The 68,019-nt window shown below is 36.6% G+C and overlaps 2 protein-coding genes across 3 annotated transcripts; one reads left to right on the forward strand and one right to left on the reverse strand.

Annotated features, from left to right (window-relative positions):
• The first annotated feature begins 35,922 nt into the window (after positions 1 to 35,922).
• LOC145013203 (flocculation FLO11-like protein) lies at positions 35,923 to 38,327 on the forward strand. Its single transcript, XM_078972008.1, has 4 exons — positions 35,923 to 36,098; positions 36,197 to 37,823; positions 37,925 to 38,023; positions 38,117 to 38,327. Exon 2 carries the CDS (start codon positions 36,419 to 36,421, stop codon positions 37,076 to 37,078), a length of 660 nt encoding a protein of 219 aa, XP_078828134.1. The 5' UTR covers positions 35,923 to 36,098; positions 36,197 to 36,418; the 3' UTR covers positions 37,079 to 37,823; positions 37,925 to 38,023; positions 38,117 to 38,327.
• A 1,116-nt stretch (positions 38,328 to 39,443) lies between these two features.
• LOC145013201 (FCS-Like Zinc finger 8-like) lies at positions 39,444 to 40,788 on the reverse strand. Of its 2 annotated transcripts, none has more exons than XM_078972007.1 (2): positions 39,900 to 40,788; positions 39,444 to 39,705 (listed from the first exon to the last, which is right to left on the reverse strand). In XM_078972007.1, the coding sequence occupies exons 1-2, from the start codon at positions 40,571 to 40,573 to the stop codon at positions 39,618 to 39,620; spliced, it is 762 nt and encodes a 253-aa protein (XP_078828133.1). In that variant the 5' UTR covers positions 40,574 to 40,788; the 3' UTR covers positions 39,444 to 39,617. The 2 variants fall into 2 exon arrangements, with proteins under 2 accessions (XP_078828133.1, XP_078828132.1); XM_078972006.1 differs by having other exon boundaries at positions 39,894 to 40,784.
• Positions 40,789 to 68,019: the final 27,231 nt, after the last annotated feature.

Raw genomic sequence — 68,019 nt, forward strand, 5'->3', positions numbered from 1 at the left:
CTCTCTCTCTTTATTTGTTTCTCCAATCAAGTTGCTTTGGTGAAGGCAACCCAAAAGGACCATGCACCATCGGGTCAAGTACATACCAAAATAGTTATGGACTTAGACACTAATCCAACAGTCTCCCACTTGGATAAGTCTAATAACTATTCTGCATATGACTTCAGATCCTGATCTGCAATCGTAGCTTTCCAAAGCCACTGTCAACTCTGATCCTATCAGATACGCGTGTCCTTAGATAAGGGATCATATATTCCTCCATTCTAGATATCGTATGAGATATGATTTCACATCATTCTCTTTGTACTATATCTCGATTTCTGATTTATGACGACAGAATAATTGAACAAATCAAATTAGCCCTAGCCCGGCCGAGCATTTACGTTTGTCATCACTAAACCATCGAGGGCCCCAAAAGATACCGCTTTTATTCTTTGAATAAAAGGAATGGATAAACTTTGATACAATGCTTGCTTGCACTCACTAACCAAATCACACACAACAATATGTTTTATAACACCAAGTTACTAGTGCGTTTACATATTATCAATGTGCAACTGATTAGCAAGATACAACTCACACATCTCAGTTTCAAGAATATAAGATGTTATCGTCTCACCAATCACTCGTAATACAATTCATGGAGTGATCCAAGTGAGCGTGGGTTTAATCCAATGCTCAAATCATATTCATAAGTACTCATGAACTTTGCAACAAACATTTGCTTATGTCTAATACTCTTCTAGACAATCCACACACCAATTCACGACAGTCTTCATTCATATCTACTTCCAGCATATGAATGACTGTGGCCCGTTTGAATAATTCGATTATTCTTAATAAACTCAATTATTCTGGAAGTCAAAACATGCAAATGTGAAACACAAGAATAATACTAATCCCATATGGCCTCAAACCTTTGAGTATAAATAAAACGCCTTTTATTTATCACCATATTGATTACTCATTATTTGTCGTTTCGGGTAATCAACTTCTTACTTGAATTATTACACTTGTCCCATGCACCTAGCATGCACACAATGTTTACCTATAGTTCTTACTTTTGTGAAATAGACAAATTTCACACATTTCCAATCATTCTCATTTCACAACTCCAAATCCATTTTCATAAGTGAAAGAATATCAAATTCTTGCTACTTATAGAATATGCTAGATTTTAACATCCTATGCAATGATTCTTTCGTAATGTCACTGCACCAAAGTCACAAAGACTATTGTCAATGATATTACAAAGTCCTCTATCGGAGATTGTTACAAGCAATTCCTTAGATATGATGTCTCTCACTCAAAGTACATTCCTTTGAACATCCTTTTGCATAAAAGTTTCTAATCTAGACATAGATTTTCAATATTTACTTCCTAATATGAACACGCTTCCATATTTTCCTCATGACAACTCATTCTTAATAGAATCTTTTCTATTTGTAATGATGTCGATATGGTCCATCCAATATGGAAACATTTCCATATTTTCCAATACTATACTTCCAACTACTCACAAGCGACCAATCCTCGTCGAACTTTGGATTGTCCTTTGATAGCTGTTTAATTATTTTGGTCAAAACCAATTCTAGTCCCTTTTTCCCTCTAAATGCGCTAGAATCGAAGCTCGTCCTCGTCCTCGTCGGTTTCACAGTTTCAATCGTTGGAGAATCGGCAATCGTTGGAGAATCCTAGTAATTTCGAACTCATCTAATCGGTAAAAATAATGCTTAATTGAACTTGATAATTTCGAACTGTGATGGATTTGAATATGATTTATGATGAACTTGATACTCTCGAATCCAATTACTGTTTATGATGAATTGATTTTGGATTTCGAATATGATTTTTGTATTGATTTTGGATAATTTTGAATAGAGATGATTTGTACCGATAATCTGATTTCTGATATTTAAATGCATATATTATTTGATTTCTTTTCAAATGAACATAATATTTGTTGAGTATGATACTCTGATATGACATTGGTTTGAGTTGAATATATGGTTTCTGATTTCTAATCTGTTTCTGATATGCTAAGACTGATCTATTGAGTGAATTTGATCTATTCTGATTTCTAATTTATATAGACAGATTTGTTGAGTGATTTTGATTTGAGTTGTTTTGTGATTTAAGAACTTAGTTGGTATTTTAAGCCTATGCAACTTCTTAATTTATCATTGTATTTATAGTTTTTCCTTCTTTTTTTTTCTGCCATATTTCGGGTTTTAGGGTCGGGTTTTCGGGTAATTATCGGGTTTCGGGTTTAGGGTCGGGTTCGGGGAAATTTTCAGCCCCGACGGGGCGCCCCGATAAGAAACCCATCGGGTTTGGGGTCGGATTCGGGTACACATTTAAAAATCGGGTTCGGGTTTGGGAAGCCATGCCCCGCCCCGAATCCGCCCCGTTGCCATTCCTAAATACCATGCTTCCAACTACTCATAAGCAACCAATCCTCGTCGAACTATGGATTGTCCTTTGATAGTTGTTTAATTATTTTAGTCAAAACCGATCCTAGTCCCTTTTCCCTCTAAATGCGCTAGACATTTGGAAAATTTTAGAATGGTCAAACATTAAAGCATTTGCAATCGATCCTATAACCGAAGCGTATGGGAAACGATACGTAATGTTTTATTTCTATGTTCTCAAAATTCGAATTGTGAAAAGGAATGCCATAATCATAATCGAAATTTTAAGAACACACTATGTACCTTTGACTAAATTTATCAACATTTCTCAACCTAATCCTTTAGATTTGAAATGAAGCATAATATTCTCTCCCTTAATTATAGCAAAACAACTTTACAACCCTTACGACTTTGCAAGGTATAACTCTTGTTTTCTATAATTAATATTGCCAACTTGCAAAACTTTCCATAATAATCATACAATCATAACTTTTATGCTCCCACTATCATGATGATTATTATAAAACATAACACTTACGCTCCCACTAGCTTTGACATGTATTCAGAAACAACTTAACTTTTAGAAAAACAATACCTATTGAATTTCTTAAGTCCATGTTTCTAATACTTAATGCTTTGATAATCTTTTATCAAGGCCTCTTAAACTTATACACCCTTTGCCTTCGATAGTTCATATGTGTGTCTAAACAATTAATACTAATTGCCAAACCTCACAATTCAAATTATGGAAAGGGATACCGTAACCATAATCGAATTCGAGAATGCAATTTTACAATCACTATCTTCTTAAAATCTTTCTTAGTGAAAGCATTTCCTCACAATCATTTTCATGAAGGAGGAAATCTTATGACACTTAGATTTAAACGGTGTATGTGTTTCTATCCATGTGAATTTGTTAAAACCAAGGTTTAGGACAAATTCAAACTCATATAGACCGAACTTTCTTAATCTTGCTTTCTCGCCTTATGGTAGCACAACTGCCCACCATATCTTCCAAGTAGTTAAGCAGCTCACCCTTTCCTATCAATGTACAGTTCATTGATTAAGGTGCCTTCCTTTTATGCGTTCAAAATGAGAACTCATAGTACTCATATGCATAATTAACTCAATTGGAAACAGCACAGAAACAAAATAATGTCAACACGATAGGTTGTAAACCTCAACTCGTGTGCTAGTGATGATCGATAAGGTTTATTTGATTTGTTCTTGAAACCTTTCAAGACTATTAAGACTCCCACTGACTCCTTGACATATAAGATTCTCTTGTCAATAAACATTTTTTGACAAACAAATATTCAAGTGTTAGTGTAGCTTTTATCATAAACTTCATAAATTGGTCTTAGTTGGTCTTTGTCTTATTCAAGACATCACAACTTTCCAAATTTGATGAATGTTATAAACCTTCTTAATACTTTTCAATCATTGTCACAATCTTAACTTTAAGACTTGTTATTGGAATGAAGTATGATTGACTTCTTGATTTAATCATTTCTTCAATTCTTGATTCCTCTACTTAGACATACAATTGTACTAAGACTCACTTAGAGGATCAATTAAGATATGGTTCTTAATCATAAAGACCTATATTAAAGCATAAAAGGTACTCTCCCTTCTTCTTAGAATGGAGAAACTTTTATCTTTCTGCCTACTTGATTCTTCTTATTCGTTTTGCTATTGATTTAAACCTTTTTAATCAATTCCGAATTACACTTAATATTTTAAGTATAATCATATTTACTAAACCTTTAGTAAATCATGACGAATATCTTTTTTACTCTTATGGTGGACTTGATCAACACGCAACTTTGTGTACTCGATCTCATAGTCCTTCACTTGACACTTTGTCAATGAATTAGTCTAATTTCCAAATATGAAATTTCTCATTCATCATGCAACCAAGTTGCATGATTCCAAATTTCTGTCCAATTGAAATTTGGGCGATGAGAAACTCTCCCTATTTGGTAAATTCTCGACTTTTCCATAAACACCATAAATAAGAATCATATCCATTTGTTGTAGAAATATGCAAACACCGATTTTCATAATGATTTCATTGCAAGGAAATAAACAAATAAATAAATAAGTCAAACAAAATTTATTTTATTTATAAAAGCAGCGGAAAATATTTGTCCTCACAATGCAAAATCCATTGAAAACTATGTATTTCAAAAGGAAAATTTCTAACAACTCTATCATAACTATCTAAGCTGAAAATCTAATCTTCAAGTCTATGCGATCAAGATCCATTTCTTGTGATTAGATTCATCTTGCTCTTTCACCAAGTTTCTTTTCTTTTCACCGATCCTACAAAACATTCAAATGCAATCTTATCAAATCATGTATTTTGAATCAATGAATAGGAACTTAACGAAGTTAGATAATGGATTTTACCTGAAGCGCAGTGATAGCTTCATTTTATTTACTTCTTTTTATAGTTTATTTTAGCATATTTCATTCATAATTTAGATAATTTCCATGCATATTTTCCTTTTTGTTATTTTATGACTATTTCGGGTACTCTCGAATCTTGTGAGCATAATTGCAGGTTTTCGGGTCTAGCGGAGCGGGAGTGTTCGGGACGTATAGGAGGCGATGAGATTTGGTAGACAAAAATGACGTTGGGCTTGATGGGTAGTGGAGATGATGCATAGAGTGATCTTGATGATTATTTGAAGACTTGGAGAGAAATAAACTTTAAATTTGCAAGATGCGGGGGAACATTCAAGCGTATGAAAATTATTAATCGGGCGAGTTCACGAGCTTTGGAGGATTTGGAGAGGTCAAATTGGGCTTTAAATGAAGAAAAACTTGAAGAAAATGGGCTAGGAGGTGATTGGATTCGATCTGGGCTAGTGGGATATGCTTTAGAGGCCCAAAATCTCAAAGGAGCCCATGTCAGGTACCACCCGCGCAGCAGCACGCGGGTCGCGCAAGGCCCTGCAGGGGCAATTTCGGAAATCCTTCTTTTGAGCTATTTGAGGAAGGTTGGTGCCCATCTTTTGCATACTCTTGAACCCCTGATTTTTGAAGATTCTCTCTGGAGTTTTGGGGACTTTTGAAGGCCAAGAACCCTTGAAGAACATCATATTTTTACCTCTTGATTCTTGCTTAATGTTTGGTACAAATTTCTCTAACTTTGTTTCTTTGTGTTTAGCCATGCTTGGCTAAACTAATCTTGGTTGACTTTTGTTTAATCCTTTGAACTTTTGTTGAATGTTGAAGAATCCATGAACATGTTCTTGAATCTTTATGGAAATGTTTTGTGTTTTAACATCTTATCATTACTTGTATGTTTTAGTTCATGAGTTTAAATGTGTTTGTGGTGATTAGTTGGCTAATTTCTTGATTAAGTAAAGGATCCTCAAATTAGCAAGCAACAAATGATTTTTGTGTTGTTTTTACTTCACACAATCATAAAAACATTTCCTCCAACATGGTGGTGAAAGCATTTGACCCCTCTTGGATTTGGTGACTTTTTGGTTCTTAATGCTAGTTGACTTTCACTAATTACATGCTATTTGGAATTAGTGACTTTGACTAAGGAAATTGTTATGAGATTCTCTAGCCATTTCAACAATTAAGAAAAGTCTAGGTAATCTCAAGCTCCTTGGATTACTATAGCCAAATTGAGGATTTAAAACAAGTATTGCACCATTGAATTCTAATGATATGTTCATCAAAAGTCAAAGTGAGAAAACTTTAAGTCAACCATCTTTCCCTTATTGATTTTACATCAAATTCTTATTTTTGTTGCAATTGTCTATTTAAATCATAGTTAATTCTAGTTAGCTTCAAGTATTTCAAAACATCAAAACCCCCCATTTTATTTTTATTGTTATTTTACAAGTATTTTTACAAAGAGATTTTTCATAGAGTTAGAAATTGAACCAATCTCCGTGGATTCGATCCCTTTACCACTATACACTATTTTAGTGTGTAACATTTAGGGTTATTATTTGTGTTGGCCTCGACAACCACCAAATTTTTGGCGCCGTTGTCGGGGATTGGTTTATTTTTAATCAATTTGTTTCTCTATGCCTAGATCTCATTGTGCAGGTACTCAAATTTAAATTCCTGAAATTAAAAAAAAAAAAAAAAAAAAAAAAGAAGTATGGTTCGAAGATGAACACTCCTTGCACCGAAGAGCGACTTTCTGAGCTAGCTCAGTTAGTTATGATGATTGAAAGTGACCAAAGTGTGCAGCCCACACCTCTTCTTTGCGATTTTTGTGCCCAAAATGGACATCATTCCGACATGTGTTCATATTTACAAGGAGAATGGGGAGACGTGCAAGAGAAGGGAAGCTACTATATGTCAAACCAATCGAGTTATGATCAACCCCAACATGATCAATGGTGGGACAACAACCAAGTTTGGGGAAATAACCAATACCAAAACCCATACCAAACTTGGGGAAATAACCAATACCCACCAACTCCACTGTTCCAAGAACCCTATCCTTACCCTCCTCAACAAACTGAAACGCCAAGCATGTCCTTAGAGGACATTGTTAAAAGCATTGCCACTTCTACCCAAATTTTTCAGGAAACAACCCAAGCTAGCCTCAAAAGCTTAGAGCAACAAATAACACAAATTGCTCAATCAATTAGTTTAATGGAAGCTCAAGACAAATTACCATCCGAAAAGAGCCCATCGCATAGTGCATGTTCCATTCCTTTGAATGATGAGAAATTTTTTGATGGCCCAAGAGTGTTATATGAAGAAGAGGAAGAAGAAGTAGAAGTGGAAGAGGTTGTCAAAGAAGAAGAAGAAATTGAAAAAGCTGACAATGAAACTATAGAGGAAGTGATAAGGGTTAATGAAAGAGAGGTTGAGCCGCCCACTACCATTAAGAAACTAACTCCATTGGTAGACCAACCACAAGAGATGGAAGCGATAAATTTGTCGGACTCTTCAAAGGATACGTATCACAAGAAAGAAGACGCCCAACCGGTCACCTACTCAAAAACCATGTCAAAGAAGGAAGAGTTGATCACCTTAATGAACAAGTACAAGAAAGAATGTGGTTGGATGATTGCTATTATCAAAGGTTTGAGTCCGGTATGGTTCTCCCGTAAAAAGAAAGTCAAATACAAGAAAAGAGTCTCAATGGAGGTGTGGAAATTAAAAAATGTCGACACGGGGAAAATTTACAAGGTTAATGGACATCGATTGAAGCCATTCAATGAAGTTTTTGATTCAAATGTCCAAGATGTCGTCCATTTGGACGCCCCAAAGTGTTAAAGTGAAGTTTGGAGGCGTCTCGCCAAAGACGTTAAAGAATGGCATTTTTGGAAAGCATTGTGTTTTTGTGTTTTTAATTTGAATAAATGACATTTGAAGATGCTTTTGGGATTCAAAAGAATTGTTTTTGAAGAAATCAAGAGTTTCTAGGTTTTTGGGGCCTTCCAAAGCGAGAACGGGTGAAAAACGAAGAAAAATGAAGCAAAAATGAAGATCAGGATCAGGGGGTTGCGCGACCCGCGTGCTGTTGCGCGGGTGGGTTGCGCGGCCAGGTGTGATGAAGCGACATTGGCCCAAGACTTAACTGCAAGGTCTGCGCGACCCGCGCACTGTGCTGGGCAATTTGGGCTATTTTTGGCTATTATTTGACCAGGTGTTGACCAAAGGTTTTAATGAGTTGACCTTTTGACTTTTCTTGACCAACATTGACCGAAATTGACCCTTTTTGACCCATAGATTAAAATGTTCAGCTTCTCTTCTTCTTCATTTAATCATCTTGACTTCCCACTCCATTCCTCTCATATAACCTTCCAACACCCACCTAGCTTGAAAATTCAAGATTGGCGGAGTTCTACCGGTCGTAATTTCACGAAACCACCGCCACAAACATTTCCCGCCGCCCGACCCTCCGATTTAGGTCCTTTCCGCCCTTTCCTTAAGCATTGAGGACAATGCTTGTTCTTAAGCTTGGGGTGGGGCATTTCCCTTTTTTTTCTTACTCTTTTTCATGCATTTTTAGTTAGGTTGCATAACATATTAGTTTAAGTTAATTTGCATTCATTTTTTTTTTTATTTTATAAAATTTTAAAAAGATTTTATTTTCTTCTTTTCTACTTTTTATTTTTGCATAACATTTAGCTTAAGACATTAGCATTCATGCATTTTTGTTGTCTGTTTATTCTCACCTCTCTTGGATGCCATGGAACAGGTTCACAGTTATTGTATCATTATTGGTCCAGGATCTTGTTGCTATCTCACCCATCGAATCGGGACCACTAGCTGCAGTTTGGGATTTCATACTTGGGATCAGATGCTGGTAGCTTAAAGGGGTAAGTGATCATGGTCAGGTAGTTTCATGAAGAATTATGCATACAATACTAACAACTGTATGATATACTATAGCAATGGGTGTTCTTAGCCTTGCGGTCACTACCGCGGAGAGGATCACACTTGATCATGTTTGAACTGTTAGGATGAAGCATTGGTGCTTGTCCCCGAGTAGAATCCATATCTGGTCTCTTTACATCACCATATCTTTTTGCGATTTTCTTAGAATTTAGAGAGTCTTTTAGTCCACATTTGGACATTTTCATTATCTTTGAAAAACCACAAGTTTGAAAAGGAGCTTACATTACATCTTTATGCTCCACACATGGTCATTTTCACACTTAGGCCATTCAGATTATATCATTACCCTTTCGGTTCCACCTACACACCTTTGGGAACCAAATTTTGAGTCAAAGGGTTTACTTGATAATTAACAAAAAAAAAAAAACAAAAAAACAAAAAAACAAAAAAACAAAAAAAAACAAAAACAAAATGAAGCATGCAAATTTTCAGTTGCAACTATCTTAGATAGGTGGCCGGTTCAATTATTGAACAAATTTCCCAACATCTTGGTCACCCGACGTTTGATATTCATTTGTATAGATCTGTTTTATTGTATATAGATCAAGTTGTTATTTTTTTTCTTTCTCACAAATTGGTGATGTTAGAGAGACTGTCGAGTCGGATACTACAGGAGGTTTGGGCCAACACTAAGTGAACTGATTCCTACAACGGTGCCCGAGCGATTAAACCTAGTTACACATGAGAGAAACCGGCAGATGTGAGATCAGAGTGTGCACTTAAAGAAGAGCTCCACCCGAGCCCATCCAGTTGCTTTCTCCCTACTATAGATGTTCTTCATTGTATACATGTTCCATTGAGGCTGCGACTGCTCATCCCTCCTTACTCACCTAAAGGAGTTGTCCTGGCTGTGGTTTATGGTTCCATTGTCATCGGATGAAAAAGTTGTGAGATAGCAGCGAAATCAATTCTGACCATGTTGACTAACGTCGGACAGGTTCCATGGTTCTATCCATTCTTTTTATTTCTAGGGTAGTTCATCCCAAGTTCATTTAGTCTTGTCTTACTTGAGGACAAGTAAGGTTTAAGCTTGGGGTGATTTGATAGCTTCATTTTATTTACTTCTTTTTATAGTTTATTTTAGCATATTTCATTCATAATTTAGATAATTTCCATGCATATTTTCCTTTTTGTTATTTTATGACTATTTCGGGTACTCTCGAATCTTGTGAGCATAATTGCAGGTTTTCGGGTCTAGCGGAGCGGGAGTGTTCGGGACGTATAGGAGGCGATGAGATTTGGTAGACAAAAATGACGTTGGGCTTGATGGGTAGTGGAGATGATGCATAGAGTGATCTTGATGATTATTTGAAGACTTGGAGAGAAATAAACTTTAAATTTGCAAGATGCGGGGGAACATTCAAGCGTATGAAAATTATTAATCGGGCGAGTTCACGAGCTTTGGAGGATTTGGAGAGGTCAAATTGGGCTTTAAATGAAGAAAAACTTGAAGAAAATGGGCTAGGAGGTGATTGGATTCGATCTGGGCTAGTGGGATATGCTTTAGAGGCCCAAAATCTCAAAGGAGCCCATGTCAGGTACCACCCGCGCAGCAGCACGCGGGTCGCGCAAGGCCCTGCAGAGGCAATTTCGGAAATCCTTCTTTTGAGCTATTTGAGGAAGGTTGGTGCCCATCTTTTGCATACTCTTGAACCCCCGATTTTTGAAGATTCTCTCTGGAGTTTTGGGGACTTTTGAAGGCCAAGAACCCTTGAAGAACATCATATTTTTACCTCTTGATTCTTGCTTAATGTTTGGTACAAATTTCTCTAACTTTGTTTCTTTGTGTTTAGCCATGCTTGGCTAAACTAATCTTGGTTGACTTTTGTTTAATCCTTTGAACTTTTGTTGAATGTTGAAGAATCCATGAACATGTTCTTGAATCTTTATGGAAATGTTTTGTGTTTTAACATCTTATCATTACTTGTATGTTTTAGTTCATGAGTTTAAATGTGTTTGTGGTGATTAGTTGGCTAATTTCTTGATTAAGTAAAGGATCCTCAAATTAGCAAGCAACAAATGATTTTTTTGTTGTTTTTACTTCACACAATCATAAAAACATTTCCTCCAACATGGTGGTGAAAGCATTTGACCCCTCTTGGATTTGGTGACTTTTTGGTTCTTAATGCTAGTTGACTTTCACTAATTACATGCTATTTGGAATTAGTGACTTTGACTAAGGAAATTGTTATGAGATTCTCTAGCCATTTCAACAATTAAGAAAAGTCTAGGTAATCTCAAGCTCCTTGGATTACTATAGCCAAATTGAGGATTTAAAACAAGTATTGCACCATTGAATTCTAATGATATGTTCATCAAAAGTCAAAGTGAGAAAACTTTAAGTCAACCATCTTTCCCTTATTGATTTTACATCAAATTCTTATTTTTGTTGCAATTGTCTATTTAAATCATAGTTAATTCTAGTTAGCTTCAAGTATTTCAAAACATCAAAACCCCCCATTTTTTTTTATTGTTATTTTACAAGTATTTTTACAAAGAGATTTTTCATAGAGTTAGAAATTGAACCAATCTCCGTGGATTCGATCCCTTTACCACTATACACTATTTTAGTGTGTAACATTTAGGGTTATTATTTGTGTTGGCCTCGACAACCACCACGCAGTCATACTCTTTGACTCTCCCATCTTTGGAATTTTCAGGCTCTTGGGACAGACTTCTATCAAACGCCCTTTCTCTTGGCAGCAAACGCAGGTCGCTTCTCTTAGAACGTCCTCAGAAGCATGGTTGGTTGACTTTCCCAACAAATACGCTCCATTGCTTCGCCAAATCATTTCTGATTCAGCAGCAATGAGCATGTAAGTTACGTCAATGAGGTTATCGTTATGATCTATCATATAATACTTTCTTTTGAACTCATTATATGATTCAGGAAGTGACTGCAAAACCCAGTTCACAGCCAACTCATCGGGGAATGACACACCCAACATTTTCAACCTATCAATGTGTGATTTCATTCCTAGAACGTGGGCATACACGGATTTACCATCTTCATGTTTCATTTCCAATAGGGCCTTAGTGATATTGAACCTTAATTCTTCGATCTTGTGGGTTATGGAGAACAATGGGAGGAGGTGGAGGAAGTGAAACATGATTTCTTGTTCCTCGATCGAATCGTGGAATACCATCTTCATGTGGAATTCTTGTTCCACGGGATTTGGGAAGACCATAGTTGTCGAACTTTGACATCTACAAAACGGGAGAAAACAAATTCAAGTTAGTTGATCGATTGAGTCCTTAGTAAATCACCCAAATGAGATACTAAGGCTAGGACCCAAGACAATACGCTACAACCTAGAAAAGGGATGCCGTAATCTAGTTGCAGAATATTTGAAGGTAAGTGAATGACGATTCACTAATTTCCACCATGAAAAACGAAAAACAAATTTAAGTTTTAAATCTATGAAAACTCCTAGAACCTTTGGGATTCATTGAACATTTCAATGACATGTTTAAATCTCGATATGTCCCTCTTGTTTGTGACTGGGATGTCGAGGATCACAAAGCGGGTGTGAATAACCATGCAAAGTTACATGGTGCCCTCACATGTTACAGTCACTTATTCGATGTGCCGGTAAACCACACACGCTCCACCGAACTATGACAAACATTGAGTCACCGTTTGCTACCTTTGCTTAGAACCATTTAGTGTGCCGGTAAACCACACACGCTCCACTAACGTCTTCGCAAGGGCACAAAGTGTAATTTCATGGAATTGCATCAATTCACTTTTGCCTAAGTAACTAAGATTGGGAATTTAAAAAATTTAGTTACTTTGTATTTCATTATACTTATAATGGAAGGTTTCGTCCTATCCTACCCGTTTGGCTAACGACCCTCCACTAGTCAAGAGTGCGGTGGGTAAGAGTGGATACCCATTCTATCGCCATATTATAGGCAATTTCCTTAAACACCCCCTATAGACCAGCTTCGTGAATGAGGCCTACTAACGGTAAGACTGACTTTTACTCATACATATATATAATGTTAGACTTTTAAAGTTATATATAGTATAGGGTGCATTTTTCACTTTTAAAATATTAGGTGATCAAATTTAACAATTATACTTTTAATTCAATTAAATTGTAAAACTAAACTTTTATGGATTTATTAAACTTCTTTTAATTATACACCTTAATTAATTAATAAAACCATAAGGGTGTGATTTGAACTTTTCAAAACATTACTAGGGTTTTTAGAATTTAACATTCCTAATTAAACTTTTAATCAACTTTTAAATTCCAAAACTTGAGGGCAAGTTTTGAAACATTTCAAAACATTAGGGTTTAGAATTTAAATATATATATATATATATCACAATTAAACTATTAATCAAAATTTTAATTCCAAAACTTGAGGGCAAGTTTTGAAATCTTTTTCAAAACATTAGGGTTTCAACTATTTAAATTTCAAAACAACAAAACTTTTGGGTTCAAATTTAAACTATAAAACCTAAAGGGCAAAATATGAAACTTTTCATAACAACAAGGATCAAATAACAAATAATTCAAATTAACATTTAATCACATAATTATCCATATTTGATTTATTTAATGATTTCTTGCAAAACAATTTATCAATTTACTCAAAATAATTAATCAATTATCACATAAGGAAACAATTATCTTATTAATTGATAAATATCTTCAATTAGATCAAAATTATAGTCAAATATATCATATAATCGGATTAATATTGATCTAACATGCTAAGGTAACTATCCATAAGCAAAAACAACAAGAAAACCCGAGATACCCTCCATCTGACGAGTTGACTCGTCGAGTCAAGCTTGGACTCGTCGAGTCTGCATGGACTCGGCGAGTTTAGCTATGGACTCGGCGAGTCCAGCCTCCAAAACACCAAAAATCAAATTTTTTGAACATGTAATGCATCAATACAATAGAAACCAGTCTAGTCTCTGATACCACTGATGGGTTTTGGTCATAAGACATCCTATGTGCTCATACAAACCCTAATGCGTGGATCTAGGTTTCTCTATTGTACATGCAAGTTATCCAAGACTATAAACCCTAATTCTAGCATTCAAATAATCATATTAGCCATAAGAATAAGTTTATAATGTTACCTTGATTGTTATGTAGCAATAACAATCTCAAATCTCCTTGTATTGACTTTGGAAGGCTTAGAGTCACAAATGTCACTCCTCTAATGGTTCACAAACACCATAAGCAAGAGGATGATGAGGAGAGAGGTTGGAGGCTGCCCAAAAACGTGTGAAGCCCTAGAAAGATCATTAGCCACGTTTTTGGGTCATAAGGGTCTTATATATAGTAAGGCTATTAGGACAAGGAAACCCTAAATTGGATGCTTAAGCCCTAAGCAACCCTTGGAGCCCTTTCCTCAAGGCCTTGGACGATTTCATATGGGCTTCCCCATAGAATTCGTCCACCTTATAATATAAGGCAATCCATGGACCAATTGCAATTATATTATAATTACAATTCCAGTCCCTTAAGTTTAATTAATCTCTTTTAGTCACAAAACTAATTACTAATTAATTATTGACTAATATTAATTAAACAATATGATTTCTCCTTTAATATATTATTCCCATAATATATTAATAAATCATATTTAATCATTTCTCTCCATAATTCATCCTATCAAGTTGCTTTGGTGAAGGCAACCCAAAAGGACCATGCACCATCGGGTCAAGTACATACCAAAATAGTTATGGACTTAGACACTAATCCAGCAGTTTGTTCCATGTATTACAGAAATTTAAAATACAAAAAATAGAAGTAGCTTTTATCTATATCGTAGCATTGCTCTTGTCATTGTCATATATATATATATATATATATATATATATATATATATATATATATATATATATATATATATATATATATATATATATATATAAAGAGAGAGAGAGAGAGAGAGAGAGAGAGATAGAGAACGCTATGTGATAAGTATGCTACTAAAAACGGCTTCCAATATGTTGTGACCAATTTAAATGCTCAAATGGTCATAAATATTGTTTTAAGAAAATTTAACTGAATCAATTAATATTGCAAACATTATGATCGACCACAATAAAAAAAAAAAGAAATTGACTTATCAGGGTAATTACTTTTCGTTTTATTCACATTTGGGTAACTATATTTTTTTGTATACGTCTAGGTAATGAACTTGTTGAAATGTTCAGATATGACTATTATGACCAGTTGTAACTCATGGGTTTTATAAGTTACACAAAACATGATAGCGGAAAATCTTAACACTTAAGTGCACATGCAACCTATAAAGGATCTATGTTTTTTCTAATTGATAACAACATACAATGAACATCAAGAACTCTAGAGAACCCTAATTTCGAAAATAACAAAAGTAGGCTTTACATACCTTAGAATTATTATAGAAAATAACTCTTTTTGATTATTTCCTTTGGTTCTTCAGAAAGCTAGAACCAAAAGTTTAGTGTCTCTGATGGTTTGTACCAAACCCTAGCAACTAGAATACAAGAGGAGAAAGGAAATGGGATGCAAAAACTAGCTATTCTCTTGGGAGTAGGAGTGGATGAAAATGAGGCACCCAATGGGTCCTATCTATAGCTGATAGGAAAACCCTGGAAACCCTAATCTTGAATAAAATAATAATATTTCAAATTCAAGATATTATACAATATCCTTATCTCCAGGAGGCTTCCAAAAACCCTAATAAGGGCTATCCAAAACCGTCCACCTCTGGAAGGTTCTGGAACCTCTCACAATTACAACTTAAGTCATTGCACCTTTAATTAATTCTAATTAACCCATATTTAAATCTAAATTAATTCTGGTTCATTCTTATTTAACTATTACTATTTCAAATTAATATATTAATAATATAATATATTAACAATCATTTATTACAATTTATAAATCCTGTAATGAATTAATAAATCAACATCTCTCTCCAAATGTCATTATATTCATTTACTAGTTATGAGGGCAACCAAATAATGACTTTTTGCTTCTAATTCAAGTATATATCAATTTAGTTATGAGCTTAGTGTAACATCCCGTGTTTCCAGGTATTTCCAAATCCTTCCTTCAGTATATTAATATGTCATGATTGGTCTTTGAAATTGGTTGAATATAGCCCTAAGAGGCCCGAGGGGAAAATTGGTAATTTTGGTCGGAGGTGGAGTACGCTAGGCATACATATGAGTACTCTAGGCGTGGGCATATGTACGCAGGGCGTACGTATGTCTAAGTGAAACCCTAACTTTTAGGGTTTGTTAGGTATTTAAACCCCATTATGGACCCTTTACCCCCATCCTTTCAGCCTCCAAGTCCTGTGATCGTTTCTTGGTAACCCTAGATTCTCTTTTGTATGTATGAGCTAAGAGTGTGATTCTTGTGTGGTTGATGAAGAAGAAGTTTCATCATGGTGTTTGGAGAGTGAAGCCAGCTTGTAGATCTGAGATCATCTTGTCATTTACAAGCTCCAGAAGGTAAAAAGCTTCTGCCTTTGTACTTGTATTATTTGGATCATGTTTTGTTAGCTTTTTGTACTCTTATTGTCTAAAATGTCCCAATATTATGCATGAGTTGTCTTTGACGTTTTTAGTTGTCCTTTCAGACCCTAGGAAGGGTTCTAAGTTATAAAAAAAAAAGAGGTCTATTTGGCTAGTTTGGCTTCATGTTGCTTATAGGAGATCTTAATGGATTAAGACCATGCATTAAGGACTTTTTGGACGTCCAAAGTATTAATGTTTGAGACTTTATGGTTCTGAGAAACATTTGGTCGATGGATCTGGAATTTGGGCTTAAGTGCTTAAGCCATTAAGCACTTATTAAAGTTTTAAACTCTGCGAGGGTACGCCCTGCGTACGCAGTCAACGCCCCCGTTTGCAATCAATACGAGGCTCGCGTACACCCCGCGTAGCCTCATAATACACCCAACGTACTCTCTGTGTTGGGCTTTTGCAATTTGGGCTTCGGTTTTGGGCCATCTTTGGGCCAGTTTGGGCTTAGGCCCTTAATGGAGTTTGTAAGTAGAAGTATTATGGGCCGGTTAAGGGAATTGGGCCTTAGGATGAGGTATATTAGGGAGTTGGGCCCAATTTGGAAAATTAGGCCAATTATGGGCCTTGTATATTTTGGACCTTTCTGGATCAAGGTTGGGCTTTGGCTTAGCCTAGTTAATAAAGGTTAATGGACAATTATGAATTAAGGAGGTGATAATCCAATTATTAATTGGAGGTTTATTTATTATAATAGTTTGAGGTTTTCGTGAGCTAGCGGCCAGAGGTTATGTTTGATACGTCAGTGTGAGGTGAGCCTTCCTCACTATACTTTCGGGTTGAAGGCACCAAGGTCGGACCATTGGTTGATAACCTGATACGCTGATATATTGAGTATGATATAATTATGCATGCTAGTCTTGTGATGCTAGTCTGGTAGATCTGTAGGACTACCTGTGAATTGCTTGTTTATTTGCTTATGATATTACATGTTATATATCGAAATATTGTATGGGTTGGGTTAAGGTTGTACTGCTTTGTGTTGTAGCCAACAAACCCTGGAGCATACCAGATATGAGCTGAGGGCCAGAAAGGGGCATGCCAGACTCATACTAAGGGATCACGGGCATTCCAGATACGAGCTGAGGGCCGGGAAGGGCATGTTAGACTCGTACTGAGGGCCGGGGAGCAACCAAAATTTGGACAATTATGGGCCTTGTATATTTTGGACCTTTCTGGATCAAGGTTGGACTTGGGATTGGCCAAGTTAATAAAGGTTAATGGATAATTATGAATTAAGAAGGTGATAATCCAATTATTAATTGGAGGTTTATCTATTATGATAGTTCGAGGTTTTCGTGAGCTAGCGGCCAAAGGTTCTGTTTGATACATCAGTGTGAGGTGAGTCTTCCTTACTATACTTTCGGGTTGAAGGAACCAAGGCAGGCCCATTGGTTTGATAACCTAATACCTCTGATATGTTGAGTATGACATAGTTGATGGGTTTTGGTCATAAGACATCCTATGTGCTCATACAAACCCTAATGCTTGGATCTAGGTTTCTCTATTGTACATGCTTTGAATCCAAGACTATAAACCCTAATTCTAGTATATGAAATCGATATTAACATATGAATGGGTTTAAGAACATACCTTGATTGTTATGTAGCAATAACAATCCCAATTCCACCTTGAATTGACTTTGGAATGCTTAGAGTCATAAGTGTCACTCCTCTAATGGCTTACAAACACCAAGAGTAAATGGAGAAGGTATAAAGAGAGAGGCGAGAGGTTAGAATTCTTCCTTAGGACTCCTTGGGAAGGGATACCCGAATTCATGAGCCAAAGGGTGTTTATATAGGTGTAGAGATAGGGTTTCAGTCATTATCCTTATCTAGTTGCTTATCCACAAAGCAACCCATAAGATAATCCTTGAATCCTTATCATAGTCGAATTCTAAGGCCTTGTCACCTCAAATTCGTTCACCATATATTTAAGATAATCCTTACCTTATTTTGTAACTATCACATAATTACAAATCAGCCCCTCTAGTTTAATTAATTACACTTGATCACAAAATTAGTTCCTAATTAATTATTGACCAATATTAATTAAACAAATATGATTTCTCCTTTAATATATTTTCTTATAACATATTAATAAATCATAATATCCTCTCTCTCTTTATTTATTTCTCCAATCAAGTTGCTTTGGTGAAGGCAACCCAAAAGGACCATGCACCATCGGGTCAAGTACATACCAAAATAGTTATGGACTTAGACACTAATCCAACAGTCTCCCACTTGGATAAGTCTAATAACTATTCTGCATATGACTTCAGATCCTGATCTGCAATCGTAGCTTTCCAAAGCCGCTGTCAACTCTGATCCTATCAGATACGCGTGTCCTTAGATAAGGGATCATATATTCCTCCATTCTAGATATCGTATGAGATATGATTTCACATCATTCTCTTTGTACTATATCTCGATTTCTGATTTATGATGACAGACTAATTGAAAAAATCAAATTAGCCCTAGCCCGGCCGAGCATTTACGTTTGTCATCACTAAACCATCGAGGGGCCCAAAAGATATCGCTTTTATTCTTTGAATAAAAGGAATGGATAAACTTTGATACAATGCTTGCTTGCACTCACTAACCAAATCACACACAACAATATGTTTTATAACACCAAGTTACTAGTGCGTTTACATATTATCAATGTGCAACTGATTAGCAAGATACAACTCACACATCTCAGTTTCAAGAATATAAGATGTTATCATCTCACCAATCACTCGTAATACAATTCATGGAGTGATCCAAGTGAGCGTGGGTTTAATCCAATGCTCAAATCATATTCATAAGTACTCATGAACTTTGCAACAAACATTTGCTTATGTCTAATACTCTTCTAGACAATCCACACACCAATTCACGACAGTCTTCATTCATATCTACTTCCAACATATGAACGACTGTGGCCCGTTTGAATAATTTGATTATTCTTAATAAACTCAATTATTCTGGAAGTCAAAACATGCAAATGTGAAACACAAGAATAATACTAATCCCATATGGCCTCAAACCTTTGAGTATAAATAAAACGCCTTTTATTTATCACCATATTGATTACTCATTATTTGTCGTTTCGGGTAATCAACTTCTTACTTGAATTATTACACTTGTCCCATGCACCTAGCATGCACACAATGTTTACCTATAGTTCTTACTTTTGTGAAATAGACAAATTTCACACATTTCCAATCATTCTCATTTCACAACTCCAAATCCATTTTCATAAGTGAAAGAATATCAAATTCTTGCTACTTATAGAATATGCTAGATTTTAACATCCTATGCAATGATTCTTTCGTAATGTCACTGCACCAAAGTCACAAAGACTATTGTCAATGATATTACAAAGTCCTCTATCGGAGATTGTTACAAGACAATTCCTTAGATATGATGTCTCTCACTCAAAGTACATTCCTTTGAACATCCTTTTGCATAAAAGTTTCTAATCTAGACATAGATTTTCAATATTTACTTTCTAATATGAACACGCTTCCATATTTTCCTCATGACAACTCATTCTTAATAGAATCTTTTCTATTTGTAATGATGTCGATATGGTCCACCCAATATGGAAACATTTCCATATTTTCCAATACTATACTTCCAACTACTCACAAGCGACCAATCCTCGTCGAACTTTGGATTGTCCTTTGATAGTTGTTTAATTATTTTAGTCAAAACCAATTCTAGTCCCTTTTTTCCTCTAAATGCGCTAGACTCGAAGCTCGTCCTCGTCCTCGTCGGTTTCACAGTTTCAATCGTTGGAGAATCGGCAATCGTTGGAGAATCCTAGTAATTTCGAACTCATCTAATCGGTAAAAATAATGCTTAATTGAACTTGATAATTTCGAACTGTGATGGATTTGAATATGATTTATGATGAACTTGATACTCTCGAATCCAATTACTGTTTATGATGAATTGATTTTGGATTTCGAATATGATTTTTGTATTGATTTTGGATAATGTTGAATAGAGATGATTTGTACCGATAATCTGATTTCTGATATTTAAATGCATATATTATTTGATTTCTTTTCAAATGAACATAATATTTGTTGAGTAGGATAATGTATGTGTTTGTTCATGTATATTCATTGTAATGGTATTCAATTGATAGTCACACGAGCCCTCGGACGTTTCTACCGTATGGTTCAAGGGTATGATATGAGCGCTCAACACAATACTGAAAAACAATAAGCAAAAGGTAATAACATACCCAATAATCCTCATCCCACAAGCTTCCTAGATTTTCCAAGACTCTCCCCGATTTGTATATGAATCCTATGCTTTCAGTAGTATGGGCCCAATACTATCTTCCACACTTATCCATAATTTCCTCAAGAATCCCCCTAAATCTACTAAGTCACCTTCTCAAATCTATATACCAAACACTCGTTCCCCAGCGCAGGAACACCCACTGAAGTAATCTTTAGGCCTTCCTAGGTTCCCGACCTTACCCTGCCATCAACTGCTGAAGAACTCCCTTTAATGCCCATCACCCACCTCATGAATACAATCATACTCATTTAGTAGCTAACTACCATCACCAGAGATTTCCACAAAGTACAAAGCATGCAACATTCGTGCAGTAACACTCCAATCATAACTCATGCTATAAATTTCCACCATTGCTGCCAGTTGCCTTATGCATGCAAATTATATACAGAACAGGATCAAATAGGCTATTGAATAAAAGACTCTACCCTAGGACCACAACCAAACGAGGAACATGAAATAAGGCCAAATCAATTATTCTAGGGCTATAAAATCCTAACCGTATACAGTTTTTAAAGCATACACTTAGCAGTTACTGATACAATAGATATTCCCATTTCAGCATAGCATCCAATACTCCCAAGGCTACAAGGCATCACATGTCAGGCCAATCTATCATTGACTAATCAACATTAGCATGCAAGTCTACCAGCTCATACAATAGACATACAAAGACATCTGTCCTAGCATTCTATCATGCAAAAACTGAGCACTTCCTTAACTCTAATTAGCATGCGATTCATAGATTCATAAATCAAATCATATCAGATAAGCTCGGCTGATTGCATGCACCACACACTCTTCTTATCTTAGAAAACTCTTTTTCTTAAAAATATTTTTCTTTTGAAAACTTTATCAAATCCTCAGTTTGAGTTTAGACACACCCAAGAGTATGTATGCATCCCACAAACCAAGGCTCTGATACTAACTTGTAACGTCCTGAAAATCATGACATATATATATTTTTTTGTTTTTAGGTTAAGAAATCGTTAATACATATCTTTCCCATAAAACCAAGGTAACCAAGATTTTGCAAAACATCATCAAATCAGATTAATTCACAGAATGCAGAAACATGTGGTGTGTGCTCTGCAATCATCCTGAGCTCTTCCATTTGAAAACCAGAGTGCCTGAAACATAAATTGAAAACCATAAGCACAAATTTTAGTGAGTTCCCCAAAATACCAGATAACATACAACCACAAAATATCAAGTGACATACATATAGTTGCTATAGGTTTCCCCGTGGTCTCTACATGGAATATCATGGGCTCCCCATGGTTTGATATCTAAGTGTCATGCGCTACCCCATGGTCTTTACCTGGAATGCCATGGGCTCCCCCATGGTCTGTTATCCAAGTGTCATGGGCAGCCCCCATGGTCTTTCATGTAAGTATCACAAAGACAACTAGCATTCCACATAACAAGTAGTGGGTCAGCATTGGTGCCTTATACCCATGGATATAGTGAGAAGACTCACCTAGGACAACTGAAACCAACTAATACTCTCTGACTGCATATCCGCTAATAATCTCGCGCTATCAAACATGAATGACATTCAATTAACATTTTGGTTCCAAACCAAATCTATGACAACTCGAAATTTCTATCTTATAACAAAGCCTACATTCAATCAAAGTCAAACTTACTTCTACTAACTTTTAGCATTTTTGGAGTCAATTTGGGTGTTTTAATCTTAAATACATGAGAGTTAATTATAGGAAGTATAGTCTACAATTAATTGTGCAACACTTAAGTCTCAAAACTATAAGAGTTTGGAGTTTACGACCATAAAATGAAGTTTACGGCCGTAAACTCTAAGGTATAAATATGACACTTAGTCATTTTATGTCATTTTTACCATTTTCAAGCCTGGAACTCATTCCCTGTCAAGTATCATCCGAGTTTTTTTTACTAGATCTTCAACTTGGTAAGTGTTTCTTTCCTTGTTTAGTTGATATACTTCAATATCTAGTTTTTGTACATTATTTCATCCATGAAATCTCTTCATTTGATAGATCTTCAAGTGTTCTTCATTTCACCAAAAACACTAAGAACACACACTAGTGTTCTTGAGCCTTAAACACCCTTACAAGCTTCTATATTGTAAGTACTCTTGTATTAGCTTGTTTTATACTTGAATCAACTATTTTACACCTAGAAAACATAAAGAAAACAAGATCAAAAGGGTGTTCGCGCCCAAGGAACCTCATTGGGCCGTAAACCCAAATTAAGGGTGCAAATGAACCCTAATCCCTTCCAAAGCCTTTGGATCAAGTCTAGAACACTTCAAACATAAGCTAAGGACCTTAAACTTTGAAATGGTACAAAATACCATGAGTTTACGGCTGTAAAATCATGGAGAAATGGTCCTTGGACCGTAAACCCTAGTTAGTGGTGAAATGGTGCCACCATTCCTTCCTAAGGCTTAGACTTGATCATATAACACTTCATTATGACTTTTAAGACCTTATAACACAACTTGGTACTTAATACCATGAGTTTACGGCCGTAAACTCATGGGGAAATTACCCCTTGGCCGCAAACTCATGTGGTAATTACCATGGGCCATAAACTTCAATGTAAAGCCCTACAACCTTTAGATGCAACCCTTTTGTACTTATAAAACTTGAATCAAAGTGTTTTACATGTTCTAGGATGTCTATACTTGTTTAGTTAGTGGTATAATCACTAATTATATACATATATTTGTCATTATATGCTAAATAGGATCCGTGTGTGCTCAAGTCTTCATTTGACTCTTAGCATCCTATCCCGATCTTACACTCGCATCACTCACTTAAGGTGAGTTCATACCCCTTAAATTATCTTTTAAATGATTTTAAATGCTTTTATTGGGGTGGGGGGATACAAGTAGAAAACATGTTAGTTATATAATCAATCACATGTGATTTATTACTATGTTTCAAACAAAGGATTTCATACACTTCAACCTTGTTTCAAATAAATGATTTCTTATACTTTAAAACTGACATCAAGTCATTATTATTTATTGTTGAACTCTTTAAAAATTATTACAAAACATCTTTTAAAAGCTTTAGTTTCATCATTCACTTAACCCTTTGTACAAGTTGAGCAATGGGTTTACATTCCTACTCAGTAACAATTCAAGACGTACATATAAATTACTATAGGTATAATTTATGATTCATAGAACATTGTTGCACAACTCAAGTAAACTAAAGTACATAGTATATTCAATAACAGGTTAAGAATACTAGTAAAGAACATACTATCAATCATTCATTTCAGAATGATTGGGTTTTCATAACTAAAATATATGTAACGTTTATATACTTTTATGAGACATTTGATATAGGTTGTTTACTTCATTTTAAACAATATAGTTAAGTCCTGATATTATAAGCAGAATCTCTCACAGGGGATTGAAACAATGTGTGTGTAGATCTATATTGGGATTGACAATCCCACACTCAGGCTGCTAGCTACAGTAGGGCATACACGCCTACGAGTGACAATTGTTATCAACAGTTCTCAATTCATTCATAGCATTGGGTCAGGCCATCTAGTCAGTATAGTTATAATAACTCATATAAAAGATATATTTTACCCTCAATGTCCACTTTGTACAGATTCCAATATATCTCTTGTATAATTAGCCATGCATAAATATACTGCTAGCACATTGAATTACAGCCAGAACGAGTTTATACAAACGAAACTACTTTTCATGCACTACAGAAAATATATGATTTTATGGGAAACATTCATCTATTCAAAGAAACAGGAAGCATTCTCTTAACATAAATACTTATGAACTCACCAGCTTAAATGCTGATCTACGCTTTCAAAATAACTTGTATTCTAAAGTCATCAGTAGACAGGAACCGATGGCCGGTTTTGAGAAGACGGAGTACAATCAAGACTCGTCGTTTATTTTGATCATTCATTTTTGGTGTCTAATACATTACAAAGAACACACATGTATTATAACTTTACTATTAATGTAATGGATGATGTTGTTGTTTGTTTACTACTTTGCATTGTTATGATACTTTACATGACGTCCTCCACCCCCGAATGTTTTCCGCCGTTCCGGTTCTGGGGTGCGACAAAATCCAATAATCTATATATGGGGTAAAAAGACCATTTTACCTCCATCTAGTTTGGTCCAAGATAAAGGCCCAAACTCCCAATCATAAAGGCCCACAACCAATAATTATCAAAAGCCTAGTTATGGCCTATTTTTCCAAATTGGGCCCAAACCCTTATTTGCGCCTTACCCTAAAGTCCATTAACTTATCCCCAATCCAAAACACATATTCTCAGATGGCCCAACAAAGCCCCAAGCAACTAAGCCCAAGGTAGCTTAAACCAAATCCCAAACAAACCGAGTATGTGGGGCGTACAAGCACGTACACACAACATACTCGCTTGGAGACTTGTACACTAAGCGTACTTGCTTGTACGCCCAATGTACTCACCCTATCCAGCCCAAACTTGATTTTTCACTTGATCCATTAATACAAAGTTCCATAACACAAATTTGACCTCCTTAAGATGGATTATCACGTAAAGTTGCCAACTTTACATCCATACATGACTAAATGAAGATCTTAAGCTTAAAAGGGACTTTATAGATGACTTAAAGCATGCATGACACTGTTCTTCACATAAAGCATGCACCTTTATGCGCAAGGATACCAAAACAAATTTAGATCTAAAAGAACAAGCCCTTTAACAACCCAACTCATCCATAGACCCATAAAGGAGACCAAAAGCATAACAACCTAACCAATAAGAGATCTAGACATATACAAGCCAAGATGCAAACTTGATACCTAAAAAAGCTTCCCCACAAGATGATGAATTTGGATCTAAAGCCTTTCCACCAAGCCAAACAATTTCAAACTTCTCTTCTTTCATTCCCAAGGGAAAAATGAAAGCCTTCCAATAGCTCAAGGACACCACCAAGAGGTTGTAACGTTGATTTAGGGTTTTTAGGGTATGGAGGCTAGCTTAGAAATGAATTAAAGGGACTAACATAAAGCTTATATAGGGTACATCACTAGAAATTTGGGTTTCACTCTAACCCTCGTACACCCAACATATGAGGTCTTGCACCCCGTTCCCAACCTCGCAGTACGTTAAGTGTACTCCTCATTATGCATGGTGTGTCCCTTCGCATAAGTACGCCCCGTGCACTAGGGTCTTCTCTCAAACCCTAACTTATTCAGAAGGCCATAACTTCTTTGATACAATTCCGATTCCCACCATCCTTATATCCATGAAAAGGTAACAACAAGCTCTATGATTTAAACAAATCATACATGCCTTACAATACCCCGTACAAACATTTAGTTTTCATAAAATCTCGAGCTTACAAATTACCAAAATATCCTTGGCTCCAAAACTAACTCTGAATGCCTGAATCATCCACATACCATCACCCACACCCAAATGGGCAACGATTCGAAACAGGGCATTACACGCCATATGTCGCTATAGATGGATACCTATCAAATATAATTGCAAGATCCTCCATATTGCCTATGAAACCACATAGTTTTTGAAAAAACTATGTTCAAGAATATGTACACTCATTTTTGCATATACCATATGTAACCGGTAATATTTGGTTTTATTCATCCTTAGTAATTGCAGGTAACATGGTACCTTTGAACTTATTAAATATAAGCTAGACCTAAACCGGGTCCATGGCAGTTATTTAGTTAGTTATATAGTTTATGGAAGTTATTTATGTTAACCGACTCCTTTGATTTGTTGTGTCGGTTCTGTAATGTACATATAAATTGTATTGTTCCATGTTCAGAAAACATTGATGATTATCTAATAAAGAAAGTATTTTATAGTTAAATTTGTTGTCTATCTCTTCTCTTCAATTCTAACATATTGGTATCAGAGCCTGGCATGCATGGCGTCTAACATAAATAACATCCATCCACAATTGCCCAAACTTAACGGAAGAAATTACTACCACTGGAGTATACAATTAAAAGTCTTGTTTGAATCACTAGATCTATGGGATATCATCGAGGATGGTTTTGAAGATCCTGATGATGAGGACGAACTCACAAACGAACAAATGGAAGAAATAAAGAACAGCAAAAGAAGAGACAAAAAGGCACTTTTCTTGATTTTTCAAGCCGTGGATGAAACAATTTTTGATAGAATATCTTCCTCAACCTCTTCTAAGAATGCCTGGGACACACTGCACAACACCTATCGTGGAGAAGAAAGAGTAAAAATTGTCAAACTTCAGACTTTAAGATGCGAATTCGACAATATAAGAATGAAAGAGGCAGAATCTGTGGAAGAATATTATAACCGTGTTATCCTATTATTGAATCAATTACGTTTAAATGGCGAACATATAGACGATGCAAGAGTAGTTGAAAAGATCTTGAGAAGCCTTACCCGGAAGTTTGAGTATGTGGTCGTAGCCATTGAAGAATCGAAAGATCTCTCACTTCTGTCGTTAGAAAACTTGTTGGGTACCCTACAATCACATGAGTTACGAATGAATCAATTTGATTCACCTGCGATTGAACAAGCATTTCAACTGCAATCTTCAAATCAAGGAGGATTTTATAACAATCACAGAGACCCGGACCAAGAACAGAGTAAATCAAAAGGACGTGGAAAATCATCATCCTCACAATTACAATGTTACTATTGTCAAAAGATGGGACATACAATCAAGTACTGTAGAAAAAGATTGGCGGATGAGAAGAAAGGGTCTACTTTTATACATAAAGAAGACAGCGATGAAGGAGACACGATGTTTATGATGCTCAGTACACAAGAAATACCCACAGAAGACATTTGGTATATTGACAGCGGATGTAGCAACCACATGTCAGGAAACAAGAATATCTTCGCTAGTTTGGATACATCCTTTGTGAAAGAGGTACGTACAGGAGATAACAAGAAACTGAACGTGCATGGAATTGGAGACATTACCATCAAAACAAAAAACTGGGAAAAGAAAATACCTAGCGTGTATTTCGTTCCAGGGTTACAGTACAACCTTTTAAGCGTGGGACATTTACTCCTCAAGGGGTATGATATACATTTTCAAAACAAAGCTTGTGAGATCAAAGATTCAAATGGCAAACCAATTGGAAGGATACACATGACGGCAAACAAAATGTTTCCATTAAAATTTCAAGATGAGTCCATTTTCTCTTTCGTTGTATCTACACAACCAACATCTCTACTTTGGCACCATAGGTTTGGACACATAAACTATGGATATTTGTCTTACATGCACAGACATAAACTTGTACGTGGGTTGCCAAGTATCAATAAGAGTAAAGAGACATGTGAAGAATGTTTGATGGGAAAACATTCTAAGGAATCTTTCCCTCAAGAAGCGACATGGAGAGCATCAAAGCCTTTAGAACAGGTGCACTCAGATGTTTGTGGACCAATGAGGACCACCTCTATTGGAGGCAGTAGATACATACTCACGTTCATAGACGACTATAGTAGGAAACTATGGACCTATTTCATGAAAGAAAAGTCAGAAGTTTTTGGAGTCTTTAAAGGTTTCAAGGCTCTGGTGGAAAGACAAAGTGAACACTTAATAAAATCCATCCGATCGAATCGAGGAGGGGAGTACAACTCTCTACTGTTTCAAGAATTCTTGAAAGAAAACGGGATACATCACCAACTTACTACCCGATACACACCCCAACAAAATGGAGTGGCGGAAAGAAAAAATCGCACCTTGATTGAGATGGCACGAAGCATGTTGAAAAGCAAAGGTTTGGCAAAAGAATATTGGGAAGAAGCCGTGGCATGTGCAACTTATTTGTTGAATAGGTCCTCGACAAAGAGTCTCTCTGACATGACGCCTCAGGAAGCATGGAGTGGGTACAACCCAAGTGTCAAGCATCTTAGAACCTTTGGATGTATAGCATATTCGCACATTCCAGACCAAAGAAGAGAGAAATTAGATGACAAGTCAGAGAAGGCCATATTTGTGGGCTACAGTGAAAACTCTAAGGCATACAAGCTTTACAATCCTGTCACTAAAGAAACAATAATTAGTAGAGATGTCGTTTTTGATGAGAAAAAGTCATGGATTGATTGCCAACATGAAAATAATAAAGCCAACCAAGTTGTTGATAGTGATTTTACCAAAACGACCTCAAAGGATAACCACGAGGATCCAAACTTATCCAACCCCTCAAACGGATCAGAGTCAACCCCAGATAACACAATGACAAGTTCTAACTCTCACTTATCTTCTCCTGAAAGTACGCCAAAGAAGTTAAGAACTATAGAAGATTTATATGCAAACACACAATCATTGAATTTTGATGATGTTGCCGACTTTGTGTTATTTTCTGATGCCGACCCTTTGTGTTTTGAGGATGCACATCAACAAGACATTTGGAAGCATGCAATGAACGAAGAAATAAAAGCAATCTTAAAAAATGAAACATGGGAACTGGTTGACCCTCCAAACAACCACAAACCCATAGGGGTAAAATGGGTATATAAGACAAAATTCAACAAAGACGGAAAAATTGACAGGCACAAAGCCAGATTAGTGGTAAAGGGGTACAAACAAAAGTTCAGTGTAGACTACAATGAAGTGTTTGCTCCAGTGGTTCGGTTAGAAACCATTCGCTTAGTGTTGTCGTTTGCTGCACAGTTCGGTTGGGAAGTCCACCAAATGGACGTAAAATCAGCATTCTTGAATGGTTTTCTTAGTGAAGAAGTCTATATCGACCAACCCCATGGATACATCAAGAAAGGGGAAGAGCACAAGGTGTGTCGCCTGAAGAAGGCCTTATATGGATTGAAGCAGGCGCCACGCGCTTGGTACAGCAGGATTGATAGTTATTTCACCACTCATGGTTTCAAGAAATGTGTACATGAACATACCTTATATATCAAGGGAACCAAAGGTAACATGCTTCTTGTATGTCTCTATGTTGACGACTTAGTTTTTACAGGAAATTCTTGCGCATTGATAAAAGAATTCAAAGATTCAATGAAAGTTGAGTTTAAGATGTCAGACATGGGTCTACTACACTACTTCCTTGGAATAGAGGTTAAGCAACAGAAATATAAAATATCCATCTCTCAAAAGCAATATGCAAAAGGGCTTATTGCTAAATTCAACATGCACAATGCTTCAACCTTCCCTACGCCCATGGAATTCGGCTTAAAGCTCTCAAGATATTCACAAGGAAAGATGGTAGACGCTCAACTATATAGAAGCTTCGTAGGGAGCCTTATGTACCTAACTGCAACTCGTCCAGACATCACTTATTTTGTAAGTTTAATAAGTCGCTTCATGGAATCTCCAAAGATAGACCATTGGGAAGCAGGGAAACGAATTTTAAGGTTTGTGAAAGGCTCAATTGACCATGGAATTACGTACTCAAGGACTAAAGACTTCAAGTTAAAAGGTTTTAGCGACAGTGATTTTGGGGGGAATCTTGATGATAGCAGAAGCACCGCTGGATATGTATTCAACATGGGTACAGGAGCATTTTCCTGGCAATCTAAGAAACAAAATGTCGTAGCTTTATCCTCTGCAGAGGCGGAGTATATGTCTTTGTCTATTGCAGGATGTCAAGATTTGTGGATTCGGTCAATTCTAAAGGAATTGGGAATACCTCAGGAGGACCCAACAATGATCTATTGTGACAACCGATTTGCCATCGCATTAACTAAAAATCCGGTATTTCATGGAAAAAGTAAGCACATCAGGATTAAATATCACTTCATTCGAGAATTGGTCAACAACAGGGAAATTGAAGTTGGCTTCTGCAACACCAAGGAACAACTTGCGGATACATTTACTAAAGCCTTACAAATGGGCAACTTCAATCGTTTAAGTGAAATGTTGGGTGTTCATCCAGTCTAGCTTAAGGGGGAATATTAAATATAAGCTAGACCTAAACCGGGTCCATGGCAGTTATTTAGTTAGTTATATAGTTTATGGAAGTTATTTATGTTAACCGGCTCCTTTGATTTGTTGTGTCGGTTCTGTAATGTACATATAAATTGTATTGTTCCATGTTCAGAAAACATTGATGATTATCTAATAAAGAAAGTATTTTATAGTTAAATCTGTTGTCTATCTCTTCTCTTCAATTCTAACAGAACTCACCCTTTAAGTGGGCTCCATCTACTACAAGGGTCGGCTTACAACAATTGACAAAAGAGCGTACATACAATACATTGCATATCTATTCAAATATACTGATTATAGTTAAGTACATCAAAATAAAATAAATAATACTAAAATATAATAATACTAACCGGACAACCAGGTGCGACATACAAGTACACAAACCGATTATCACTATCTGTTTGAATATGTGTCACTGTGTCAGGATTATGTTTGACCAAATTGTGGAAATAAGCCGAAAGGTTGGTAAAAGAATTCTCTTTCGTACCCCTTAACAATAACAATTCATATTTCTTCGCACGCCAAACATGATGGTATGATATACTGATTTTTAATTGTGCATTCATATCATTAATAATATATTGTCCTCGCTATACTCTACTATAATCTTCAGCCAAAACATCAGCAAGATATTCACCCAAAAAATGTCTGTTTTCTTGTCGATGATTAGGTTGCAACATTGTTGAAGAACATGTGTGTACGTCAACAAATTTATTCACTTGGAAAAGTCCGTCAAAAATTTTAATTCATTTTGCTCTTATTAATCAAGAACAATTTTTCCTAACACACACAACCTCATGCCTTGATTTGGTCAATCTACTTGTCTTCATCTGAAAAACATTATTGAAGACATTTTTTTCCCAATCGCCCGTTTTGGAAGGTATTTGTTATTAAATATACAAAGACATTCAATCTTTTGATTGAGGTCTACCATCTGTGATGGGATATCTTTATTAATATCAAATGGACATGCTGGTAGAGGGGGCATACCGTAGAAAAGGTTATTAGGAAACTTAACTTTACATTCATCATCTAACTCATCTCCATCAGAATTGCTTTATAAGTCGGTTATATCTAAATCTACATCAACAAAATCCCCGTAACCATGTAGATTTCCATCTTTCTGAATCATAACTTTTTTCTTTTTACTATCATCCACTCCACCCATATTGATAACTCTAACTTCTTGTTGGGGAATGTCAACATAACAACCACCCATGTCATTAAGATATGTACCAACACCATCATCACCAACGTACTTATAATTTTCAGGATCCACATAGTGAATAAGTGAATACCTCACCTTAACATTTTCAGCAATACTATGAAACTGAGGTACACTAGGAGTCATGAACGTACATATTGGGTTGTTACCCCCTTCATCGTTGGATAAGTTATGAACCCGCTCATTTCCGATCTCGTCACCCTCCGTAACCGCATTACATTCATCAACCACCACAAACACTTTCACAGCCCTTCCTCCAACCGATTTGACTGTGTTGATTAACATTATAACATCAATGTATTCAATCATGACTATATAATGATTTAATTCAGGATGATGAAAATGAACACTAAGTTCATATCTATCTAACAAATCGGTTTTAATTTCACCAAATATATAAAATCACCATAACTAATATACTCGGAAAATATAAAAACGAATTCAGAAATACCTCCCTGTGGACATACATATTCAAAATTTGTTTTTACAAATTCCCATCTCCCACCAGTTACAAGGCAAGTCAAATATTTATACATTTAATTAGAGATGTTTTAAACATATTTTCCAGAGAAACAACAACTAAAGTGATAATTTTTTTGCAAGACTATATATATATATATATATATATATATATATATATATATATATATATATATATATATATATATATATATATATAGCTGTTTCATAGCCAAACCTATCAATTTTGGAGTCAAAATAAAAAAATAAAAAAAAATTGTGCAAAATCACAAATGAACTTTAGACGAAATCGCAGATGAAGTAAATTCATCTGTGATAATAGCGTGGTGTGAGGGGTTTTTTATACCGGAAAAAAAAGACAATCTATGAACGTACAACTGCCAATGTACGCCTACATTTTAAATACTTGTGTATTCGTAGATCAATAGCCAAAATCACAAGTGACTCTAATTTTTCTACGATTCTAATGGATATTTTTATAATGTGATATTTTTAGTTATTTTTTGTAAAATAATTAAGAAAATTGGTTAAATATGTAATTTTTTTATAATCTTCACTTAATTATTTTATATTGAGAAAATGATAAAAATAGTCATTTACACTAATTACATTACAAAAATAGCAAAAAAAAAAAAAAAAACGAAGTTGCAAAAATAACCACGAATTTCGCAGATAGAATAATCCCATCTGCGAAATGGGCTTTCCATCTGCGAAATTAGCAAACCATCTGCGAAATTCCCTCATTTTCTCTATATAAACGTTTTTTTCTCCATTTTCACTATTCTCTACACAAAAACTCTCTTTATCTCGGGGTTATTTTCGCGATTTTGGCTTTTTTTTTTGAAGAAAATTGAGGATTATGTCAACAATCCCGCAAATATGGTTAGATTTAAACTCTTTTAATGTTTTAACTCTTTATTATTTTATTATTTATTGTATTATTTAGTGTAAAAAAATAGAAATTATAATGTTTGTGAAAGGGTAATTTTGTTGTGTTTGATAGTTTTAATATTTCTTTAGTATAGTTGAACTTTAAATGCTATTTTGTTAGTGGTTGTTTGAATGTACAATTAGAGACTGCGTAGAGTGTGCATCAGGTGGTTTTACATTTAATAAAATGGTTAGAATATGCTTATTTTTTTAAGTTATTAGTTAAATAAATTGTTAGAATAATGTTTACAATTTGTTATTTTTTTTGTATGTTTAGTTGTTGTATAACTTGAAAAATTGTATATTCTTATCGTATAATTGTTTATATAAAGTGAAAAATAGTTAAATTACAGAATGTGCAAAATAATCGTTTGTATATATATATATTTGTCGTATAAGTATAACATTTGTATACAAATATATTTGTTTTTGAAGTATAATTTTTTTTGTAGTATTGTTAGAAATTGTTTGTATTTGTCGTATAAGTTGAAAATTTGTATATATTTGTCGTATAACTTGCAAAATTGTTAATTTGGTTGTCGTTTTATTTGAAAAATTGTTTGTTTATATGGTTAAAAAATGTTATTTTATATAATTAGAAAGATAAAAATTGTTTATATATTTATCGTTTAAGTTGAAAATTTGTTTAACAAAATGTTTATATATTTGTGTATGATATTGTTTTTTATCGTAAATATATCTGTTGTATAACTTGGAAATTTGTTTATATATGTGTATATTATTGTTTTTTATCGTAAATATATAAATTATTAATTAAGAATTTGTATTTGCATTACTAAAATTATTATTGTTTATGTACTTATTGCAATTAATAATCATATATGTTAAAAACAAAATATTTTTTAGTCTCTAATTTGTTTTTGTGTGTTTTTTTTTTTTTTTTTTTTTTGCAGCATGATTTTAGTTTTTTCAATATGAAAACAATTGTAAACTTAAAAGGCTCGGACGGTAATATATGAGAAGTATTTGAAGTTTTAGATAGTGTCAGGCGTGTCATTTTTAGAGATACCGTATTTGGTTATTTGATGGATGTCCCTCGTTTACAAGGGGACGGATTGTTGTTCCATAAAATATCTTTTCCCCGATAAATTCTACTATAGTCTTCAGCCAAAACATCATCAACATATTCACCCAAAACATATTTGTTTGCTTGTCGATGATTAGGTTGCAAAAATATTGAAGAACATGTGTGTACATCAACAAATTTATTCACTTGGAAAAGTCCATCAGAATTTTTAATTGCTTTTGCTCTTAGTAACCAAGAACAATTTTCGAAACACACACATCTTCATACCTTGATTTGGTGGATCCACTTATCCTTGTCTGGAAACCTTCTCGAAGACATTTTTTTTACCAATACACCGCTTTAAAAGTTCTTTATTCTTAAATATACTCTCACATTCAATCTTTTGAAGATTCATGTCTACCATCTGTGTTGGGATATCTTCATTAATATCAACTGGGCATGCTGGTACAGGGGGCATATCGTGAAAAAGGTTATCGGGAAACTTAGCTTTAACTTCGTCACTCAACTCATCTCTATCGGAATTGCTTTGTAGCTTGGTTATATCTAAACGTACATCACCAATATCAACATAATGCCCGTAAACATGTTTTTTTTTTTCATTTTTTTGACTTGATTTTTTTTTTCTTTTTTACTTTTATCTACCACACGCCTATTCATAACTTTAACTTCTTGTTCGGCAACAACAGCACAACGACCACCCACACCATTAAGATATGTACCACCCCCATTAACCTCATCAACTTCATCAACCACCACAAACACTTTCACAACCATTCCTCCACTACATTTGATTATGTTTATCAACATTCTAACATCCATGTCTTCAACTATAATTATATAATAATTTAATTCACGATGATGGAAACGAAGACTAATTCTATATTTGTCTAACAACCAATTTTGCTTCTCACCAAAGATACAAAATCACTATAACTAATATACTCTATTAAAATATCAAAGCAAATTCAGAAATACCTCCCTGTGGACATACGTAATCCAGATTAGTTCCATTAACTTGCTATCTCCCACCGGTTACAAGACAAACCAAATATTCAATAATTTTTTAGAGCGAATTTTAGAGAAATTTCCTAAACAAATAACAACCAAATTGATAATTTTCTACAAAACTTTTTATATAACAACATTATTTCGTAGTCAAACCAATTGATTTCATAGTCAAACTAAAAAAAAATAATTAAAAAATAACCACAATTTCGCAGATGGAATCAGAGTAAATCGTAGATGAGGCTATTTCATCTGCGATTTTACCCTACAAATTCAATATATATAGAGAAAAAAAATAAATCACCTGCAAATATACAACCAGCTAAAACACAGTTGTACTTTAGCTGCTTGTACATTCGCAGATAGAAAACCCATTTCACAGATGAGATTATTCAATCTGCGAATTTCATGGTTACTTTTGCAACTTCGATTTTTTATTTTATTATTTTTATAATATAATCAGTGTAAATGGTTATTTTTATCATTTTCTTATTTATATTCTTCTTTTAAATTAACCAAGGGTTATACTTGTCATTTCACATGAAGACACGTTATAAAGCGACAGGGCGAGTGGGGTAACTTTTAGCCGGACGCATCAAACACCCCTTAAATATGACTGTGAGTAATTTCAGATCCGTTTTTGTCTGATATTCTCTCTCTCTCTCTCTCTCTCTCTCTCTCTCTCTCTCTCTCATATTTCCCAAAGCTCGCTACGGTTTTCATTGGCGTTTTTACTTGAAATCATCGAATCTGCTGCTAACTAGGTCGTAAGAGTGATCCACAGTGATAGATCCGGATCGAACCGTCCCTCTTCAGGTAAACGATCTTCTTAAATCGAAAACTTTTCGTCAATTTTCCTGTTTTTTAACTATGGAGTATGTATCTAAACGATGTATTTATTCGATTCCGTATAGATCTGATTGTTTGATCGACGACTTATACAAGTTTATGTTCGCTGTATGGTTTGGCTTCACTGGAATTAACGACGTTCTGCTAAGATTCGGTTGGTTATGGAGAAGATCTAAAGAAAACTAACCGTTTGTTTAGATCTGATTTTGAATTTCGTTAGATCTATTAGGAGGGAGAAAGCTAATCGCCTACTAGTGACCGTAATTTTTAGAGAGTTAGATTCAGAAATGGAGACGCTTGTAGTTGTTGCACAGCAGGATCAATTTCATAGCAGAAGCCGTGGCAGAAACCATGGATCCTTTGGTTCTTATCCTTCTAGGGATTTCAGAGAAATCAATTGCCGTACCTTTCAATCCGGGCCAGGTATACTTCCAAGCCCACTGAAGGCTCGTTCCCCACCTATTGCTAAACAGTCCTTGCCTACTTCCCCCAAAACACCATCCGCAGCCCCATCTAATGTGAAAAAGCATTTCAACTCCGACCAAAACCCTAAACACACTAAGAGAATCACTAAAAGTAATTCCGTTCCTATCCCAATTGATATTAAACATGTTGATTACTCCCTCAAGGATAACATAAGGGGTTCTTTGAATGACAATTTCTTTTACTCTGAGCTATGGGCTGGACCTGCTTATTCAAATTCACCACCTCCTAGTTCTTTACCTATACCCAAGTTTTCAATCAAGCCAAAAAGGACTGTATCTCTTAACCTGCCCTCAGTTTCAGCTTCTGATATTGATTTGTTGACCCCTGTTGCAAAATCTGCTCCCCCTTCCCCTACAAGGGAACATCACAAGTCTTCTCGTAGAGACTTCTTTAACAGTGACGATGAGTTTGCCACTAAGACTCTTCGTCGCATCCTTAATCTTGACATGGTCGACGAGTGACATACTAGGAGTGTTAATCACTCCTGTAAATAAAAATATCTACTTTCTTGCAGTATTTTAGTGTAGACTGTATATAGGATGAATAAATCAGTAGTTACTTCGGGTTTGCATTTTAGTTTCCATGTAGTTAAGCTCAGGGTGGTGTAATGGTTCAAGGATGCTGATGGCTTGTTGGGTTGTTGGTGGTAGATCAATATTTTCTGAAAGTTGTTACAGATTCATAGGTTGTTGAAGTTTCTTGGGAGATTGAAGTTGGGATTGGAGTATTGGGATTGATGGGACATGTTGATACTGGATCAAATGTCATGGAAGCAGATATTGGGTGTAAAAAGGGTGTGATTGCTTTAGGTGGTTGGTGGTAGATCGATATTCTGAAGTCACAAATACATATTCATAACTTGCTGAAGTTTCTATGGTTGCCTTAGGCAGTGGATAATGATCTCTTCCATTTGTGATAGTTGGTTATTGTAGTGGAGTCATCATCTTTTTTTCTGCTTTTATCTTTTTCTATTTATATCCTTTAAGATAGAGTTAGAATTTCAAGTCTTTCCTTTCGAGGTTGTAATGCTTCTCTTCACCATCTTTTCTGGTTTTTAAGAGAGGAAAGTGGGAAGAGGAAGTAAAGAAGTTAAATAGTTGGTTGTTCTGCCATTTGGTCTTACTTTACTGTGTTGGGAAGAAGGTCATTGCCACTGTTTCTTTGGTCCTTTATTGTAGATCTTGCCATTTGCCAAGCCACTTGAAGGTAAGGATCTTGAATTTCCATAATTCGTATTCAAGTTGTATCAATCGTTTATTCAAATTTTTTTATCTTAATCTTTTTTATACCACATTTGCCAATTGCAGGGAAGCATCTTCAAGAGGCTGTTGATATGGTTGTAGATTTGTAGTTTCAGTTTCTTGGGTTTACTTTTGAAGCTTCTGAAGCAAGACTTGTATAAAAAGGTTGAATTTTTTTTTTTTGTTAATGGCTTTGATGTTAAGATGTTACCTATTTATCCAATTCTAACATATGCCATATGATTTGATCCATTGCAGTTTGATGGGAGAAGCTTTTTCTGGAGGCTGTTGTTTCAGCTATGGTTGTTGGTGTTATGTTCTACTGTTTTTTACATTCAGTTTTTGAACCTTCTGAGCAAAGACTTTATTTTGAAGGTTATGTTTGTTTTTTGTTTCGTCTGATGAATGACTTTGGTTTTAAGTACAACACCTTTGAATCAATCTAGACTGCATGTTTTTTGTTTGACAACTTTCTGGTATCGGATGAGATGCTTAATATGCTTTTTTATGTTTGTTTGATCTTTTCACCATTTTAGTCAATGCAACAATTTTACAATTTTATGTAAAGCTTAAGTAAACTTTTTTTTTAAATGATAAAAAGTTGTAAGTTCTCTTGCATTAAATGGTGAAAAATAGTTAAAAGTTATTTTCTATCATTTTTGTTGTATGCCATATTTTGTTATCTAACCTTTTTATTTAAACAATAAGATAAGATGCTAAATCTGTTTTTTAATGAAATGTCATTTTATGTTAAATTTCTACGAATATAAAACAAAAGATATAAAATTGGTTGCGAATTTTCTGATGATTCAAGTCGTCGGTTCTGTTAATTTTGCAGCAAGTGAAGTAGGTGTTGGAATTTGACAATATGCACATGGTGTCATGGTTGATGGTTTTGATTTTATTAATGATTCTTATTAAAGATTCTCTTTTCTTAATTAATATTTATCTTGCTTAATTTAAGGTTACTTTCTTATTAGACAAACAAGAAAAAGCAAGTAAATTAAAAAAGCAACTTGTTCTTTAAAAAGCTAATAGTCTTGCATTGAAAATTCTCCATTATAAGATATATTAAAACAAAAAATAAGAAAACTGGCTGGCATTATACAACTCCCAATTGGTTGAGGTGAAAGTTTTTCAGATTGCAGGTTCCGAGTTTAAAACGAATAATTAACTAACTTGGTAAATTTAATTTCTACTTCTAACTAGACAGTTAAAAAAAAAAAAAAAAAAAAAAACTGGGCTATATAGCGGTCTGGATCAACTCAATTGCAGAATTCTAACATCTAACAGTATTTTGAGCGAGTTTGAGATCTCCACAACAATTAGGCTCTCACAAAATATATTAGTTTAAATAACAATTGAAAAGGTTGAACAAATTCTTTTCTCTCCAAATATCCTTATATTGGGGATTAAAGTTCTGGAAAAAGAACCACCAAACATTTTTCCTCTTCGTTTATATTCCCAATGAAAGACATGAAACACAAACTTTTTTTGGTTTCTCTATATTTTTTTGAACCACGCCTCTCTTCAAGAATATGGTCGTTATATTTGTTGAAGTATAGTCCCCATATACAATAGAGCATAGGTTAATATTTTTGCATTTTATTCAACTCAAGAGAGCTATTTACTCCTTCAAACACATTACAAAAGATATAACAAACTATCGACTTAATTGATCTTCATCGTTATCGAGGAAACTACAACATTGCATGATTTGCATCCACCTCCATAAGATAAAGTTTGAAGGGTAAAGTAGTCATTGACACAATTGCTCTGAGTTCATCAATTCATCCATAATCATTTCTTGGCATCTGCATTCTTCACTGCAAAAACCTTTCTCACCCCTGTAATCACATAAATCGACAGCTTAGTTCATTATCTTCAACAAAAATCAAAAGCAATTTTACATCAAATTTTGTTTTTTTTTTATTATTATTATTATTATTATTTTTTTTATTTTATGGTAAAATTACATCACAGATCACTTCCATTTTTAGCAAATTAAAGTAAAAAAACTCAAATTTCGGCGAACCTGTACATGAAAATGTCGCTATTCTCTTCAAAATTCTTCTTGCAGGTATAACACAAGCTTGAAAAGCTCTGCCATGGCGATTTCGGGCTATGATCCGAATGAAGAGCATCACAATAACTGCCCACAACACAATTATCGTAAATATGGGTGATTTTTGGGTTAGACCCATAAGAGATTACTCTTGTGTACTCCTCTGAGAGCTCCATCTCACTCAAAGACAAAGCATCCATTGAAGCTCGAGGAGATCCGGGTCCATTTGTGGTTACCCGACCCGGCGACTGCAAATTCCTGGACTTGATCCCAAAATCACAAGGATCTTTAGAGTGTGACGGGATTTGAATCCTGAGGGTTGATCCAAATAGAACCTTTCGGCTGATGGAATTAGGTTTGTGTATCGTATTATTAGGGTTTTCTTGAAGAAGAGCAAGAGCAATTCCATTTTCACATTCAAATTTCTCAAATGGGTTTTTGATTTCATCAGAGATCTTTCTGGGTTTTTCTGGGCTTTGTTTGAACTGAAAAGGGTTACTTCTGAAAGTCGTGAAAAATTGCTTGGTGTCAAGAACTGAGGTTGGTGATGATTCTGCATCAGAAAGGGTTTTTGCCATGAAGACATTGAATAGCCTTGGAGAACCAAGAAAAGATGAAATCTGTTTGGTGGGGTTTTGGGTATTAGCCATAGAATTATAGATCACTTGAATCGAAAGATTTTGTGTTATCACAATGCTCGATTGAATTTAATTCAATAAGAAAGAGGGATCGAGAAGAAATGGATTCAAACAAAGGGCAAGAAATTTGTTCATGCCCTTCATGGGTTTTATGCAATGATTGATCAAAAGGCTCACTTTTCCAAGCTTCAAAAAGTAGAAACAAAAAGAAAAGAAAACATAGGCCAAATTTAGCACCTATAAAAGTTTTATTTTGGTCAAATTTAAAATGTATTTAATAACGATTTTTTAATACAAATGAATAATGACAAAACTTTGAAATATCATAGCTTTTGCATAGAATAGATCTAATTTTGAAAACTTAGAGGTGTTTTGAGATTTTATTTTGATATTCAAAAATTTTAAATAGAAAGAGTTATTCATCTATGGTGGTAGTAAAAATATTCTTTTTATTGATTTATGATGGTGGTAAAAATATTTGGATTTGTTTTTATATTAAGAAAAAGTGTCAACAATTTTATTTTATTTTATTATTTTTTTTAAAATATATTGTTTTAGTTTAAGGATATTTTAAGATAATATTCACCTTCACAACTCAAAAGTCATAAGAAGTTTAGAAAAATTATAAATTCTAACTTCTTAAAATCTACTTGTTGAAAGGTTAATGAGAAGTTGTTTTAAGAGGGTGTTTGGTTTAGTTTTTGTGAGATAAAAATTCTTTTTGTAAATTGACTTTTTGTAAAAATTGTTTTTTAAAATGTGTTTGTATTAGCTTTTGAAGGGAAAAAAATCAAAAGTTAAAGTGTTTGGTTTAATTTTTATATGCAAAATGACTAAAAATGATATATTTACGTATTTATTGGAGGTAAATGGAGATATGAAAGTAATTTTAATGTTTAATACTGTTGAAAAGTTGAAAATGTCATGATTTCATGACTTTTCAAAAAGATCAAATTTACTCTGTTGGAAAAGTTATTTTCAAAAGTCCATCTCATCTTCCCAAACATCTTTATGACTTTTTTTAAAAGAAAAAGCCAAAAGTCATTTTAGAAATTAAACCAAACACCCTCTAAAGGTCATTTTTTTGTCAAACATTATTTTTTTGATTTATTAATTTTCAAAAAATCAATAAGTCAGTAAGTTGTTTTGAGATGAAATCGCAAATACCTTCTTAGATTGGTATCAATGGTGTTGTTCTTCTTTAGGAAAATAACTTATAAGGATAATTATGCTTTATAAAACACCATTCAAGTTTCGTATGCTGAAAAAACACCATTCAAGTTTCGTATGCTAAAAAAACACCATACAAGTAAGATATGTACAAAAAAAGCAACAAACTACATATTTTGTTTTTCACCTTGTGGTAACCGATTTTACCAGTGAAAATTAAATAAGGGACAAATTTGCAAAATGGTTCTTGTGGTTGGCAAAATTCTACGGTTTTGCTTGAAACATCCCAAAATCACGGTCCAAAATTTTCGTTTTGAAATTCAATAGTAAACCACAAACATCCATAGTCTTAAGGAAAATCAAGTATCATGTATCTCAAAACATCGTGACAAGTACTAAATCAAAATCATATGAGAAAAAATATCAGAGTCTAAACATCCCAGGCTGAAACTATGGTGTGTGCCATGCGATCACACCGAGCCCTTGCCCTTGCTACCGGAAGTACCTAAAACAAGAACTGAAAACTGTAAGCACGAAGCTTAGTGAGTCTCCCCAAACTACCACATACCATACATATATCATGTAACTAGGAGATACAGGCCCCACCCACTCTCATGGAGATTAGAGCCCCGCCCACACTCCGTTGTCTAGGAGATTCGAGCCCCACCCACACTCCGTTGTCTAACATGCATACAAGTATCACACAGAAAACAAGTATATCTTCCAAACAACCACATATCTATGCTTAAATAATACTAAGAGAATCGTGCCCCACCCACACTAGACTGCTACGAGATTCGGGCCCCATCCACACTCAGCTACTAATATATCATATAGACGGGCCGATCTTGGTGCCTTCGACCCATCCCTACTGAAAGGAAACTCACCTCGTGTGACATCCCCAAAATCTCAGCCAGAAAAGACCGATTTCATTTATGTTTCTTTAAAATAATTTCAGAGTAAATCCTTTTGATTTAAATGAGTTGCGGAATTTGTTCCCAAAACAAAATATGATAAAATAATATTTATCAAAGCATTTCATCAAGAGATACATTTTCATTATATAATCAAAACTTGGGATGTCATGTTCCGATACAGACCATAAAGCATAAACGATAACATTACAAGTCATTCAACAAATATATACATATACAGACTTGTAAACAAAACAACTTGATGATTCATCCATCTTATGCCCTCGCGCCACTTCCTGTAATGCAAATAAGACTGAGTGGGTCAGGCTTAGGAGCCTGGTGAGCATATAGGGTTTTCAACCCACAATAAATAATTATATTTAATTTCACCAACCAACAATAACCCGATTACCCATTCCCGTTATTCTCACTTTATGTCCCTAAAACAACATCTATCTCAAGAGACCAAATCTAGGATTTTCATCGGGATGGACATTACTGCTAAGGGGTTTCCTCAACAATAGATATCCTAAAGGAAACCATGAGGGGGATACAGTACACCGGTGAACACATCATTCACAACACCTACAGGTTATGAACCTGCTAGCGTTCCACTGCACAGAGTCGGCAGAAAAGTTACGCCGATAAGCATCGATCAGACCTGGAGTTCCAGGTCGGGGATATGGTTCTCATGAAGGTGTCGCCTTGGAAAGGCGTCATTCGATTCAGGAAGCGGGGCATGTTGGGCCCGAGATTCATTGGTCCGTTCATGGTTGTAGCCCGGGTGGGCAAGATGGCATATAGGCTGGATCTGCCAGCCGAGCTCAGTCAGATCCACAACACCTTCCATGTCTCCCAGCTGCGGAAGTGCCTCGTGGATGATTCAGCGGTGGTGCCATTAGAGGATATACAGGTTCATGACAGCCTGAATTACATTGAGCGCCCAGTCGCAATCCTCGAACGGAAGTCGAAGGATCTAAGGAACAAGAGGGTGGAATTAGTGAATGTGCAATGGCAGCACCGCAAGGGTTCGGAATGGACTTGGGAGTCGGTGGAAGAAATGATGGAGCATTATCCCGAGCAGTTTCAGGATCGAGCGGCAGACTTCGAGGATGAAGTCTAGAATAAGTGGGGGAGATTTGTAGCACCTGGTTCCTGGTACGTAAAAATTCATCTTAGTGTTTTTTTCATTTTTAGCCTTGGACTCGGCGAGTTGTAGGTCCGACTCGCCGAGTAGAGACGTGATCTGGAACATGTTTAAGTTGGTGACTCGGCGAGTCTATATTCTGGACTCGGCGAGTCCCCGCTGTCTGATTAAACCCTAAATTTCAAGGGTTTGCACCCTATTTAAACCCTCTTATCAGCCCCTAAGCTCGCCCCCTTCACCCTCAGAGCTCCCAACATCGTTTATACCCCTATTCCTTGTGAGATTGAAGTGTTTTGGTCTGTTATTGAAGATTTTGAGGAGAAAGAAGAGTAGATCAAGAAGAGGAGAAGGAGGCCAGGCATCTTTGTGTCATCTCAACGTTTTCCTTGAGGTATAACTCGTTTCCCCTCTGTTTTCATGCTTGTAGTCTCTATTAGCTACATGGAAGTCCTTCTTGAGCCATTCCCCAAGCTTGTTTGTGCATTGTGGGTTGTAATAAGTTGTTAGCCTCTAGATCTAGGCATGATTGAGTCCCCGGAGCTTGGATCTACTGCATTTATGGAGTCATATTGCATGAAAGCCCTAGATCTACTCTTTTGGTGCATTTTGAGCCTTAAAACCTTCATTGGTGATTATTTACACGTAAAGTTGGAAACTTTACGTGTAAATCATGCCCTAGAAACCCAAATCTGTGAATGGCATGAGCTGGATTCAAGAAAAATCGAGTGTATAGTAATTGCATGTGGCCGACTCGACGAGTCGTCCCTCGGACTTGGCGAGTCAAGTCGCAAGTCCCCGAGTTTTCCCCTTTTTCGTGTTTGCGGGTTGGAGTAGTGAGTCATAGGGTGTGACTCAGTGGGTTGGAAGCCAGACTCACTCATGTAGTAACTCGACGAGTCAATGCCATGACTCGGCGAGTTCAGGGCAATCTTCTTGCCTCAAGAACAGACTCGGCGAGTTGTTCATACAGCTCGGCAAGTCTCAGCATAGAGTGTTCTTCAAATGAAGAAGAACTCGGCGAGTTGTTCGTACAACTCGACGAGTAGGATGAAGGACTATTGGCCTTTAGCTTAGAAGGAAAACTCGTCGAGTCAATGCCAAGCTCGACGATGGGATAGTGGTCAGACAAACGGATAGGGACTCGGCGAGTTGACAGGCCAACTCGGCGATTCGGGTCAACTGGAAGATGACTTTGACTTTAACTCATGGTTTGGTTAAGGGTAAATGGTTAGTTTACCCTAAGGTCGGTTAGTAGTATTTGACTAAGTGTTTTGTGGGAATTGCAGCTGGGGGATTTTCGGAGCAGCAGCAGTAGACAGACCATTCCCACACAGATCAGCAACTACTACGAGGTGAGTTACCTTCCAGTAGCGGTGGGTCTAAGGCCACAATGCCGGCCCACCAGTAGGTAATGTATGATAGATGATTGTCTTTGTGATATCATATAGGTTTGCTACTACCTGATATGTTATATGCTAGCATGATATGTTGTATGTGATAGTAGTAGAGTTCGGTTGTTAGGATCGAAGGGTAGTTAGACACCCCAGGTACGTCTGACAGTATGTGATGATATGTTTGCATGCTGGCTAGATATGTTATATGGGATAGAGGTGGTAGGAGGGGACCAGTCCCCGAGTTCGGTTGTTAGGACCGAAGGGTAGCTTAGGCACCCCAGATATGTCTGATAATATGTTATGTTATGATATATGTGATAGTAGCAGTAGGGGTGAAATAGTCCCTGAGGTTCGGTCGTCAGGACCGAAGGGTAGTCAGCACCCCAGAATGGCTTGACATGGGTAGTCAGCACCCCATAATGGCTTGACACGGGTAAGCTGGCACCCTAGAATGGCCGTACCGGGTAGGTCGGGCACCCCAGAAATGCCTGGCAATATGTATGATATGCGATTGTATGTTATGCGGTATGATGGGGGAACTCACTAAGCTTCGTGCTTACAGTTTTCAGTTTTGGTTTCAGGTACCTCTTCTTCGAAGGGGAAAGAGATGGTGCGGTAGCGGCCCATCACACACACGCTTGTATTCCGCACCATGAGATCTTCCTGGGGATTGTACTCTGACGTTGTTAGGTTTTTATAAACTGTTTTCCAGACACGCACACTTTATGAAATGATGTGGTTGGTGTATGTTTTACTACTAATGTTTTGCTAAGTATATGTTTTCAAAAATGAAATTTTTGGCTCCTATTTTGGGATGTTACAAGGTTTTTCACCGTTACCTTGTTCAGCTCTCGGTAGTCTATGCACATGCAATGTGAACCGTCCTTCTTCTTCACAAACAGGATCGGGGCTCCTTATGGCGAACTGCTCGGCCTGATAAAACCCTTGTCAAGCAGCTCTTGCAGCTGCGTAGACAAATACTGCATCTCGGGAGGAGGCAACCGATATGGTGCCTTGGCTATCGGAGCCGCACCAGGGGCCAAGTCGATCCTAAACTCAACCTGTCTTTCCGGAGGTATCCCAGGTAAATCCTCCAGGAATACGTCCGGGTACTCTCTCACTACCTGTACATCATCAACTATCACCTTACCCTTATCTTGGGTATCCATGACATACGCGACGTATCCCGCGCAACTCTATTGTAAGTGGCACCTCACCCTCGCTACTGAATAAAGAATCGGTCCGTGTTGTGGCCTCTCGCCCTGAATCACTAACTCTCCCCCACAAGGAGGGTGAACCCTCACTAGCTGCAGCTCACAATCAATCACTACCCCATTGAGGCTCTACCAATCCATACCCACTATAACCTTATTCTCTCGCAGGGTAATAGGAACCAAATCCACTGAGAACTGCTCATCAAATAACCGTAGCGTACATCCTCTATGAACTCTTGCAACCCTGACATTCCTATCATCTGCTATCTCTACATCAAGTGGGCAATCTAGCTCCCCTGGAGCTCTACTAAATTGCTTGCTAAGCGCGAGCGACACAAAGGATCGGGTAGCCCCCGAATCAAACAGTACCATAGCTGATATATCGTTCACCAAGAACGCCCCTATAAAAAAAATACACAAACATGAGTAATTATCAGGAATAATAAAGAGATAATGGAGATAATACATAACCATAACCACATTAGCGGCTGCATGTGCCTCCTATGCTGTCAAATGGAAGGCTCTGCTCTTCGCCACTGACGCCTCATCTTGGCCCTGACGGCCGTATGTAATCCTCAAAGTGGTAGGAGCGGGTGCCACCACATGTCCTGCTGATGCTAGACTCGGACACTGGGACATCTTGTGTCCCCTTTGATTGCACTGAAAGCAAATCAGATCAGATGTTGTGGTGGTGCTGGTAGTAGCAGTACAATCCCTGCTGACATGTCCAGTTCGGCCGCACTTAAAATAGCCCAAACTACCAGCCCTACACGGCCCCTCATGCCCCCTGCCACACTTGCCACAGGGGCCTCGACCCTGCTGGCCCTTCCCTCAGGAATCTACTTTAGGTTTCTTACCCGAGCCCTCCGTGCCAGACTCTGCCTCTGGCTTCCTCTTCCTCTTCATCTCTAAATCAATCTCCCTCTCATGAGCCCTCGCTATCATATCCTCTAGCATCTTGCAACTGGATCGACTCACAAACTGTCTGATATCACTCCTCAGCAGCTCATGGTATCGGGCCTTTTTCATCTCCTCGTCCACCACATACTGCGGAACAATAAGGGCCCTCTCCCTAAACTTGGCGGTAATCTCTGCCACTGTCTCTATCGTCTGCTGGAGATCCTGGAACTCCCTAGCAAGCTATTGCACCTCAATAATAGGTGCAAAATTGGCCCTGAACCTGGTGATGAAATCACTCTTGGTCATCGCATCTAATACTATGTCATCACCAATGGCTCTCCCAACCTCCTCCCACCAGTCATGTGCCATGTCCTTCAGAAGACAGGACACAAGCCTAACCTTGTCCCCCTCGGGAAATCTGCTGGTGCGGAATGCATTGGAAACATCCACCAACCATCTGGTACTCGAAATGGGGTCCTGAGCCCCATGGTAGTCGGGAGCTCCATAAGCCTTGAACTCCCTGAAATTCAGAGTGCACGACCCGATCATGACCGCCACCTCAGTGCGGAAAGCACTCAACCTCTCATCCAAAAGCTCAAGAATACCCTCCTTGATTGTGCCAAAGATCACAGGAGTCTGGTCTAGTATGTTGCATGTGATCTCTGAGGAGATGAACTCCCTTATCAACTCGTCTAACTGCTCAGCTCCAGAGCCTGAGCCTGATCCCTCAGCGACACCTGAACTGCTGACTGTTAGTCTAGGGCATAACACCACCATTCTGAAAAACACATCATAACAATCATCAAAATACTGAACATAACTGGAGGGATCTCAAACACTACAAGTTTCCTGGATTCATCTCAACCTTCCTTGTTTCGAGTTTGGATCCTCTGCTTTCAGTAGTACGGGCCCATACTACCTTCCACATCTATTGATACTTTCCTCAAGAACTGCCTTGACTCCACCAAGTCCCTTATATTATTACTGCTTCACACACTGCTCTCATCCTAGGCTTGCCCTAGGGTAATCACCAAACCACTCTCCGCCATCAACTGCATAAGAAGTCCCTATCACCTTCCCCTAACTAGCTCGCGAATACTATTACGTATCACTCAGGCTAGATAATTCTTCGAATGAGAGATCCTACCCTACAACGGTTGGACTCAAACAAGAGTTGCGAAATAGAGCTAGACCTAAACTTCTGAAATTATTTAGTCCTCACAATATGCAACTTAACATATTCGTTTACTAGTTAGTAAAAGACAACTAGAAGTCCTAAAAGTACAAAGAAAGTAGCATTCGGGCATTGAGTACACATAATCAAGCATATACTACTCTGGCTATCATGCAGACTGATATGTACTAGCATGCATTTCTCATAAGGTTGGTACACATATAACGGGCACATAAGGTATCCTTCCTAGGTCCCTAGTCCTAATCTAGCATGTTGTTCTCATAAAGCTGATAAACATAACATAACATAAACTTGTATGGGTAATTTGGGAGTATTTACTTGAGCTTGGCTGATTATATGCACCATACCTTCTTTTTTTTTCTCTTTTCAAAGTTCCTTTCTATTTTCAAAATCCTTTTTGTAAAAATGATTTTCTTTTGAAAAATTTATACCACTTCCTTAGTTTGAGTCCAAACACACCCAAAAGTGTGTCCGAATCCCTCAAACCAAGGCTTTGATACCAACTTGAAACATCCAAAAATCACAGTATAAAAATTTCATTTTGAAATTCAATAATATACCACAAACATCCATAGTCTTAAGGAATACCAAGTATCATGTATCTCAAAACATTATGACAAGTACTAAATCAAAATCACATGAGAAAAATATTAGAGTCTAAACATCCCAGGCTAAACTGTGGTGTGTGCCATGCGATCACCCCAAGCCCTTCCCCTTGCTACCGGAAGTACCTGAAACTAGAACTAAAAATTTTAAGCATGAAGCTTAGTGAGTCTCCCCAAACTACCACATACCATAAAAATATCATGCAACTAGGAGATACGGGCGCCACCCACTCTCATGGAGATTCGGGCACCGCCCACACTGTTGGGTTTTGAGCACTATAACACTTGCTAAGTGCACATGGAACCCTAAATGCTTTGGATCTATGTTTTCTCTAATTATACATGCATTTTATTTTTCCAAAGCATTCACCCTAGCTAGCATACAATTGAAGCTATATATAACTAAAACATAGTTGGGATGCATACCTCTTGAGTAGGGTAGAGTTCTTGACCTTTGGAAACTTAAGCACCTCAAGTGTGATGCCTCTAATGGTTCACAAACACCAATATGAAAAGGAGATTCTAAGAAAATAAGTTGTCTCTCGAGAAGGTGCAACCGATTTTGGTGCTTGGAGGGGTCTATTTATAGTTGTGGCAAGTGCTAGGGTTACACTTTGCAAACCCTAATGATGCATGACTTTCCACATTCCTATGATCCATGGGTTTAACCTCCATGGACTATCCATAGGTTATATTATTGGTTTAGCCACTTACATAATCATGGATCACTTAGCCATACTATAAGTATCATTGATTTACATAATCAATCCCTTCATATTTAATTAGTCTCTTTTGACCACAAAATTAATTCCAAATTAATTCCTGAACAATACTAATTAAATAACCATATTAACATATTATACTTATAATATATTAATAAATCATAAATAACCTTATTCTCATAAAACCATCCTATCAAATTGCACCGGTGAAGGCAACCCAAAAGGACCATGCTACTATCGGGTCAAGTACATACCAATTATAGTTATGGGCTTAGACACCAAATCCAGCAGTCTCCCACTTGGATATGTCTAATAACTATAGTTGCCTATGTGACTTCAGGATCCGACTTCGCAATCGTAAGCTTCCAAAAGTCGATGTCAACTCTGACCCAGACAATAATACATCCTTTAGATAAGGGATCATATACTCCTCTATTCTCAGATATCATCTAGACAAATACATGGAACAAGGTCATACTTATTGTCCAACAGTTTGTTTCCTGATTTCTGATTCGTCTAACATAGAACATAACTGAACACTTGAATTTTGTTCTGACCGGGCTTGGCACATAAGTCAAAACAAAATCATCATGGGGCCCAATATATCACTTTTAATCCTCTTAGGATAAAAGTAATAGATAAACTTCGACATTATATGCTTGTACTAACTATTCATTAAATCATGCACAATGACACGTTTTATAACATCAAGTTACTGATACGTTTTGTGTCATCAATGCATGACTAACTCATAGTCAACAACTCATATATCTAGGTTTGAAGACACACACACACACACACACACACACACACACACATATATATATATATATATATATATATATATATATATTATCATCTCACGATCACTCGTGATGAATTCCATGAAGTGATTCAAGTGAGCGCGGGTTGATCCAATACCTGAATCTTATTTTAGAAGTACTCATGAATGGTGTAGCAAACCTGTTGCAATGCCTAACTCCTTAGACAATCGTACAAGCCAACTCATGACAGTCTTCTTTAATACCTACTTCCAAAGTATGAATGACTGTGGATAGTTTGAATAAATCTTATTTATTCCGGAAGTCAAAACATGCAAAGTGAAATAATAGTAAATAATTGACACAAGACAGTAACTTTACTTATAAATAAAACTCATTTTATTCACCATCAAATGTCATTTACAATTTAGATATTACATGTGTCGGTTTATCTAATCACTAAAACTAATATCATCCTTTAGCCCCATGTCACTCGCATGCTGCAAGTGCTTTACCCTAGTCAGTCCCTTTTTGAGGGGTTCTGCTGGGTTGTCCTCTGACAATATCCTCTTTACCACGAGGTTCCCTTCTTTTACTTGATGTCTTATGAAGTGGTACTTTCTGTCGATATGTCTGGATCTTCCATGATCTCTCAGTTCCTTGGTTAAGGAAATTGCTTCTTCATTATCATAGAAAATTTCCACAGGATCCTTTATGGATGGAATAACTCCAAGGTCTTCGATGAAGTTTTTCAACCATATCGTCTCCATCACTGCTTCAGTTGCTGATATGTACTCTGATTCAGACATTGAATCAGCAACAGTCTCCTGCTTGGAACTTTTCCATGTCACTGCTCCTCCATTCAGGGTAAATATCCAGCCCGACTGAGAGCGGAAATTATCTATGTCAATCTGAAAGCTCGTATCGCTATACCCTTTTACTCTCAAGTCATCACTCTTACCGAGGGTAAGGACCTAGTCCTTAGTCCTCCATAGGTACTTAAGAATATTCTTAACCGTGGTCCAATGGGATTTACCATGGCTCCCTTGATATCTATTGACCGTGCTCAAAGCAAATGCCACATTCGGGCGAGTACAAGTTATAACATACATGATCAAACCAACTGCATAAGCATATGGTATATGACTCGTTTTTGCTATCTCAGCCTCTGTATTCGGACTTTGAGTCTTACTCAGTTTGGTATTGCCTTGGATAGGTAAGTCACCTTGCTTGGAGTTCTCCATGCTGAAACATTTCAGCACCTTATCCAAGTAGGTACTTTGACTAAGTCCTATTAGTCTTTTACTTTTGTTTCTCAATATCCTTATCCCTAGGATATAAGAAGCTTCTCCGAGGTCCTTCATAGAGAAACACTTCCCAAAGCCAGGACTTGACCTCCTACAAGGTTGGGATGTCATTTCCTATGAGTAGTATGTCATCCACATATAACACCAAAAAGCTAACTATACTCCTACTAGCTTTGACATATACACATGACTCATCCTCGCTTCTCGAATATTCGAAATCTTTGACTTTCTCATCGAAACAAAGATTACATCTGTGAGATGCTTGTTTCAATACATATATGGATTTCTCAAGCTTACACACTCTATTATGGTACTTTACATTGACAAAACCCTCTGGCTGACTCATGTAAACATCCTTATCCAGCTTTCCATTAAGGAAAGCGGTTTTGACATCCATTTGTCATATTTCATAGTCATGAAATGCAACTATGGCTAGAATAACCCTTATAGATTTAATCTTTGCTACTGGTGAGAAGGCCTCATCATAGTCAACTCCCGGAGTTTGAGTAAAGCCCTTCGCAACGAGTCGGGCCTTATATGTGTGTACATTCCCATCCATATCGGTCTTCTTCTTGAAGTCCCATTTGTACCCTACTATCTTATGGCTTGGTACATTATCAACCAAGTTCCAAACTTGATTGTCATACAATGACTAAATCTCGCTGTCCATAGCCTCTTTCCATTTAGCAGACTCGGGGCCTAACATGGCTTCCTTGTAGTTGTTAGGTTCATCAAAATTTATCAGTGTGCTATCACTGATAAATGTATCACCTTCATCTATTATATGAAAATCATATAACACAGGTGGAACACTAACTCTACTGCAACGCCTCGAAGCTACGGACTTGTCAATTGGTTCAATTGGAGTTTCCTCCTCGGGTTGAGTGTTAGTGTTTGAGGTTCCTTCATCACTTAACTCTTGAAGCTCTTCAAGGTCAATTTGTCTCCCACTGTCCTCTTGGAATATGAGTTCTCTCTCTCTCTCTCTCTCTCTCTCTCTCTCTCTCTCTCTCTCCTCCTCTCCTCGCAACGAAGACAACATTATCACTTAGTCTATAGAAGAGATATCAAATGGAATTCTGCGGGAAGCCGATGAAAATACATTGCTCACTCCGAGGTTCAAGCTTTTCGTGAGTTTCTCTTATCACAAAAATCCTTGCATTCCAAAACTTTGATGTGTTCAAATGTGGGAACCTTCCCTGTCTACATCTCGTGAGGTGTTTTGGAGATATTTTTGATAGGGAATAGATTAAGTATATGGGCGGCAGTCTCTAAGGCATACCCCCAGAATGAGATTGGTAACGAAGCTCGACTCATCATGGAACGAACCATGTCTAGCAGGGTTCTATTGCGCCTCTCAGCCACACCATTAAGTTGTGGTGTCCTAGGTGGTATCAATTGTGAAACAATTCCACATTCCTTAAGATAGTCAAGTAACTCAATTCTGAGATACTCTCCTCCACGATCGAATTGTAGCATCTTTATCTTCCTGCCCAATTGATTCTCCACTTCTTGCTTAAACTCTTTGAACCTTTCAAAGGTTTCTGACTTATGCTTGATTAAGTAGATATAGCCATACCTATTGTAATTATCAATAAAAGTCACATAGAAGCGGTTAGCATCCCTTGTGGTGTTTCTGAATGGTCCACATATATCGGTGTGTATAAGGTCCAACAAACATTCACCCCTTTCTCAAGTACCAATGAAGGGTAACCTGGTCATCTTTCCAAGTAAACAAGATTCACAAGTGTCATCTGACTATAAGTCAAATGACTCCAAAACTCCATCCTTTTGGAGTTGGGCTATACGCTTCTTGTTAACATGTCCAAGACGACAATGCCATAAGCATGCCTTTTCCAAAACATTGGACGAATCAATATTCAACACATTATTTCTTAAGTTGTCTACAACATTCATAGTTTCATATACACCATTTCAAGGTAATGCTTTAAAATAAAATACATCATTATAATAAGCATAAACTGAACCAACTTCATTGTTAAACAAAAAGGTAAAACCTTGTTTGTACAAACTATGAAAAGAAATAGTATTTCTCACCATATCGTCCGAGTAACACCAATTATTCAAATATAAATTTAACCATTTCTAAGTAATAAAGAATAAACTCCACTCTTGGTCATAGGCGACATTTTCCTATTTCCCATTATTAAGTTTATCTTCCCGTGCTCCACATCCTTACTTCTTTTTAGTCCCTACAAATATGAACAAATGTGAAATCCACAACATGTATCAAGGACCCAAGAATTAGCATGCGATGAGTTATTAGATTGAATAGTGTAAATACCTGCAAATGAGGGTTTGATCTTCCCGTCTTTTATGTCCTGCAAGTACTTGGGGCAACTTTGTTTCCAGTCCCCTTTTTCATGACAATGGAAGCAGTCAGCATCCTTTGGATTACAAGAGGGATTAACGGAACCAGATTTGGTCCCACTAGAAGAGGATCCATCAAGGTACTTTCCCTTGCAGCTCATGGAGGGAGCCTTTCTCTTCTTACCCTTTCCATGTCCTATTGCCAGTACAGGGGAAAAAGTAGTAGTAGGAGTAGACACAACCGAATTTCCTTTAAGCTTGCTTTCTGCAGTCCTTAAAATACCTTGAAGCTTGATAAGAGTGACCTCCTCCTTGTTCATATGATAAGTCATATGAAACTGATCATAACAAGAAGGTAAAGAGTGTAGAGTTATATCTATGGCCAACTCTTCATCAAAATTGACATTCAATTTTAGCAAGTGATCCACATATCTCTGCATCTTCTGCAAGTGGGCTGTGATGGGTTCACCATCCTACATTTTGGTTGTGATCATGGAGGCAATGATCTCATACCTCTCTTTTCGAGCACTTTGATGGTATCTTTCCATCAAATCATGATACATTTCATAGGGATAGTAGTCCTCATAGGACTTCTGCGACTTAGTAGTCATGGTTGCAATCATAAGACACGACACCTTTGTTGCATCCCTCTCATGAGTAGTGTGTTCAATGATTTGTTCAGGAGTAGCAGTGGTGACATCAATCTTCTTTAGCTCTTTATCAAGGACATACTCTTTGTCCTCATAGTGAATAACAATTCTGATGTTACGAATCTAGTCATTGAAATTCAAGCCTTAAAAAATGACCCCCTACATAGGTTCATTAGGGAGAAAGAGCGTGTGAAGGAAATGGTGTTGAAGCATTGTTTGGAATACACATCTGAAAAGTAGAAGAACAAAGTTTAGATTAGATGACTGGGATGCTGAGGATCACAAAGAAGGTGTGAATAACCAGGCAAATTAACATGATACACCAAATGTTACAAATCACCTAATCAATGTGCCGGTTAACCACACACACTCCATTGATCTATGATTAACATCAAGCTACCCTTTGCCTCACATTGTCAGTCCCAGATTAGTGTGGTGGTTAACCACACATGCTCCACTAACAACTTAACAAAGTGCAAAGTGTAATTTCATGGATTATTAGTATTTTCACATTTTTCCTAAAGTAACTAATATTGGGAATTAAACAAAAGTTTAGTTACTTTATATTTATCATTATACTTTTAATGAGGGAGAATTAGTGTCCTATCTTTCCCGTTCGACTAACGACCTTCCACCAGTCAAGGAAGCAGTAGGTGAGAGTGGATACCCATTAAACCACAATTTTATAGGCACTAACCTTATATCCCCCCTTATAGACCAACTTCGTGAATGAGACCTACTAACGGTAAGACTGAGTTGTTCTTATATATATATATATATATATATATATATATATATATATATTAAAATTGTAATATTATAAAGTATAAGGGTTGAATTTTAACTTTTAAAACTTTAGGGTTTGGTATTAAAGATTCATTTATTGAGACTTTGCAAATTCCAAAACTTGAGGGCAAGTTTTGAAACTTGTCAAAACTCTTCACATTCATAACCTATGAGTTTAATTTGATTTTAATGATGAGACCTTTCATTTTTGGTAACTTGAGGACAAGTTATGGAGGTCATTAAAAATCAATTAGATCATTTTTCTAACAACTAAATTTTCACATAATTCATGATCTAACTAAACTCATAAACAAGACAATTCTAGATCAACAATTTTAAAAACGATTTGGTTTATCATATAAAACAACAATTATTTTAAAACTTTGACAATTATCTTTCAGTTGGATGAGCATGATCACTACCATATCTTAAAAAACATATTTTTATGATTTAAAACAGTTTGGGGAAATGATCACATCCAATTGTGGCCAAAAACACGAATTTCTGCACTCTGACCAGCCAACTCGGTGAGTCCATGAACTGGACTCGTCGAGTAGCTTCATGTCTGCATGGACTTGTCGAGTTCCCAAGTGGACTCGGCGAGTTCAACAGTTAAAATGCAGAAAATTCAATTTTTTCAACTTTGAAAACAAGCAAGCATCAAATATAATAGAAAACAATCATAGGCTTTCATACCACTGTTGGGTTTTAAGCACTATAACACTTCCTAAGTGCACATGCAACCCTAAATGCTTTGGATATTTGTTTTCTCTAATTATACATGCATTTTCTTTTTTCAAAGCATCCACCCTAGCTAGCATACAATTGAAGCTGTATTGTAACATCCCAAATTCCGAGTCCAAAAATTTCAATTTTGATATAACGATTTAGAAAACATTTATCATAAAACATCACCATGTCATATCATTTCATAAAACCATAATCTTATGTCTGAAAATCATATCATAAAAGTAGTAACAATGTCAGATTACAATCCTAAGAAATCTCATAAGGCGGAATCCTACGTATGTATGACGTGCAGCTATCGCGCCGGCTCCTTCCTCTTCGCTGAAGAGGTACCTGAAACAAAACTGAAAACTATAAGCACGAAGCTTAGTGAGTTCTCCCATCCTACCACATACCATACAATCATATAGCATACATACTGTCGGGCAATTCTGGTGTGTCTGACCTACCCGGTACGGCCATTCTGGGGTGCCTACCTACTCGTGTCAAGCCATTATGGGGTGTTGACCTACCCGTATCAAGCCATTCTGGGGTGCTGACCTACCCATTGGTCCTAACAACCAATACTCGGGGACTATTGCACCCCCTACTGCTACTATCACATATATCATCACATAAACATATTATCAGACATATTTGGGGTGTCTGAACTAGCCTTCGGTCCTAACAACCGAACTTGGGGACTATTCCCCTCCTACTACCACTATCACATATAACATATCATGCCAGCATATAAGCATATCATAACATACTGTCAGACATATCTGGGGTGCCCGACCTACCCTTCGGTCCTAATAATCGAACTCTACTAATATCACATATAACATATCATGCCAACATATAACATATCAGGTAGTAGCAAACCTAGATGATATCACAACAACGATCATCTAACATACAACTCCTACTGGTGGGTCGACATTGTGGCCGTAGACCCACCACTGCTGGAAGGTAACTCACCTCGTATGAATGAATGTTATCAATCCAGGTGAGAAGTCTCTGTTTGTTACATTCTCCAGCTATAATTCCCATAAAGACACTTAGTCAGAAGCTGATAACTACTCTTAGGGTAAAATGACTATTTTACCCCTGGCTAAAGTCAATATCCTGGTCAAAGTCAACTTCCAATTGACCTGACTCGCCGAGTTGGGCCGCCAACTTGCTGAGTTCCCATTCTTTCATCTAACTTCCTCCCGACTCTACTCGTCGAGTTTAGCAAGGACTCGATGAGTTCTCCTTTTGTAACATCATCGAATGAACCTTGATTCGAATCGTTGGGTTGTATGAACAACTTGTTGAGTTCACCTTCAAGGGGTTGGGAGACTGCCTTGGACTCACCGAGTTTGTTCATACACTCACCGAGTCCTATGATTCCCAGGTCCATGGCTAAGTCTAATATGTCGAGTCACTCCCCTGGACCCCTCTAAGACCATTTTATCACTCAACTGGGTTCCTTCGAACCTCAACATATTGGGGACTCAAGCCTCGGACTCGCTAAGTTCCAAGAACAACTCGACGATTCGGTGCTATCCAAGTCTTATATTTCGATTTTTGATGCACAATAATCATCCAGAAGACAAATCTGGGCTTCTAAGAGCGATCTAGCACGTAAAGTTATGAACTTTATGTGCATGCATGGAAGTATAAGCTTAAAGGACCCAAAAATGAGGTCTAAAGGTGTATGTGGCTTTCTATGGCTACAAAGCTGGCCACTTGTGCCATGCCGTCCCCTAAGGACCCTAGATTTGGAGTCTTAACCCTCAACCATGCTTGCACTCATGATTGGTCACCAACGATGGTCCCTAAAAGCCCTAATTCACCCCAAAAGGGATCTAGAACATGAATCAACAAGGTATAAGCTTTATACCTCTAAGGAACTATCGATGCTGCACAAACTCGAAATCTTCTGGTTTCCTCTTGGCCCCTCAAGCTTTTCTTTCTTTCTTGTGATCACAAACCACCAAAATCACCAAAAAGGGCCTTAGATCTCACAAAACAATTAGGGTTTTAGTATGAGGTGTTATGGGAGCATAAGAGACGATGGGGGCTGCAATAAGACGTTTAAATAGGGTGGAATCCCTCGGATTTAGGGTTTCACTCAAACAACACCTACTCGCCGAGTCAATCTACCAACTCATCGAGTAGGTCATTTAAAATGTCCCTAGATCCTGACTCTACTCGACGAGTTGGGCCTCCAACTCGTTGAGTCCTAGAGAAAAACATAAAAATACTTTGAATTAAGTGCGTACAAGGAATCGGGTGCTACATGTATATATTTGTGATATCCCCATTTTCACGGCTAGAAAAGACCGATTTTGTTTATGCTTTATAAAAATCAGAGTACTTCTTTTCATAAAAATATTGTGGAATTTGTTCCCATAGAAACACGATAAATACGTTATCAAAATATTTTCGAAGAAACGTATTTTATTCATTTTAAAACGTTTGGGATGTCATCATCAATATAGAAACATAAGCATAAACAAAATTTACATTTATTTACACTAGTGATCTACATCTCTTTAATCTCTCAGTGTAATGTGGCTTCATATCAACACCTGTGATATAAATAAACTGAGTGGATCAGGTTGGGAAACCTGGTGAGTATATAGGGTTTTCAACCCACAATAATATAAGTATTATGTTTAACAATCAAACAATCAACCCAATTACCCATCCCCATTATCTTCTTTACTCTTAAGGATCTACCCTAAGAATCAGCTATTCCTCGTTCATTCATTCCTAAGGATTATCCTAAGGAATCGGTAAGAAATCCATCGTTGCCACGGTTTACACAACGGGCACTAAGTCTGCATAGTTGCCAGGGTTTAGGAATCAAGTCTGCATGATCACCAATGTTTAGGCACCAAGTCTGCATGATCACCAAGGTTTAGGCACCAAGTCTGCATTGTCACCAGGGTTTAGAGTACACCGGGTGAACACATCGTTCACAACACCTACAGGTTTCGAGCCAGCTAGTGTTCCACTGGACTGTCTAGAATAGTCCGTGGTTATCATCCATACTCTGCTGAATGACAGGGCCATCATTTGGGAAAGGCTTCTCTCATCGTCCACCTCTCATCTTCACCTCGTGGTCTATAACACCTCTCAACTCATTGTCCAACTCATATTCCATCTATTACATCTACCAATGTTTACCTCAACATTATCGTAGATATAAAATACATATACAGTTTAAATCATTTAAAACATGTATAAAATCGTTCATCCAGCATAGACAACAAGTATTCAGATAATATGCACACATAGCACGTAATTTATATAAAATACTTCATATCTATGTGTAAGATGAAAGTAACTATGCACTCACCTGGTATGGTGGTGAGTCGACACTCGGATAACACTTCGTTACTCTTAAAACAATTTTCCTAGACAAAACCTAGTATCAATACCACTAGGGTTTAGTTTAATATTTACCGAGACTGATTTAACAGTCTAGCTATTATTATTATTATTATTATTATTATTATTATTATTATTATTATTATTATTATTATTATTATTATTATTATTGTTATTATTATTATTATTATTATTATTATTATTATTATTATTATATAAGAGTTAAATAACACTCTATAACTCATAATAATAGTCCAATTAATTATTTTAAGGACCTAATAACATTACTATAATTATTTGAAAGCTATATTAAAAATTGCGTAAGCGTAGCTCACTTACAGCGGATTTTAAAGAAAATCGGGCTTCGCTTAGAGCAGTGTTTCGAAACCGAAAGACCCTTTTTCTCGGGACTCTGGGAGCCTCGGGGCTTCCTTAGGGTGCTAGGGGGTTTACCTAGGCTTAGGAGGGGGTTAGGGGTGCCAGAGAGAGAAAGAAGTGAGATGTGGTGTAAGGAAGTGAATGGGTCGATCTTGCTATTTATAGTAAGTTTTTATGACACTCACGTCGTAAGTGTCATAAGAATCTCATCGTGAGTCTAATGATTCACTCCGTAGACTTGCCATTTGCGTCCCTAGCTTCGGCAGGTGGCCATGACACCTCACGTCGTGAGTGTCATATAGCTCATGTCGTGAATTGGATCTTATCCTCTCATAGCTTCTAGATTCCGAATTATGACAGAATATCGTGAGCGTCATAAACTCACGTCGTGAACTGGATCTTATCCTCTCGCAGCTTCTAGATTCCCATTTATGACAGAAAGTCTTGAGCGTCATAAAACTGACGTCGTGAATAGGATCTTATCCTCTCGCAGCTTCTAGATTCCAAATTATGACAGAATGTTGTGAGCGTCAAAACTCACGTCTTGAATTAGCTGGTTTAGGGTTTTTAAAAGCTAAATCTTCGAAATGCCATAAATTTTGCATGCGAACTCCGTTTTTGATGTTCTTTATATGTACGAAAACATTGTGACATATACTAAAACTTGGTTCAAATTATTTATTCTAAATAATCTTTTGTTGAAAATTCGTTTTCGACCCTTATTGCCTCTAAATTGACTAGCCCGGATCTACGGGCGTTACAATATTTAAAACATAGTTAGGATGCATACCTCTTGAGTAGGGTAGAGTTCTTGATCTTTGGAAACTTAAGCACCTCAAGTGTGATGCCTCTAATGGTTCACAAACACCAATATGCAAAGGAGGTTCTATAAGAATAAGTTACTTGTCCCTCTTGAAGGTGCAACCAATTTTGGTGCTTCGAGGGGTCATTTATAGTTGTGGAAAGTTCTAGCGTTACACTTTGAAAACCCTAGTCATCCATTACTTTCCACATTCCTATGATCCATGGGTTTAACCTCCATGGACTATCCATGGGTTATATTATTGGTTTAGCCCACTTAAATAATCATGGATCACTTAGCCCATACTATAAGTATCATTGATTTAGATAATCAATCCCTCCATATTTAATTAGTATCTTTTGACCACAAAATTAATTCTAAATTAATTCTTGGACCATACTAATTAAATAACCATATTAATATATTATAATTATAATATATTGATAAATCGTAAATAACCTTATTCTCATAAAGCCATCCTATCAAATTGCACTGGTGAAGGCAACCCAAAAGGACCATGCTACTATTAGGTCAAGTACATACCAATTATAGTTATGGTCTCAGACACCTAATCCAATACACACTCTGTTGTCTAGGAGATTCGGACCCCATCCACACTCCAATGTCTAGGAGATTCAGGCCCCGCCCACACTCCGCCGACCAACTCGCCGAGTCAACCCTTCGACTCACCGAGTTCTACCGAGTTGTTCTGTCGCGACATGGCTCATCCACTCGTCGAGTCACTCTCTGAATCGTCGAGTTCTAAAACTGCAATCGGGACAACGCGACACGACTCGTCGAGCTCCCATATGGACTCGGCGAGTCCTTCTGTCTGTTTGGCCAACTTAATAGATTAAGCCCCTAACTTCTAGATCCAAGGTTCCTAGTTCGTTTGCCTACTTGAAAGGCCTTTCTAAGGGTAAAGTTTCCGACTTTCCCCTCCGTGACTCCTCTAAAAGGGTTTAGACAAAACCCTAATTCATATAAGACATTGATCTTGTCCAAAAAACCATATAGTCTCAAATCCACTCATACAAACCTAGATCTAGGGTTTTAACATCTGTTGGACCCATAAAATCCCAAGCTTTCCTTCCATGCATAGTCTTTTAGGGCTAAATAGACCATAAACTTGCTTATATGTTTGTATGGGGCTTCCATGGTCATAAAGTTTGCACTTTTATTCCATGGAACCCTCCCTAGAGCCTAGAACTGAGATATGAGCCACTTGGGACGTCCCAACTCCAAGGACCAAGGTTTTTGAACCAAAACTTTCATAAGATGGAAGCAAATATATCTAAGAGAAGAATGATCATTTTGGAAACTTGATTAACAGAAAAGGTAGCAAATGGAGTGCAGTTCCTAGATCTACTCCTTCCCTCTTAAATCTTCTATCTTCTACTTCTTCCACAAGCTTCAAAATGGAAAGAATAGCTCAAGATCACTTATGGAGGATTAGGGTTTTAGAGTTAGTGCTTTGGAGGTGAGGGAGGTTGGAATGGAGGCCAGATATGATGCTTAAATAGGGTGCAAACCCTAAAGATTAGGGTTTCATCCAGCCTGTCCTACTTGTTGAGTCAGGGCTGTGACTCATCGCATAGCTCACTAAAACCCCCGCGTACAAACTGTCTTTTTCTCGACGAGTCAGGGCTACCAACTCGTCGAGTCCTTCTTTCAAAATAAATAGATAAATACTTAATTAAATGCGCACTAGGGAACCGAGCGTTACATTGGTCCAAAAAAGTTTAATGATGTAATGGTGATCCATTTACAGATACCTTATGTGGTTTTTGATTTATGTGTGATTTTGGTCCATACCCAACCTAAAATGATTATTATACCCCTAAAATAGTTTTTTAATTTCCCTTTATTTATTTTCATTTTTTTAAATAAAAATCCAAAAATAAATCTATTTTCACCCCCTTCTTGAGTCAATGTCTTCTTTACCTCAACCTTACCCTAAAACCCACCATCACTAAACTGGTTGCACCATCTCAACAATCTAGATCCACACCAATACGATTTTTTACCATTTTCATGCTTCATCACCATCTCCATCAGATACCAATGATACTACTAATAAAGGTTAGATCGATTTTCCCAAAACTAGAACTTCGGGTTTGGGTTAAATGCATACTCGACAATGGTAATGATGTTATATTGATTTCCCTAAAATCGGAGTTTGACGACGATGATGACGTTCTGGGGGAAGGCTAGATTGTCTCACCTTTCATTCTCCATTCTTGTCTCTATCGTCTCTATAACATTCAACAACTATGTTCCCGAGAGGTCTAAAAGACGTTGCTCCTATTTCGAAGAAAAAGCATGTTGAATAAAATGGTTTAATAATCAAAAATCCCAAAGTAATACTTCTACATAGGATGTTCATTCGGTACCTGGTTTGGTGAGGATATCTTCGTTTAGTCTGCTTCTTCATTTCCAGATTATGGGGTTTACCTGGCTGTTCCTACTTCAACGGTTGTGATGGGTGTGCCATAATAAATCCAAATTCGATTTAGATTTTAAAAAGGTTCACCTTTAACATATAATTTTTACTCGATCATATATATAAATTCAATAAAATGGCAGATGCTTCATTCAGATTGTAGGTAAATCGATGGTAATTCAAGAAAGTTATGTCTTTTCAGAAGAACCTATCTTAACCCAATCCTCCTTACTAAATATCCTCCAATTTGAATTAGTATGAACTATAAATCCCTTACCATCATCATTGACTTAAAGAACCTTCCTATTTTCTGTTGGATTTGTCTTGAGGCAAAAATCAATGGCAATTTTCTATAGATTCTGATGGGGTGAGGATGGGTGGTGGTTGTCGAGGCCAACCAAATAAATACCCTTACTATTACACACTAAAATAGTGTATAGTTGTAAAGGGATCATATCCATAGAGAGTGGTTCAATTTATATCTCTATGAAAATTTTATTGTTCAAGTACTTGTGAAACAAAAATAAAAGTAAAATGGGGGTTTAAATCTTTTTGTTTGTTTTGAGAAAACTAAAATTATGCTTGAATGTAGAAATTACAAATAAACAAGTAAAGGGTTTGATTTAAAATCAATGAAGGGAAGTTGGCCGATTTTGGAATACACCACATGGATTTCTTAGTTAACTTATCATTAGACAAAATGGAACAACACTAGTGACTTAATTTAACGCGGGTATAGCAATTCATAAGCATAAATCACCTAAACTCTACTTTGTTATTAAAATGGTTAGGGGAGCTCAAAACATATTTCCTTAATCAAAGTCACAAAACCAATGAAGCATGTAATTTTGTGAAAATCAACTAGCATTAGGTTTTAAGAGTTACCAAGTCCAAAAGATAATCAAATGCTTACATTATCATTATGGAGGAAATATTTCCATGGCTTAAATGAAATGAAAACAAACATATAAACCATTTGTTGCTTACTAATTTGAGGGTCCATTAGGTTTTACTTAACTAATAATTTAGCCAAAAAAACAAACACTCATTTATCTAAGGTCATGATCAAGGACAAACAAAAATAAGAAAATGTTTAACTAGAAAACATTCCCATAAATTTCAAACACAAGTTCATAAGAAGTCTTCAAAGTAACTAATCATCCATGGGTTAAACCAACATCAACCAAAGATAAAACTAGCATAGCATGGCTAAGATTATGGAAAAACAAGATAGTTTAGAAATACCAAACATCGTTCAAGATGAAAGAAGAAAGAAATCCACAAATCTTCAACTCTTCTAGAGAGCAAAATGTGTTCTTCTCCAAAGAATTCCCCTTTCTTTTCTTTAAAACTCCAGAAAAAAGGGTCTAAAATTGGATAAAAAATGTAACACTCTAAGTTTTCAAAACATCAAAAATTGTTTATCAAATATCCCATAATCCACATAAACACAAATCGTCAAGTTGGTGTGTACAATTATGCAAGCGCCTTCGCGCGATCCTGAGATGTACCTGAAACACATTTTACACAAACACTGTAAGCAAAAAGCTTAGTGAGTTCCCTAAAATATTACAATCACAAATATTAGCCTCTCATGACTATATCTCGATAAGGACCCTCGGATCATGTGTCTCAGTGAGGACCCTTTGGTCTTATGACTCAGGATGGACCCTCTGGTCCTGTGTCTTAGTGAAGACCCACTGGTCTCACGACTCGGTTTGGACCCTTCGATCCTAACTCAATAAATGCACAGAATAATATACAATGTAAATCACAAAGACATAATGTATAATATCACATATCTTAGTATAAGCAGATAATACACTCCAGTAAAGAAAGTATGTCTCGCACCCAAACTGTCGGTCTAGACTCCGCCTCCAAATGCTGAAATCACACTGGAACTCCCAAATCTAAGGCCTCTCCCTTCAACTATGCACCACCAACTTCAACCCCTTCAAGAAAAGAACCAAAGAGCACACTTTGAACACTCACACATTTAAAAATGGAAGAGGAGGCACGATTAGGGTTTCTCTGGACTAAGGGAACAATGAGGGAGGCCGACCATGAGTTGTACGGTTCCTTAAATAGAGTGCAAACCCCAAAAATTTACGGTTTCATGTTTTGCCTTCAACTCGTCGAGTTGGGGTCCTCCAACTTGTCGAGTACGTTTATAAATTGCGCGGCCTTCTCTGTTTCTACACAACGAGTTGGGGCCTCCCAACTCGTCGATTAGGTCCTGAAATATGTATAAAAACCTTAAAATTTCATACCTGCGATTCAGGATGTTACAATCCCCCCCCCCCCCCCAAAGACAAAATTTCGTCCTCGAAGTCATTCTATGGAAACAACTATGGGTACTTCTCGTGCATCTCAGGCTCCATCTCCCAAGTCCACTCAGATCTCGTCCAATGTTTCCACTAAACTTTGACCAAGGGTACCTCCTTGCTCCTTAAGATCTTCACCTTCTTATCCAATATCGTTGCCGGCCTCTCAATATAATTCAGGCGTTCATCGACTTGAATATCCTCTAAAGGAACCATTGTTGTCTCGTCGGCCACACACTGTCTTAGCTGGGATACATGGAAATTGTTTTGAATCTGGCTTAATTCCTTAGGCAGCTCTAACCGATAAGCTACCTTGCCCACCTGGGCAATCACCCTGAAAGGACCAATGAATCTAGGGCCTAGTTTACCCTGCTTCCTGAATTGGATCACCCCCTTCCATGGGGATACCTTCAGAAGAACAAAATCACCGACCTGGAACTCTAGATTAAAACGCCTCCGGTCTGCGTCATTCTTTTGATAATTCTGGGCCATCAACAATCTCTGTCTTACCTACTGGATTTGCTTTGTCATCTTGAGCATTATCTCAGTGTCCGACCTCCCCCAACAGATTGGAGTCCGACATTTCCTCCAATATAAAAGCTTAAAGGGAGGCATCCCAATACTAGAGTGATGGTTGTTGTTGTATGAAAACTCAACCAATGGTAGATAGGAATCCCAACTCCCACTAAAATCTATAAAACACGTGCATACAATATCCTCGAACATCTGAATCATCCGCTCACTCTACTCGTCTATCTGTGGATGGTAAGCGGTGCTGAAATATAACCGGGTACCTAAATCCTGGTGAAATTTCTTCCAGAATCCGGAAGTAAAGCATACATCACGATTTGATACTATTGATGTCGACACTATGTGCCGAGCCACCACCTCTCGAACATAGACCACAACCAGTTCTTTGCGGAATAGTTCACACTTATAGCCAAGAAGTGAGCACTTTTTGTCAACCGGTCTACAATTAGCCAGACCGTGTCCACACCCATCGCTGTCCTCGGTAATTTGGTAATAAAATCCATAGAAATTTGCTCCTACTTCCATAGGGGAATCTCCAAAGGCTGCAACTGCTGGTGCTCTGCCTTGACCTGACGACAGGTCAAACATCTCTCGACTACCCACGCCACATCTCTCTTCATACAGGGCAACCAATAATCATTTTTCAAGTCCAAATACATCTTAGTGGCCCCAGGATGGATTGAGAATCTCGACCTATGAGTCTCCTCCATCAAAATCCATTGGGCTCCTCCCGTCTATGGCACCTATATCTGCCCATGGAAGGCCGTGAGCCCCCGACTATCCGTATCAAACTCATAAATCTTCCCGATCACCCTCTCTCTCTTGCGGTTCTCGGGTCTCATGGCTACCGATTAACATGACAATTATAGTCATGATTATCACAAAATGATGAATCATCTTGAAGCTTGATTTCCTGAAATTGGTTTGTTTGACAGAAGAGAGAAATATTTGTTGTAGGTAAAATAAACAAGGTAAAGATGTTTATTTATGGTAAAAAAATATAGTTGTTGTTTTTGTTGTTTATAACCATTTCATATATATCTGTTGTGTATATATTATTTGTATACGTATTTTATAAACCATTTAATAAGACTTATATACGTTGTGTATATATTATTTGTATATGTATTTTATAAACCATTTAATAAGACATATAACTAATACATGACTTTACTTGGTATAATTTTACTAATTAGAAACATAAATAAATATTAGTAAATGTTTAAATAAAATTATGAAGAGTATCTAAAATATTAATGAACATTGACATGTATAAATAAAGGTTAGTTTATATAAACAAAAATAACTTGCATAATTTAAATATTATGCATAAATACAAGTTAGTTGCATAATATAAATATTAGTATCCATAAATAAAAGTTAGTTAGAATAATGTAATTTTAGTAAGCATAAATAAAAGTTAGTTACATAATAAATGTTAGTATCCATAAAAATTAGAATACAAAAGAAATGTTAGTATAAAAAATAAAAATTGTTAGTAGTACATAATATATAAGTTTTATTAATTCATAAGTATTATTATTATTTTAATATGATGGAGGTTTTTATAATTAATAATGTTTTTTACTAAGTAATATATACATTGATTAGAGCTTTCGTGCGTATAACGTATTATAAACTCAACGTGACTAAGATAATTTAAACCAAACTAAACTAATAATGTAGAGAAAGAAATATGATAGAGAAAAAAGAAGATTTAGAAGAGATACGAGATATTTATATCTTGTAAAACTGTATCGTCATATATTTACAA

This window comes from Lactuca saligna, chromosome 8 (genome assembly GCF_052625555.1).
Source record: "Lactuca saligna cultivar CGN05327 chromosome 8, ASM5262555v1, whole genome shotgun sequence".
Classification (NCBI taxonomy): Eukaryota; Viridiplantae; Streptophyta; class Magnoliopsida; order Asterales; family Asteraceae; genus Lactuca; species Lactuca saligna.

Coding starts and splice junctions, on each gene's coding strand:
- LOC145013203 (XM_078972008.1), top strand. CDS start 36,419: ATGGAGACGCTTGTAGTTGTTGCACAGCAGGATCAATTTCATAGCAGA.
- LOC145013201 (XM_078972006.1), bottom strand. CDS start 40,573: ATGGCTAATACCCAAAACCCCACCAAACAGATTTCATCTTTTCTTGGT. Junction 39,706..39,893: donor AGCGACATTTTCATGTACAG/GTTCGCCGAAAT, acceptor ATGTGATTACAG/GGGTGAGAAAGGTTTTTGCA.